This window comes from Gigantopelta aegis, chromosome 10 (assembly GCF_016097555.1).
Source record: "Gigantopelta aegis isolate Gae_Host chromosome 10, Gae_host_genome, whole genome shotgun sequence".
In the NCBI taxonomy this organism is placed as follows: Eukaryota; Metazoa; Mollusca; class Gastropoda; order Neomphalida; family Peltospiridae; genus Gigantopelta; species Gigantopelta aegis.
In genome coordinates, this window is record NC_054708.1 from 50,978,878 (window position 1) to 51,050,966 (window position 72,089).

Below are 72,089 nucleotides of genomic sequence, written 5' to 3' on the forward strand. Positions count from 1 at the left end.
ATTGTCCCGTGCCGTTGCTGGGACTCGAACCTGTGGCACCGAATCGCCTGCAGATTGGTGGACTAACCACGATGCGCTCTGAGCTATCGAATCATCCATAAAAAGGATGTTCTTTAACTCAACCACATGCATGTATGTATGTGTGTGTGTGTGTGTGTGTGTGTGTGTGTGTGTGTGTGTGTGTGTGTATGAATGTATGTATGTATGCAGGGCTCACCAAGTGGCTACAACATTTAGTCTAGCTAAAGAATAATTCTTAAAATAACCACATTTTAATAATTTTCAAAGAAATATTCTACATATCTAAAAATAGGCCAACCAAAAGTCGTTCCAGTGCAATCCCATTGTATGTGTGCGCGCGTATGCGCATGTAAATATGCATGCATATATGTACTTTTATTTCAATATTTTAATTAATTAATAAAAATAATAAAATAACAAGAAAAACATATTTAATAATTTTACTGTATTTTACATAATCACCTACGTTCATTTTTATATGGTTGTATGCAAATTCGAACTTTTGTGACCTCAGAATGGCCTTCAATAATTCAAGTAACATTTTCCAGATTCCTTCCGATTGGGAAATAACTAATTGATAAATAAGTATAACAGTATTCCTTAATAGTAATACTTCAAAACGAGATATTATATCATATGGCGTGGTAATTTGTAAGGGACAGCGTTTGTGACGCACAGACCCCTTCAAACAATATGCACGTGCAACTCTTCCACGGAAGTCATTAAATTCACGTTTCCAGACCGGCCAGAGTGTGTCGCCCCCTGGATACTGTTTTCCCAACAGAATACTTGTTTACGATTGGCGGAAATGCGATATATTTATAGAGATACCTAATCGACTAATTACAGACCATCACACGAGATATTGCGAACTTTAACCTCGGTCGAGATTAGTGCGATTGCGCAGAAATTGCAAATTCGTTTGACATATGGCCGCCGAGATGTTCTTTCCAAGCTTTCGGGGAAATATAAGATATTATCTTGGTCGATCGATCTGATCCGAGAGAATAACATGTAATTAAAATGGCATACGCACGTTTAACACTTGGTTCTTTGTGTGATAATCCTCTTAATTATGTTTTAAAACATCAAGGTGTATAAGTTTTTTTATTTGGGTATCGAGTTGAAATAGACTTAATCAATATTTAAAAAAAAACCCAAAAACAAACAAAACCGAAACTGTTGGGTTTTTTTTTTTTTTTGTTTTTTTTTAACTAAAGAGGAAGAAAAACACTTCATGTTCATATTTTAATTCGTGGTTGGATGTCTATAAATTAAGAATTTTGTTATGTGTGTGCATTTCGTATTCAGTTGGTCGTGAAAATAAAACAGTTAAAATATAATTTGTCAAAACTGGCTGGTCGCCGATGAAAAAGACCCAACACTGACAAAACTATTTTGCATTCTGGGTCGATTTTGTCGCTCAAGCGTGTCAGCGACGATTCCATGGGTTGACGCACAATTGAGTACGGGGTTAAATTATGTTAAATTAATGTACTCATTTGGGGTACTTATTTTTACTGCGCATTGCGATATGCAACACGGAATTGAGTACACATTTGAACAGCCTATTTACACTTCTTGTGTGCGGGCTAAAATATTCACATGGAGCAAATCCAGTGATTTCTATTTTACTTTCTAATTTAGGGAATGATATTGCGGCATTTAAATAAACTTTCACTAAACTGTGCAGTTGTGGAAGTGAAACCAAACCAATCAAATTGTATTAGACAAATAATTTTTAAATATATAAAATATAAATCCGTAATATTTTTTTAAAAGTAATTAATACTTGTTGCAAACTAGCTTTTGATTGTGTTAAGCACAATGTGAACCGCAATTGATCAAATCAATGGTTTCCCAATGACAACAGTTATACTGTCCATCCGTTTGTACAACAAGTATTTAGTTATTTCCCGGAGTGCGATGAACCGTCTACAAATAATGATGATTTCTCGCTCACTGCCTTCATGGTCGGGTTTACGATAGATATAATTGGCTGGGCGTAGATCGAGTGGACAAACAAATATTTAAGTTCCGCATTTAAACGAGCGATTTGCTGGTAATTTGTCGCACGGCTTTAAATTACACACAAGAAAAGGGGGGCTTGAATCAATAGTCGCACTCCCCGCCGCTTCCCCTTGGCTCTCGTGACATCCGACCCGTGCACTTCAAATCCGCAGCCCCAGGCGCGCGCGTGCGTTCGCCCAGACGCAGACGTCACCCGCCACCATGTTCGTTTGAAAAGCTGACTTGCATGTTGAATCACGGGGTTTGTCTTTCCATTTAGTCGACTTTAGGAGTTAATTTCCCATGGTGGAAAATCTTTTAAGAATGGGTGAAAGAAAGAAGACTTTATCGTTTCGCCTCACTAAACATGGTATACGTAGAACTGCCGTTGGGATAAAAGGAAGATGCAGCCTATACATAGAGCTGTATGTATGTGTTCATCTGGATAAATTGCATGGACTGACTTAATTTAAACATACAAGAACCATGTACATACAATATATTTTATAAGCATAATAGTTATGTGTATACTGAATGTAGTTTAAAACACCCGGTTAGATATATTTTAGAAAGAAGTGCATAATTTCAGTGTATGAATGTGTGTGCGTGTATGTGTCCATAAATACATTGCATGTATATATATATATGTGTGTGTGCGTGCGTGCGTACGTGTATGCGTGCGTGTTTGTGTGTTTGTATGTATGTATGTATCTATCTATCTATATAGTTATAGTTATATATATAGTTATAGTTATATAGTTATTTGAAAGTAAAAAATTAACTACTAAGCAGTTACTGTTAGTTTGTTAGTTTGTATACACCACCACCGGCCTCGGTGGCGTCGTGGCAGGCCATCGGTCTACAGGCTGGTAGGTACTGGGTTCGGATCCCAGTCGAGGCATGGGGTTTTTAATCCAGATACCGACTCCAAACCCTGAGTGAGTGCTCCGCAAGGCTCAATGGGTAGGTGTAAACCACTTGCACCGACCAGTGATCCATAACTGGTTCAACAAAGGCCATGGTTTGTGCTATCCTGCCTGTGGGAAGCGCAAATAAAAGATCCCTTGCTGCCTGTCGTAAAAGAGTAGCCTATGTGGCAACAGCTGGTTTCCTCTCAAAATCTGTGTGGTCCTTAACCATATGTCTGACGCCATATAACCGTAAATAAAATGTGTTGAGTGCGTCGTTAAATAAAACATTTCTTTCTTTCTTTGTATACACCAGCAAACGTTTTGAAACAACAATTTGGATACATACACCAATCGTAAACCAAACTGTTCTAATGCAGGCAAGATGTTACTAAAAGTTTCGAATAGGTGAAAACATTTTCGTGGATGTGTTGGATAGTGGTGTAACGAGAACGATTTACCGTTCTAATGCAGGCAAGATGTTACTAAAAGTTTCGAAAAGGTGAAAAAAATTTAGTGGATGTATTGGATAGTGGTGTAACGAGAACGATTTCTCAGCCATTCGCGAACGCAGTCTCGAATATACGCTTTGACTCCATCAATATACGTAGAAGACCACGGGTATTTGTGAATCTTCAGCTGAGATTTATGCATGCCAACCCCTGGCCAAAGATAGAAATTACAAACAGGGTAATAATTATCAAGAGGACTCATTTTAAATATTTTTAGTTAAATTTTTGTGTTACTTTCATCATAATGTGTCCATGGATGCATTTTTGACAACATTCACACCCATACAAACCACACCCATGTGCGAGTTGACGGATAACACACATACGTTTATGGAACCTTTGCTGATCAAACCTTACAAAGACCCTCATTTGAATAAAGGTTTAGCTATTCAATTTTTCACAAAATTAGCTGGTTTGAAAATTACCCAAAAGGATCGCGCCCCACTTTTGTAACAAAGGAAAAACCGGTGTATGAATACCAAGCATCATTACAGCTAAACCGTTTCCAATGTTGGTGAAAAAACAATTGTAATTATTCAAAGAACATATTGGCTATCACTAAGCTTAGGAATTCACTCCTTATTCCAAATTATTAGCCTACAAACATGGATCTATGTAAAACCAAAGAACGAACTCTATGACCGAGGTACACAAGGGAGCAAACTGTATTCTGCTGCCATATATAGAGATTATTATACGAGCTTGTGTGTCGTACTGAGTTTACTAAACGAGTGTCAGGATTATTGTATTTCCCGAGCGAAAGCGAGGGTAATACATTAATCCTGACACGAGTTTCGTAAAATCAGTACAATTCATACGCGAGAGTAATACTTTTTATCATCCACATTATTCAAAATATTATTTTCAAGAATAACAAGCTAGGACCATGTCAAAACGTTTTAAACATAACTAAAAAGAGACTACGAAACGACGTCATTTTGATAAGCGTTTACACTGGGGAAGCCGCATTAAGTTATGACTTCACATCACAATATTACGTCATTCGTTGTGCACGTTAAATCATTATGACACACGTATGTCATACTGGTTATATTTCCCTGAATATCTTGAACTATGTGGATAATAAATACGTTTATCTGTTGTAAAATACCCATACTATACTCAGTATAGTTGATGTGTCTTCAAGACTGTGATTTGATAATGGTAACAACAAAATACAATAAACACCTCGAATGTTTTATATGAATTCATCTACATGTTATGAAGAATTTCCAAGCTAGCCTTCTCAGTTTTATACCTTACTGGCTTAAATGCCCATCAGTTTGTTTATTTCTTCTCATAACCATGATTGTTGGGGGTTTTACTGATAATACGTCGATTTTTTTTTTTAACTTTAAACAATTTTAGAAGTTTTATTCTACATGTCATAATCACAAAATATATCAAAATTATGTAGCACTATGGTCATGATATTAGATTTCAGAAATAGATCAACCAAGACTGAAATTTTATGAAGAAGTCATATTGCACAATTACTGTTGTTGTCACATTCCAACAAAAAAGATAAGTTCGGCGAGGATATCATAATCTTTAAAACGGATTATGTAGTGAATGATTTGAATTGTTGCTGCCAATACTAACATTTCATTTCTTAGGACAGTAGGACGCAAGCCTGACTTGGTGAATCAGGTACAGCTGTTATAGAGTAGAAGCAGGTGGAGGAGGGGCAAATACTGCATCTTGTCATGTTCCCAACCATGAACAATCATGATTAAATAAAATGCCTTGATTAGGGCCGTAGCTAGCGGGGACGATTTGTTTTTACTAGTTATTGATATTGATGGTTTAAGTATGTAACCTCCCTGAAATGACTGCAAAATGGTATTTCAGAGCTTCTAGATTTCAAAATTTCCTAGGGGCCATGCACACGGACAACCTAGTATATTATGTCTTTCATTTCAAGAATTCATCTGCCCACCCACTCAAAAACAAATCCTAGCTACGGTCCTGTTCATTGCTATTTCTTGACAATTTTTTTGCCAACCCACATGCCCACCCTTCCAGAAAAAAATGTCAGGGCCGTGATTATCCATTGTTGGAATGCACTCGCATGTGTCTGTTTAAATTGCCTGACTGTGAGAACCTCAGAAGACACAGTTTGCACTGGTATGGTTTTTCTCCACTGTGAATTCGCAGGTGCTTCGTCAACGTGGAGCTGTCGGAGAAAGCCTTTTTGCACAGGCGACAGCGGTACGGTCTCTCCCCGGAGTGTGTGCGCATGTGCGTCGTGACGGAGGAACTCTGGGAAAAGCGGCGATCACATACGGGGCACCGAAACGGCTTTTCCCCGCTGTGTGTTCTGATGTGCGCCGTCAGATTTGCTGCCTAAAATATAATATATAATTTGTTATGAAATAATCACTTTGACTATAAAAAGATAAGTAATCATTGTGCTCCAGTGGTGTCGTTAAACAAATAAGCGTTACTTTATAAAGATAAATAATAATAAATGACTGCAAAATATAAGCAAAATGTTTTTGTTTCCAAGGGGTCGTTCACAGGATTTAAATTGTACACAAATATACAGGGCTCAATTTCACAAAACACCGGAAGCCTAGTTTTGCACGTAAACATAAATCTACGACTAAACCACAATTTTATTTACTATTATAGTACAACAAATATACTAACATTTAAAAAGTACACGTATTTCATTTTCTTTTGTACTTAAAATGCTCCATCTTCTGTAATGATGTAAATTTCTTCGTGAAATAGATGCCAAACACTTGTAAGTGTGACTGGTATAACTGCTGCGTAAAGTTACGGTGTTTTGTGAAATAGGCCCCAGGACCCATATTCACAAAACATCGTAAGCCTAGTTTTACACGTAAACGTAAATCTACGACTGAAGAGCTATTCACGAAACAACGAAAACGTAAGTTACGTGTAAAGTTGAACGTAAATATAAGAGTGCCTCACGTTGCAACTAACGCTGCACGTAAGTTGTGTACATATTATAAATCAAGCACGATCGCCGTTATTTACTATTGTTTTTGTTGGTGATCGAACGAATGTTTTCGACTCGGCCAATTTCTCCTGAGTTATCTTTTCCTTTTTAAGAAATATCCTCAAGTTCGTACCAAAACGCGGATCCCCACCAATACCAAAATGCCATGGTTCACTGTTCGCGATTTTATTGTTAGCAGACGACAAAAAAAATTGCGTTTTGCGATTTATTATTTACTCGGTAGCCATCGTTTCTAATGTGTTTTTATTAATTACTCCAGTGAGAGTGTTAAATCGTAGATTTACGTCCAACTAAGTTACGTTTACATTTACGGCCGTCTTTGAGAATAAGGTGCTTCTTGCACGTAAACGTAAATCTACGGCAGACGTAAGTGCTAGTCGTAGACGTAAATTTACACTTTTTTTGTGAATATGGATCCAACAACACGATCGAAATCGATTACACTGACGTATAGTTGACCTGACAAGCATTTGTCTGTGACACGTACGTTAGCCACAAATGCAAGGTCTGTAAATAACTTTTAGTCAAAAAAGATGTTAGAATTTGCTTAAAACCTGGTCTTTGAGGGTATGTAAGAAATAGAATACCGTGTCCGTTAGATACCATTTATCTCACAACTTTGTTTAAAAACGTATCAAACTAGCTTTCGCTATTTAGATACATTTTAAAACAACTCGTTGTGAGATAAATGGTATCTAACGACCACCCATGTATAACTCTCTATTTACCGGATGGAGAGATCGACGCTGAAATGCGCTTGACGATCTATTTTTCGTTTGAAAGAGAAACGTGTGTGTGGGGTTTTCTCCCAGGAATAGATCTAAAGGGGTAATATGGGATCTGGACCCTGTAGGATTTGTAGTACTGATATATATGGGTCACAGTTTGGTCGATATGTTTTTAAACACAAACGTTAACATGGTCGCCTATGGGATTTTATTTGGTATAGTCATACCTGAAATGACACTTTCTTCCTAGTTCATTTGCACTGAACCACTAACAGTTTCGAGTTTGCGTTTAACCTGGATTTTTCGAATCTAGCGCAAATAACGGGATGCCCTACATTACCATATAATATTGCCCAGAATATATTTGATACTAAAATAATTATGAAATGTGGGATTTACCTACCGAAAATCGATTGAAAAGTACAAAGTAATATTTTAAAAAGATATCTAGAAATTTCAAAGAGAGTATCATCAAATGCTGTGCTAGTGGAAATAGGTAAGAATAATTCATATGTGAAATATTTCAGCCGTTGTATAGAATATTGATGTCAACTGTTACATATATATTCATATAGATATTCCAACGTTTGTTAAGACAGATTAAACGGTATGACAAAATGGGAAATAATAATTGAGTATCATGTGTAAGAACACTATTGTTTTTTCAAACAGAATTTGCTCAAGAATGTAACAGTATCAAATTATTTATTATGTCTACATGTACAAAATGAATCTATGTACATGTACAAAGTGTAATCTCAATCAAGTTGAAGATGAATATCAGTTTCTTTTAACATGTCCATATTATAGCTTAAGCAGGGAATATGTTTTATCATAATAATTTATAATAAATCCTTCAAGAGACACGTTTAATTAATTACTTTCAAACCAAAGTGTCAAATGTATCACATGAATCTTAATATTGTTGTTTTTAAAGAGAAATCTGTCAGTTTATATATATGTATTGTATACATTGCGCACTACTTATTTGTTTTGTTTTTTAAATAGTTATCATGGTCCTGTGGCCTTCATAACTGACTAAATATCTTGCTGTGTAAATCAAAAGACGAAAACCGGAACTTTTGGTAAACCTTCAGATGTCAGTATTCAACGAATTATAACCGGCCACAGATCACAGTTATCTTCCCATTTGGTTGTCCAAAATCCGGAAATGTTTCCTCGCATGTAGTCTGCTGTTTGACTGTGATTATTTCATGGCAGACAGCTTTGAAGTGGCAACTATTTGACTGAAGTTGACCGGGGAGAGCATGTAGTTTGTAAACATGTGTAATTTGTTGACATTGAAGACTTGTTTGTGATAATTCTGGCTCATGCGAAAGTAGTGTTTTTTGTGTAAAATGGGTATACTATGGCCAGGTTTAATGGGTGTGTTTATTTAAACCAATATCCTTGGAGAAAGAGCTGGACAACAGGGGTTGTCCTTTTCAGGGTATGTTTCCCACAGGCAGACAAAGGTACATATAAAAATCCACGGACCTGCTGATATTAATTTAAAAAATGTTATAGCCACTAACGCTATATAGAAACATATAGCGTAATTAATTGTGGTCTGTGGCCAACCTTGATTACTACTTATAGATTGCAAGTGTATGCCCTAGGAGAGGTCGCCTTTGTCGCGATCGGTCATTAGCTAATACCTGTATATAGAATTTGCATTACACTGACATAATTACAAAAGCTTGTAAGTCATTATTAGGCAATAAACTGTATACCAAACTAACACGAAAATAAACTGTATATTAAAAGAATTAATATAAAAATATAGTCAGAATAATCATTATTACATGACAACATTTTCTAAAAGGTTATAGAAAACAACAACAAGCAATTACTAGTACTTATATTATTCAAAGTCATATTGTCGGTCACAAACAAAATTGTTACCAATACAGAACGACGGGATCCAATAGACATTACCCATGGATGTTTAGTTATCCTGTGTAAGTGTAGGGCTTGGTGGTTTGGGATTTATCACAAATAAATCATTCATAATTGTAAAATAATAATGAGTGTTTTAAAATAAAAACATAAACTAAATGCCTAAAAATCCAAATGAATATTGTCTTTACAATACCAGTTATAAGTTCAAAATTCGGCAAAGTAGAGATGATCTCATAAGTTGCTTTATGTTATACAATGTGCAAGGCTACACCAAAATTGATCTAATTCCCTTATATGGTGAAATAAATAAGCGATATATATATATATATATATATATATATATATATATATATATATACTTTCAGTCGTTTGAAACAAAACGGAACTTTTCTTATATTGCCATATTATGGACGTTTTAAGTTTTGTAAAAACATTCTTCAATTGTGAAATATTCCTACAACGAACAAAAAAACCAGGTTTCAAAACACAATGCATTTAATTTGATATTCAACTGCTACCGTTTTCAGGACTAATTTGAAACTAATTGGTTCTGTAGTATGTATTAAATTCCAAAATAATATGTTTGCTACGCACGAAGAAATACAATTTGCATTCAAAATTGAGATGCCCGTTTAACACGTTAAACTAATCCTTAAAAGCTCATGATGGAAGCATATTTGACTGCATATACATGTCGTATATACGTGTATATATACAAAAGGACTGGGTACAAATTATCCAACTCATATTAGATATTCGTCGAATCTAGAATTCAATAAAGAGTGGGTTCGTCAAGACCATAATTACATTGTATATACATTTATATATAATTACAACGACTTCATCATTGTTGACTTACTATAGTTTGACACCCAATAGCCGGTGTGCATTTGTTGTAGTGGGGTGTCGTTAAACATTCATTCATTCATTATTGTTGGCTGTTGTGTTTTGTTTTGTTTAGTTGTGTTTTATTTCATATTCGATTTCCACACACATATCATACTAAAACAATTGAGTTTTACTACATTTTTTAAAAAGGTAATACCTTTTCAGTTTTATCATTAAACTGTTTCAATGAAAGATTTCTGAATGAACAAAGATAATTTTTACTAAAAAAAACCTTTCTTGGCACATTATGGAAATTTTGTTTTCTTTGAAATTTATAAACCATTAAATATTATTTGAACATCATACGCAAATTTAGTTTTGTATTCAAAAGTGATAACATGTATTGATTCTACTATGGTAAATCATGAACGCATAGCATAGCAACGGCTGTCACAGCTTTTCCAACAAATCTCCTAGCTACTAGAGACGACATTAAAGCGACCAGAAATGCATTGTATATAATAGTGTTGTTATAAGTTTGATAAGCACGTGGGCTGTTTACGACAGAAAATTACACAACTGACATCATGTAGACGATCGGTGTTCACAAAATAACAAAGAAAATATATCCTCTGACTACTAACATTAGGACGATCAGAAATCCACTGTATATAGTTTAATACATTTCATAAGCACATAGCTTATTTACGACAGAAAATGACATCTTGTAGATAATCGTAGTTCACAAAATAACAAAGATAATCCATCTATCTATTGGCTACTAATAGACATTAAAACGACCAGAAATTCATTGTATATAGTTTAATAACTTTGTAAGCACATAGAGTGCTTACGACAGAAAATGACACCATGTAGATAATCGTAGTTCACACAATGACATAGATAATCTATCTATTGGCTACTATAGACATTAGAATGACTAGAAATGCATTGAATATAAGTTTAATTAATTTCATAAGCACATAGCCTAAATACGACAGAAAGTGGCACATCTGACATCATGTAGATAATCGTAGTTCACAAAATAACAAAGATAATCTATCTCTTGGCTACTACCAGAAATCCATTGAATATAGGTAAGTTTGATAAGCACGTGGCCTGTTTAGGACAGAAAATTACACCTCTGACACCATGTAGATAATTGAAGTTCACAAAATAAGGAAGATAATCTATCCCCTGGGTACTACAGACATTAGAACGACCAGAAATTCACTGACTATAGTTTTGTAAATTTGATAAGCATGTGGTCTGTTTAGGACAGAAAATTACACCTCTGACACCATGTAGATCATTCATTTCATTTCAACTTATTTTCATGCTTATATACAATTAAGGTTCAAGCACGCTGTCCTGGGCGCACACCTCAGCTATCTGGGCTGTCTGTAGGTAGTACTAAACCAAATAACTTCCAGCTGGGTCAAAGTTCGAGGTGCACCGAACTTTTGATAGAGAAGTGAACACCACAAGTCCTGTGATTGGTTATAAATGTGAGTGTGTTGGTTGTAAAAAATAATAGTTTCATCTGGGTAAAAAAAATGTGCCATTTTATTTCATCTAGTACCAATGTGTCAAGTAGCCTTGTGCTTGAAACATGTATGGGGTACCTGTAAAAAAAAGTACTCGAATTTTGTGCGAAACTAGGGTAGTCATAGACGCTACCCGTTATCTCAGAAACGAGCAGCTTGACCCCCATTTTTTTCTGATTCACTTTAAGTGTAAGGGGTGGTAGTATTTATATCCGTGGCGTTTATGTCGGTTGATACGTTGCAGGTAGGAGTTTTAGCCACATATGTTACTATTGTCGTCTATGGGATTTGATTTGGTAGTATTACACCCTATAGCACATATTCAGTGCATAATAAAAAATATTATGATTTTGTCATTTTATTTAATTAAACTATACTGGTTGATTAATTAGCCATCACTCGATCATGCAAGTTCACAATGACCTTGACCTTGACAATAATCTCTGTACATGGCTCAGAATGGAGTTTGAATCAAAGTTATCACTGAAGAAAAGTTTGTTTTGGCCTATAATTCGTACTGTAAAGATTTCAATAATTTCTTTTTACATGGTATTTGACTTGCCATATACAACTGCTCTTAAATATGGTATTATATATAGGCAACCTGAACTAAGATTTTAATAGCAATTTATTTTTATATTAAAAATAGCATGTGCCAATAGTGGGTTAATGTCTTTAGTTTCCATTAACATTGTTAATGTTTTATGTATGAAATTCTGAAAACTCAAATTTGTAAAGAAGTTGATTTTTATTGTCATTTTGACATATTTATAGGGTGCTAAGTTATATTTTAGACAAATTTGTAGTTTTATGCAAAATTTAAAGTAAATTTGAAGAAAAGCTTGACCAAAAACATAATTAAATTTGTTGTCACTATTGTGCCTTCTGTTCTTATTTGTACATAACAATAAGGTTGTTAAACATATACTTAGATCTCCAGATCATTTTTTTTCTTAATAATCACTTAGTTAGCTCTCATGAAAAGCATTTTGAGTTTATACTAGATTCAGAACCAATTTTTTTCAGATTTGATTATCTGCCTTGGATTAAGTTGATAATTTATTTTATTGTTAAAGCTGTATTACCTAATGTTACTAGCTAAATAAAATGCTGGATTACAGATTGTAGGAATACATCTAATGTACATATTGTATTCATCCGGATAAGAAAATAATGCAAGAAAATAGATGTTCGGGTAATTTTGTCATTTAAAAATAGTTTTTTTCAGTAATTAATCAAAAATAAATGTGTTAAAGCTGCATGATTATTCCAGATATCACAACTATTAAAACCTCCAACTACAGTAGGCTATAAATAAAATATAGTCAGGAATATTGGTGGCTGCCAATAGTTTTGATGGTTCATTATGAAAATCAGCATGGCCGATGGATTTGAAATTCCCACACCTGGTAACTTGAAGACACCCACACCCAGCATACAGGATTTCCGCCCAACACTAATGTACAGGACATTAAGTCATTACTTCATACAGGTACAGTCATGTTTGTGTTTCCTTCTTCAGACAGTGTAGTTTTTTAATACTGATATTTCTTTGATGTGCCTGTTAAGGTCTTCAAAATGTAGGGGCCAATCAAGTGCATGTGTTTTAATGGAATGCTTTAAAGGGGTAGAGGTACTCTGACTATCTTTGTTGTCTCTACATATATACCTGAGTACACACACCCAACTGAAAGTAAATATCTTCAGGAGTTTTATTTTAAAACATTTTGTTGTTTAATATGACATATTGCATTTGTACAAAACTGTGTGCAATATATAAGCCTTATGAGGTGTACATTATATTAGGTTGCACTGTAGAAACAACAGTTTCAGTGAGGTTGTCAGTTTATGTCAGAATACACCAGACCCTGGTTGTCATAAAGACACATAGCTGGACACTTTTTGAAAAATGTATGTTATCAGTATAGGTAGTACTAAACCAAATAACTTCCGGCTGGGTCAAAGTTCGAGGTGCACCGAACTTTTGATAGAGAAGTGAACACCACAAGTCCTGTGATTGGTTATAAATGTGAGTGTGTTGGTTGTAAAAAATAATAGTTTCATCTGGTTAAAAAAAATGTGCAATTTTATTTCATCTAGTACCAATGTGTCAAGTAGCCTTGTGCTTGAAACATGTATGGGGTACCTGTAAAAAAAAAGTACTCGAATTTTGTGCGAAACTAAGGTAGTCAAAGACGCTACCTGTTATCTCAGAAACGAGCAGCTTGACCCCCATTTTTTCTGATTCACTTTAAGTGTAAGGGGTGGTAGTATTTATATCCGTGGCGTTTATGTCGGTTGATACGTTGCAGGTAGGAGTTTTAGCCACATATGTTACTATTGTCATCTATGGGATTTGATTTGGTAGTATACACCCTGTACAGGACAGTGGGTTAGTTGTTAGTGAGAGAAAAGAAGGGTGTAGTGGTCTTACACGTACCCACTGAGTCGTTAAAACTCCTTCTGAGTGGGAGATAGCCGGTACCAGGCTGCGAACCCAGTACCTGCCAGTCTTATGTCCGATGGCTTAACCATGACACCACCGAGGCCGGTGTGTAATGTAGATCATTGAAGTTCACAAAATAAAGAAAGAGAATTTACCACTAACCTGAGAGAAGCTCTTGGAGCACGTGCAACATTTGTAGGGTTTCTCCCCGGAGTGGGTCCTCAGATGGGTCTTCAGCGTGCTCGGCCGAGCGTACGTCTTTCCGCAGATCCGACACAGGTTCGTCTTCAGGGTGGAGGGGTCGATCTCGGGTGGGCCGGGAGGGCTTCTGTCTGGCAGGAACTTCCGTTTGATGTGTCCCATAGAACAGAACCTGGCGTCGTCCTTGAAGTTATCCAAATGTTTACAATAGAAGCCTCCCCGCCCGTCACACAGGGTGCGGTACTCGCCGGGAAACCCGTACGACGGGCCGTAGTTGCTGGTCGGTGTGTACCCGCCGTACTGGTTCGGCATCGGAGGTGCCTGGTTCTGACTGGAGGAGTGATACTGCCCCAGCGGCGGAGTTGGGGGCTGGGCGGGCCACTGTTGAGAGGGCAGGTTGTTGTACTGCCCGCCCCCGAGACTCGGCGGCATGCCGACGTTCATGCTCATAGACACGTTGACGCTCATGGCAGGGAAGTGGACGCTGGCCTGCGGAAGCGGCTGTCCCGCCGGACTCTGACCCTGCTCCGCGTACTGGTTGTACTGCGGCGCCGGCGTGCCGTACGCGTTGTGAAACATCGGGCTGTTGTGGCTGACGGTGTAGCTGAAGCCCGTGGGCGTCTGTGGGTTCATGACGCCGCCGTTCATTCCTTGACCGCAGCCAAGATGCGGCATAGATGGCGGCGGAGGCGGCGGCGGGGGCGACAACGGCGACAGAGATCCGTTGAACTGGGGATGCACTACCGCGTGTTTCAGCGACAGTAGAGCATCAGCAATATCGTGAGAACCCTTCTCCTTAAACACGTTGAAATCTCTGAAAAAAAAGAGAAGAAAACACCAGTGACAGTTTTCGTTGTTTTTTTGTTTTTGAAGTAAAATTAAAACATTAATTTCTTTAAGCAAATGAGTAACTGACCGTAAACGTTAAATTTTGTACAACCCGGGCTGTGGTAGCCTGTCGTGAAAAAAAAATTAAAACAAATTATGTTCCTTTAATTGACCATAAACGAACGTGTTTAGTTTTGGGTTTTAGCAGACGTATTAATTTTGTTTTTGCACGGGGTTAAGTTTTCATTCTGCTTTGGCCAAATCTTGTCCTTTCACGCAGCGTTTCAACTGGCGATGACTGTCACTCTTGTGAAGTCGACTTTATTGGTTATTAGTAAGTGGAAACGATGAAGTGTATGTATCAGATATCCTCGGTGTGACTTTCCTATTAACGTAAATCACCTGTAATCCCCAACGCAAACAGCGTGTTAACACTGGTCAGAAGCCTGTTTTATGAGGGAGCTCTTCACGCAGGAGGTGTAAACAGAAAACACTCTCGCGATCTTCCGCGTGACCTCATCCCTCATTAGCCGGACCGCGCGGCCGAATCGGGTCTTGTAGAACCGTTGTCGTCTTTATTAACACCGTACATCCAAATCCTGTTACATCGCTTGACACGCAACCGGAAACCCTTTCCAAAATATATTACCTATAATATTTACCTGTTTAAGAATACAGTAAAGATGATATTAAATGTTCAATGTTAAATAATTAATCCCCATTTAAATATAATTCCAATTATAATTTTAAATAGCCAAAAATATATTTGAAACATAATTTTAATATAATTTGGATAATAGTTTACATTCATTTTTTAATGTTAAATCTTTGATAACTCGTAATAATATTTTTTTTAAATAGGGCCGAATTTACGAATCCAGTTTTTCTTAAACGCTGGTGTTTAAGCATTGTAAATATATGTAGTTACACGCGTGTAAGACATAAACAGGTGTTTAAGCATTGTAACTGTATGTAGTTACACGCGTGTAAGACATAAACAGGTGTTTAAGCATTGTAACTGTATGTAGATACACGCGTGTAAAACATAAACAGGTTTTTGTAAATGCGGCCCATAACGTTAATGAGGATATTTAATTTAAAAGCGGCAAACTCTTGTTTTTAAACACTGCGTAGTTTTCACTATTAGAGCCGCTTTTTATGACTAAAATAAGACAATACTTAGATTTTATTGTTTACATTATCCATTACCGGACATCCGAAATGTATGTTGTGATCCTGGTCTTTCTAACACCATGAAATATTTTTTTCATATTTTTCAAACCGCATGTATTTCGGAGAAGTAGCGGTTATGACGACGAGCTCTAATCTACTTTGGAAGGGTGTTTCAACGTCTTGTTTCACTCTACTGTAACTACATTCAAATGTGTTACAGGTTTGTACGGGTCTTTGACTTTAACTTTTAAAAATAATACTAATATAATATTAATTTTGAAGTAGATTGAAATGATTTGCTCTAACGCTATATTCAAATAATACTAATATAATATTAATTTTGAAGTAGATTGAAATGATTTGATCTAACGCTATATTCAAATATGCCATGAAGTAAAGATGATTAGAATGAACATCATACTTAATACATTAGGTTAATACATTTATTTAAAGAAAGTATATATCAAAGAAATAATTATTTTAAATTTCAAGGCAGCTTTCAAAATTGATGAAACATTTAATTTTCATGTATTAAATAAATCGTTTTATTACGGTATTTGAGTCTTTATCGATTAACATTAATATATTTTTTAATTAATTAATAGATGGATGAATAATTGAATATCGACTGAACGAATGAATAAGTTGATACACAAATTTGTGTTCCTACTGATATACTATACTAATGAGATAAATGAAACACTGTCAGTATTAATAACATGCCTAACCCTCACATCAGTCCCTTTACTTCTGGCTTAAAAACAAACAAACAAATAAATAAAAACAACGGACAGACAAACAAAAACCAAACAAACAAAACACATTACATACTTCTTAGTCTTTTTTTTTTTTTTTTTTTTTTTTTTTAATTAATTATAAATAATAAATACACAACCATCACCCCCCAAAAAAACCTACAAAAAACCCCACAAAAAAACCGAACAGAAACAAAACAAATAACAAAACCTAAACAGAAATCATGCAGATAAATAATTCGAAGAGTTCGAAGAACAATACAATTATCAGTCTAAACCTATGTAAATATATACATATTATTACAGCATTCCCTTACTATTTGAAGATTGAAAAAAACAAAAAACTTTTTTAATTGTATTCAATTTATTTAACCTAGACGGATTCTCTGTCTCCAAGCTGCAATCTCGTACACATATTCTATAACATCGATCATTTACTAACGCAATAAGCACAGAGCTTAAAGGGACATTCCTGAGTTTGCTGCGTTGTAAGATGTTTGCGACTTATAAAATATTTCTACGATTAAACTTTCTACGATTAAATATATTTTCTTGTTTAGAATATCAGTGTCTTTCTGGTCGTCTTAATATTTGTAAGAAGCCCAAACTAGATTTCGTCTTCAAATAATATATATTTTAGGAAATAAAATGAAATTTAAAACAGTACAAATATTAGAACGTTCAGAAACATTTTTTAATATACAGCCGCTAATATTTTATGCAGAAAAATATATTTGATATTTAATTACAATCGATACAAAAGTCTCTGTTTGTCGATAACATCTAAAACATTGCAGCAAACTCAGGAATGTCCCTTTAACAGTTTAAACTAACTTGCGTGTATCAGCTATCAACCGATATTGTCCACTGCCTCGACATAACAAAGAACAATTTTAGTCCACCATGGCGAATAATAAAAAATGGTGTAATGTGAAAAGAAAACAAGTAATGTGGATAATCTATTCTCAGTGGTTAAATACATAAAATACAGAGATTGTGATAATGTTTAAGAAACTAAAACAACCATAAGCTTGTTACAATATATATACAATTCCGATTGAATGTTTTTCGTCCCGTGCCGAACACCATTTACGAATGAAAAAACAAAATGTGTGTTTCCGGAACCTTTTTCAATGTATTTGTTTATTATTATTTGTATTGTATTAATATGTAAGCGAAGAGAGTACATACGTAACATTTTTATTTCTGAACCCATAGGGGTTAACAATAATAATAGTTTTTAAAAATAACAAAATAACATAATTATTTTTTCAAAAAGCCGACTTACCCTCCCTAATGTTTTTCGTCATACAATGTTTTTCGGCTCACAGATTTTGGAGGGCTTTATCTATTCACAACTAACTGATCATAAAAATATTGTAAAATAAAATCATAACATAAAGAGTAATATGTACCAAATATTATATTAGAAACTAAGGGAAGACGCTCCACAATAAAAGATCTACGTCTTGCCTTTGTTTTTAAATCCGTTGCTCCAAAAAATGTGCTTAATGATATATCACATTTCAAGTAGTAATTATCTATCTAATTGCGACTCTTAGCTTCGAAAATTAGAGACGAAACCTACAACGGGAATTATAGGCTTTTGTCGCCGATCTGTTTTATAGATTTGATATTTACTAAGTATATACCTAAGATCTTGATATAACAATTGTGGAGCGGTGATTGGAACAGGAAAACCACAGTAGGCTTATCGAATCTCCCATCCATTGAGTCACTCCAATCCACTAGACATTTCGTTTACTGATAAATTATAAATACTTTAATGTAACTTATATGTTCAAAGAATTCATTAGGAGTACACATATACTTTAAAAGCTGTGTGGTGTTTTCCTTCTTTTATATATAATGAAACAGGAAATTCACGAACAATAGTTATTGTTTAAAATGCATATGCATATCAAATGTCTATTAACATGCATACATCCAAAATAAATAAATAAATAAATTGATTCATTTATTCATGCATTCATTAAAAATATATGTAAGCACATCACCAAACCTTTCTGAAAGATTGATAACAAAGTGATTGGATACGGAGATGCATATAATGTAATTTCTTCCACTTCCGACTTTTAAAGAAATTTTTACGAATTACGCCTCGGATTACGCACACATTTAAACTAATTTGGAACGCGGATAAATACTGTGATATATATATATATATATATATATATTATATATATATATATATTTTTTTTAAAAACCTTTGGTAAATATATCGCAAATAGTAATATTACTGATCACGACATCCCAAGTTTTCCCATTTGTGTGAAGTTCTAGTGTTATTACTATTTGTGTAACTAAGTGCTATGTTCGGAATATCATGTTTTGTTCGGAACTGGGTTTAATTTAGTACTTGATATTTAACATTTTATTATAGCAATTATAAATGAGTTTCTAACTATTTTATAAGCCGATATACACACAGACAAAAAGGCGATGTGTGCAATACTATTTTTCTACTACATTCCATATAAAATAATATAAACTGAATGAGTTAATATTTGTTTATTATACTCAAATACAATGGAATAATAAATAAATATGGTTTATTGGTTTCAAGAAAAATTACAATTTTATCTTCATGAAATTAATATTTTTGGTATCATCAATTAAAATCAATAATTATTTCTTGGACACGGTATAATTTTCATCTTTGACATATTTCAAGCCGAGTACTATATCATCAATACCTTAAATTTTAAATTATTATAACCTGTAACATTTAAATAAATAATTTTCAAAGCCAATATTGTTTGAGAGAGACAATGTGAAACGCGCAATAGTCGAATGAATGAATGAATGTTTAACGACACCCCAGCACGAAAAATACATCGGCTATTGGGTATCAAATTAAGGTAATGCAAACAAATAAGGTGATGATCAACATCAATATAAAAATTCAAGATTTAAATAGAAACAGTGTAAAGAACTGTGCAAAAATACAAATATCACAGATAGATACTGACTTTTACTCAAAATTGGCCATTCTCAAAGAGAATGTTAACCCCTGCACCACGATGAGGTTACAGCACGCGCAGGGGTTCTCAAAGAGAATGTTAACCCCTGCACCACGATGAGGTTACAGCACGCGCAGGGGTTCTCAAAGAGAATGTTAACCCCTGCACCACGGTGAGGTTACAGCACGCGCAGGGGCGCAATAGTCGATACATTTTTGCCCACACATATCTCTGAAATTCAATATTATTTTGGGGAACATAAAGTCCAATACACAACAATGTTCCTCTTCCCCCAGAAAACATGTTAGAAATAACAGTTGACCGTATAAAAATTGTCCTATTCAAATAATTTCTTTTTAATTCTGTGTGGGTTGTTGTTTTTCATTTTTGTTTTTATTTTTTGGTGTGTGTATGTTGTGGGGTTTTAAAAAAAAAAAATATATATATATTAGAGATCTGATAAACATAACTGTTATATTATTAGATAATAATAAGCAGTAATATTAAACATTTTATTAAACCTTTGTCATCAGTAATATATTGGACTTTTATTTCCTAAATAATTACATAAAATTATGAATAAAACAAATTCTAAACTAAACGATAATGTACATATATTTACAATTAGCAATCCCGATATTTTTTTATTACATTTACTATCAGTTTCAGTTTTATATCGAATGAGCTTCATTAAATGCAAGAATAGTTTAACACGCCAACATATTTAAAACATTCATTTTGTTTTGTTAAATGATTCGTTCTTTGATGTTAGTTATAATTTAGGCATAATCATCATCGTCGTCATCATCATTAAAAATTACTATTGTGATTACACTCAAAATGAATTGAGAGTTCTCCTAATACCTTTTATTATGAATTATTCGAAATGTCACTGCGGAATTAACAGTAAATTAGAGTAATGTAGACTTGTTGGTGAAGCGGAAGACGATAACGCTAAGAAAACGAATGACCAACATCATAAACGTTCTGTTGACAATTCCAAAATGTGATGAACCTGATATTTTTGTCAAAGACTTCGCACAAGGCCTTCTTTGAAGCAATATCATTAAATATTGAAAACAAATGATTTAATTTATGTGCATGTCTACAAATGTCCAACTGTACTTACTTGTAACCTGGGCAAGGTGAGAAAGGAAAGTAATTGGGGAACTGTTCCAGCTCGAAAGGCGTCAACGGGTATCCATTCATGTTCAACTCCGACGCAACTCGGGCCGAGTCGGAAAGTGGCGAGTTTCTGTTCGGCGACGTTCGCCAAACATCTGGATAGTTCGCGTTAGAGCTGATGTACGAAGAATCCATTGACATTCTGGAAACAAATGGTTTATTCAAAATATATTGAATTGTAATTATTCTTGTATAATTAGTCCATTTAATAGGCGGTAGAATAAAAGTGACAAATAAATTTACGAAAATAGCTATTAGGTAAATAATTATGTTTGGATTTTGTTGACTTTTTGTTGGTGTAAAATATGAAGATCATGGTTTATGAAAATGAAAATAAAATAATACCAGCAGGATTTGTATTTCAAAAACATAACTGTATGAGCTCAGGCTATTATTAGAATTACGTTTGTAGAATCTATTTGTGAAATATTATGTGTTAAATTTTAATTTAAAATGATTTAAACAGATCATCGAATTGAAAAATTAAATACAGATTGCATATTTTACATATACATACACATACACATACACATACATATACACATACACATATACACATATACATATACATATACATATACATAATTTTATTTGTGTTAAATTTTAATTTAAAATGATTGAAATAGATCATCGAATTTAAAAAATTAAATACAGATTGCATATTTTACATATACATATGTGTATACATATCCTTATTTTACAGATACATATACATTTATGATTTTAGCCTTGCTACTTTTTTCAGTCAATATTCTATGGAATGGCATTGCATAACTCATACATACCTCAGGGTGCCGACTAAAACGGTTAGCAGTGCTTCCTGGAAACAACTTCATTCTGTTTTAGTCACCTGTCTTTAAATAACAAATTTGGGTATCAAGTTGCTTGCGAAACGCACGAGATTTGGTGGCCTGGGTTTAAAAGACAGCACTTCAGCCCGAGGAGTTCAACGATTGGCGTATTGCTACGGCTTCATTGTCATTAGATTTTTCAGATTCAATCTTTCTACCTGCTATGGTTGTTGGTCATCAAAGACCTTTCATCAGGCTCTTATTGGGTAACGAGATTGGTGAAGCCAGCAAAACGAGCTTTCATTGGTTCTCCGGGAGAAGCCGACCAAAAATAAGGATATCAAAATGAAACCGAGATCGAAGTCATTCCAGCGTTCTGTCATTGGCGAAACCTTACGCGAGTCTTAATACACAATTTAGTGCCATTCCTGTAAAGACGATGACTTTCAAATACAGAATACTGTCAAAATTGTCGACTTTTTTTCTAGATCATAACTTTCTTTTAATGTCGCAGACAAATTATAGGCTTCGACCAAGCAAGTGTGGATTGGTGCACGTGCTTCCACGTGCGCCGCGCGTGTTGGCGTGTAAATAGCTCGCGACTCCATCAGTGTCTTGGCGAATGAAACACATTTGTTTGAGGTGTGAAGTCAGCCATCCTTTATCTGATGAACTGAATCCGATGGGTTTGAAATAAACTACTTGTAAAAGTGTTTAATTTAAGGAATGAGAGGAAAGTGTGTGCCGCTGAGATGGAAAATAATATCCAATATTTCTTTATAACATCAATATTTTTGCTTTATCTGTTTTATCACGTTCTCATCAAAAGTTATTATATCCCCGCTAGTGACATGTCAGGATAAATCAACATTTTAATCCCAAAACGGATAAAAAAAGTTGTGAAATTTGAATAAGTTGAAAGTAGATAAGAAAATCGAAATTGTGAAAGAATTCCATCTAAAAATTTAAAGTAAAGTTGTACCAGTTAAATGTTCGCAATGTCATCATATATAAATAGAATGTGAAAGAAAACATATTTTACATACTAACTTAAGCCATGCATGCAATATTCTAAATGCGAATATCACTTTGTAAAGAGGCTTTCATTAATATGTTTTAAATGTAATTTGTGTAAAACAACAAAAATAACTTCTTTATATTATCTAGAGAATAATTTTAAAACTAATCAAATTGAAATTAGTACTGAATGATAGAACCACGTTAAATGCATTAGTAATAAATTAATTAAAGAGATATAATTTTTAATAAAATAAATTTATAAACAGTAATAAAACTCTCTTTTTTCAATACAATGTATACCCGAAATTGCTTAATCATTGGTCATAAGTGAAAGGTTGTCTGGGCTAAACTATACTGAAGAACAAAAGAAAGTCAATCATTTAGTTTGAATCCTGTTCGTTTTTTTAGTCTTAAAATTATCAATATTTTGTCTATTCACCGAATTAATTTTATCATGAATAAAAAAAATATATAAAAATATTCGCGTTTCTTTTATTGTTCAGTATAAAAATTACTTAGATATTATTTACTTTTCTTTCCTTCTGTAGGCCTGCAAATACAAGAGCCTGTAATAATATATTAATTCGACTCCTAACGCGGGAGTATATTATTTTAGAATCCCCAATCCCGCTTCTCAGCCTACGCTTCCGTTTCCTTGCCTGTAACTGTTTCATTCATATTATTGGTTTAAAGCTGTTCTCTGGAGGTGGTGTTGTATTGATTGTTATTTCCCCCTGTGTTTTATAGGTTTAAAATAATATTGAAAGCAAGAGTAGACCACAATATTATATTAGAGTAAACTCTATCTCAAACTCCGTTTTCTCAAACGTCACGCAATCTCTTGGAGGGAGACGTTTTTAGGGAATTCATTGTGGATATTGATTATGAATTACCAGTCACAAAAAATAAAAATATCATGAATATTTATTTATAAATATTATAAGTTGAAAGTCGCTAAAATACATTTATTTTCAATATCAAATTAATAATTTAAGTTCTTCAAAAACATTATTTACTCTTATATTTATTTATTTGTTTATTTATTTAGTTATTTAGTTATTTAGTTACTTAGTTACTTATTTACTTATTCATTTATTCATTTATTCATTTATTCATTCTTACTTTATTTATATATTTATTTATTTCAACGAGAACCAAGTCAAATATAATCTGCCCAATGTCAGACATTGATTGTTTTATTAACTTAGTTTTTTGTTGTCTCAGTTTGATAACCTGTACTTATTTATTGAAGATGACCGTTCCATCTGCGTGGCGAATTGGACATTTTGAGGTGATAAGTTATGGGTGCCTAGGTTTCTGGTGAGACGACAATGACCAGAAGCTTAAGGTCACTCGACATAAACTGCGCAAAAAACTTAGTTTCAAAATCGTGGAGTCGGCACTTAATTAGTAAAATGATTTAATGATTTTTTTAAACTATTATTATGACGATTTAAATGCCGTTAAAACTTAAAAGTGGAGATCGTGCTGTTTTATTCTCTCTTTAACTCAGATTATTATTAGCCTGTTGATAAGAAACACGGGGAAATCAAAAACAATTAGAAAGATTTGTCATGTTTATATAATTCATCATGTCCCTCAATTTTGTTTTTAAATTTTATAGGAACTATCATACTTTGGCAGCAATTGTAACATATTTACGACTAACATATCCTTTTTTATTATACTTTCCTGTTTAGAAGGACAGTATTTGTATAAACAAGATGTTTGTTGTCTTTTATGTTTGCAGTAGCCCAAACCAGATTCTACCTTCAATAACTTCGTACGTAGGAAAAACATATATATGAGGAAGAAACTGAACAACACCTGCAGCCAGCATCAGCTCAGGACCGCAAACACATTAGATCTACAGACACTGGTATTTAAAACAACAACATATATTTAAATGGACTTTTAGTCGTCAGAAACGCTCTTTTAGTCGGAAACATCTTACAATAGAAAAAAAAAAAAAAAAGTTTTATTTAACGACGCACTCAACACATTTTATTTACGGTTATATGGCGTTAGACATATGGTTAATAACCACACATATATTGAGAGAGGAAACCCACTGTCGCCACTTCATGGGCTACTCTTTTCGATATGCACCATCTCACAGATAGGGTAGTTCATACCACGGAGATTGATATGCCAGTAGTAGTGCACTGGCTGGAACGAGAAATAGCCCAATGGGCCCACCGACGGGGATCGATCCGAGACCGACCGCGCATCGAGCGAGCACTTTACCACTGGGATACGTCTCGCTCCTCATACAATAGTTGCAAACTACGAAAAATCCCCTTAATGCTCTGTTTATGATAATTATTATCTTTCAGTTCTAACTGCTATTTCATATGACGGTTGTGGAAATAGCACCATCATCATCATCATCATCATCATCATCATCATCATTTCATTTCATTTTAAAGCATAACTAATCAAACTGGTATCCTAATTAAAATACTGTTTCTCTGCGTTTTGAACACAGCGTATATAATATGTTACTAGTAATCACATTTTAATAAATGAATTGCTATTGTTATATAAATGCCATTATAATAATTATTTATTTCTAACATTAATAAATAACGCAATAATTAATAAATTGTAAACTATTATTATTAATAATTATAAATATAAAGTATATATATGACCATACTAAAATGTAATTATGTATAACAACAGTTCATTATTTATAACATATTATTCATAATAATAGTGTGCCTGAACCATGTGTGGATAAAGACAAGTAAATAAAATTACTTCAATAATAATAGTAGTAGTAGTGGCAAAACCAACATTAAAATTTAACAATTGTCATGTAAGACATTGAAGTCGTTACAGAAAAAATGCTATTTAAATATTATGCTTCGATGTTTAATTTAATACAGAAAGACATCATCGAATAAATATATATAAAAAAAAAAAAAAAACAATAACAAAAACAAAAACACCCTTCCAAAAAAAAAAAAAAAAAAAAAAAAAAAAAAACAACAATTTTTTTTATATAAAAAAAAACACCTAAAAGATTTTTTTTTAATTAATAAAAAAAAACAAAAAAAACGTAAATAGCCTATGTAAGCAGTCCAATAGCAGTTATAATATTTGTATAGTTCGTCAAACTCCAAAACAGAATTGTTATTACAAGTAATCATCACAACTAGTCACATCAAGAGTAATTAGTACCGGAAACTAATGATTTAACCAAAACAGATTGCATTGAATAATGTGCGAAAATTTAATATTTTACTCTTTTTTTTTAAAGTGAAATCTAAATGTTATATATTTTAAATAGAGTATCATTATTTGTGTACTATTTTACACCAAAAAAAAAGAAAAAGAAAAGAAAAGAGAAATAAAAAAAGAGAAAAAAACTGGATACTGGCATGTTACATTATATATAAAATAATGTAATATTTCAAGAATAAATGATGAAGTTTGACCACTATTGTGCACCAATAAATGTTCAAATGATATGCATTTATAATACTGTTATTTCGAGTAAAAGAAGACTGAAACGTTTTAAACACTGCCACCATTTATATACAGGAATACTGTCAGTTATTTCATATATTTAAAATATTACATCATATTAAGTGCATGAATGTTACTATATATGCACTAAATAACACACAAACGATGTACGCTCTTAATAATTAGATGAAAGTTATTATTGTTAGATACATGTGGAATACTTTTAACATAAACACGACAAGCTAATCAAATTTAATACGTCTTCATGTATTGTTTGCACCAGATTAATTGAAATAGGAAGACCCCCAAAATATCGAGCTTTGGAATCGTTGATTTTTATCCCAACTTGAAATCTCAAGGTGGACTCCGGCACGTGGCTATGAGCGGGCGCCAGGGGGCGCTGTGACAGTCGAACTTGTGTGGCCTCTCGTCAAAGTCTCGATTGCCCAGGGCAGTCTCTGTTACTCATTGACCGCAGCGGTTACTCTTTACTTACAGGGTGCCATATTTCTTTTTCAACCTTGTGTTTGTGTTTGAAATATTACAGAAGCTCTTGGGCATGGATGGTACAAATAACATCATGTAGTCTTTACTCGATAAATCGGTGATTTGAGTAGGCTTCCTTTTTTTAATTAACAAAAAAAAAGAAGAGGCAAGGAAATTGCAGGCATCTTAAGATGGATTTCTGTTCCTGCAGATTTTTAAAATATATTATATCAATACATGTTAATAATTAATGTGAATGTGTGACAATCTTCAAAAAAAAGAGAGTAATATTGTGTTGTTATTGGAGGTTTTGGTTTTTTAAAATATGTATTTTTTTATCTATCTATTTATTTATTTATTTATTTATTTATTTTTATTTATTTGTTAATATTTTAATTTTTAAATATTTCTATTTATTTTGTTTTGTTTGGGCTTTTATTTTTTATGATCTTTTATGATTTTTTTTAATTTTAATTTTAATTTTTTTTATTATTATTATTATTTTAATTTTTTTGCTTTGTTGTTTTTCGTGGGGTTTGTTTTTGTTTGTAACTTTGTTTTGCATCTCAATTCATGTCACTCGTTGTCATCAGTTAAAGTAATTGAGCCTTGTTTCCGATATTTCACATAAAATGCAAACACCCAGGGCCCAGTTGTTCAAAGCACAGTTCAATTAACCCAGGGTTAGTCTAATAAATTTTTAAAAATTATTTTTGCACATATACATAGATTTGATATGTATGTCTACCTTTGATTGTTCTAAATCAAGTCTCAACACTATGTCTTTAATTATTAGTTGTATAGATTCAGTCCTTGGTTTTGAAATTTTCTGTTAACCACTGGTTAAGCTAACTAATGTTTGAACAACCGGCCACAGAATGGCCAGAGAAGTTTTATCATATTAAAGGGACATTCCTGAGTTTGCTACATTGTAAGATGTTTCCGACTAATAAAATATTTCTACGATTAAACTTACATTTTAAATATATTTTGTTGTTTAGAATATCAGTGTCTGTATATTCAATGTGTTTCTGGTCGTCTTAATGTTTGTAAGAAGCCCAAACTGGATTTTGTCTTCAAATAATTTCGTACGTACGAAAAAAGAATATTTTAAGAAATAAAATGAAATTTAACCTAGTACGTTTAATATACAGCCATTAATATTTTATGCAGCAAAATATATTTTATATGTAATTACAATCGTTAAAAAGTATCTGTTAGTCGATAACATCTTAAATATTGCAGCAAATTCAGGAATGTCCCTTTAGCAAGACGGTATAAGTCACATGGAATTTAATCATGAAAACGAACTATTAACCGGACATATTTAACACTGCCCAATAACCTTGTGTTATTGCATTTAATACTTTGATTGAATTTAATATGAAAATGCGCAATAATAAAAAAAAGTAATATGTACACAGTTATCTACAATAATTGTGGGAAGAAAAGGTTATTTGGGTATTTTCTATATAATTAAATGTCCATACTGTTCAGAAATATTAGTGTTGCAAAAGACAACAACAAACATAATGTTACAAACACAACCCACACATCCCAGACACCTCTAAACAAAACATTTGTCAAATAGAGCTAAAAAAAACCCCACAAATTTGCGCATACCATACTCATTTTAATGTGAACGATAACATATAATTTAACTGTTCTGTTTATTTTTGTTTAATTTTTATTTTCATTCATACAAGTTCAGATCATTATTGAGGTTTAACGCGTCGAACAGAATAAAGCGAAAATAATCATCTAAAATATATTTCTAAATTATATTAAAGGAACATTCCTGAGTTTACTGCAATTTTAAAGATGTTATCGACAAACAGAGACTTTGTAACGATTGTAATTACATATCAAATATATTTATTTGCTTAAAATATTAATGGCGGTATATTAAACGTGTTTCTGATCGTTCTAGTATTTGTACTAGGTTAAATTTCATCTTATTTCCTATAATATTGTTTTTTTCGTACGTACGAAATTATTTGAAGACAAAATCCAGTTTAGGCTTCTTACAAATATTAAGACGACCAAAAACACATTGAGTATACAGACACTGATATTCTAAACAAGAAAATATATTTAATATGCACGTTTAATCGTAGACATATTTTATTAGTCGGAAACATCTTACAATGGAGCAAACTCAGGAATGTCCCTTTAACGCGTCCAGCAGAATAATGCGAAACGAATAATCTAAAATATATTTCTAAATTATATTAAATGATGCTATAATTCAAATGATGTGGTGAAAAGCAGGTTTAGATTATGTCAAAGTAAACATGCATGTATCTGTAATTCGAGAAACAAATATTGATGTAAAACGCAGCCAGGAATATTTACAAAGGCCATTGACAACGCTTATCGTTATAATAAATATCTTTGGCATTCCAAACTTGCTTTGGGTGAAAATGATATTGATTTTGAGTGGGAGTATTTGTGAATATTTCCTAAAATATTAAACTGGGATTCTGATTTCAAGATTAATAAAAACAAATGCGGCGTAATAATAACAACTGACTCTCGATTTATTGTCATAAAAATACGAAACATAAAGACATAAGAAATGTTTGTAACAACTTGATAAAAAACGTATTTATAATTTAATATTATATCAGATTTTCAGACCGTTTTATTTCCTACATACATTCAAACATTTTAGTTAATTCTTTTGAACAGTAGTATCAAAAGTGTATAGATGTATAAAAGGTATAGATGTACATTATAAGTGTATGTGTTTTTAAAAGTGCTATCTTGAATGTAAAATATCTTTGTGCTTAAACACTCAGATTAAGTATAAAGATTAATGTTCTTCTAATGATTTGCCACTCTTCGATGTAAATGTATCTTCGAGTGCTTCGCTTTCAAATTGTCTACCTATATACGGTCGAGATTGCAGCTTTAAAACTAAAGACAATTACAATTTTAGTTAAGTAAAACGTGTTCCACTTTATGTACTACTTCTAGAATAATGTTTGTACGATAAGGATTTAAGGCTCCTCAACTTTAACATTACCATATGACTCTCTGAGCCAATAAAGATTAAACAAAAAGGGGAAAAAAAAAGGAAAACGTGTTTTCACAGTTAAAACAGTTTGTAACAGATATAGCAAATCAAATGTTGAGGTATAAATTTTAAATTAAATTAAATTTTAATAGTGCTCATGTTGCGATTTTTTTATTGATAAATATAATAATGAATTGTTATATGCATATACTAATTAATATTCATGTTGAAAGGGAAGAATTGGGCAGTGACGAGATGGTTAATAATAATAATACAGTTATAATAATAATATATTTTATGTATATTCTTATTCTTTAGTTTTTATACTTAAAAAATAAATACAAAATCATATCTGAAGGAAAACAAACCGAAGAAAGTGAAATACTATTAAAGTAATTACTCAAGAATCCATAGTATAATATTTGATTGTAACGAATGGTGACGAGATGTGATGTCATGGGGTCCGATGGTATAATTTTTTTTTTTTTTTTTATGAACCATTTAACAGGCTGCTTCGATAGGGATGTGATATTATGGAGATAGTAAAAGTGAAATAGACATTTTATTTAACAGGACTTTTTCCCCGACAGGAATGTGACGTCAGGAATTAGATTATCTACTTATCAGGCTGTTTGATATGACTGTGACGTCATGGGAAATGGTAAACATGAATTAGTTGATTTATCTAAAAGGCTGTTTCAATAGGGATTCTTTGTCAAATGTTACTTGATCCCCACTGACTGATCACACATGCCGATTGGTCGTTATTCCCCATTGGGGATGCGACCTAACTAGTGAATGGTGCAGCTACTATCATCTACACAGCTTGCGTTGTATATGGTTTCTGAACACCTTCAACATCGTGCCGGAGGTGTTACGGAAGTCTCAATACTGGGACAAGCCTATGTTGACTGCATGGATTCGACATCAGTAGCTTATATACTAGTATTTGTATCGAAAGTTCATTATACGATTTAAATACATATGTGTGTCGATACATGTGTGTGTGTGTGTGTGTGTGTGTGTGTGTGTGTATATATATATATATATATATATATATATATATATATATATATATATATTACCCTACTCATAACGGGGAAATAAAACTCAAATTATCATGTATTGGTTTAACGTACCCTACTATTAGACGATTTGACCCAACAAACCAATCACCTTGTCGGTACTAAATATGACATGTCATTACGATTTGGCAAAGCACACACAATGACGTCACATAGTTTAAAGCGTTTGCGTTTACGTCTTTTTGGTTTCAGTGTTAAACTTGCAACAAAATGGTAGTTTAATGCAATTCATTATAGATTTTGGTTTACAGAATATATAGAACTTTGGGTTTTGAAAACTAAGTGTGTGTGTGTGTGTGTGTGTGTGTGTGTGTGCGTGCGTGTGTGCGTATACAATCTGCAATAAAAGGAATGGTCAACTGCCATATCTGTTATTTATTTTCCATTCTGAAGACACTTTTTGACATGGAGAATAATATAGCATTTAACCATCTCATTCATACATTTTCCTTGAATATGCTACATAAGTGCATCTTCACAAGAGGTAATTTAACCCGGGTTAAAAGCAACTTAGATTAAATATGTATAGTCTAGCAGAAGGCATATTGATATAGATCAGTTTATTAATAATCATGATACTTGCTTCCATCTCCTTTCTCCAGCTGTATATTATTAACAATTAGTTTTGTACGTATTACTTAAATTTTAATTGCAATAACAATTCCAATACAGCACAATACTGAACAAGAAAATATCTGCAATATCTACTGTGACTAGATATAGCCTCTATTAGAAACTCGCAAGAAAAAATAGGCAGAGTTACGTCCCCTAACCACTAACCACTTCCGGCGCGTTCCGGTTACAGCTTGAATGGCTGATGACCACCAATATATATATATATTAACCATTATTTAGTCAGGTAAGTGTTTGTGCTTTATTGCTAAATATACCATGTTAAACCCTATTATTAAAACATTTGAATGTTTGTTTGACGAGGTAACACTATCTTTTAGTAGGTTGTAGACCTCGACATGAAAATAACTGAGGGGAGTGATTAACCGCTCCCTAACTTAGATTATGGGGGCAATTTAAAATATTACCATATTGATACTACATGTATATATTATAAATTCACATGCCAAAGGGAGCTATATATTATTCTCCTTGAAATAATCTCAGGGGAGTGCTGGGTAGCTAAAGAGGGATATTGCTCCCCTTAGAGGCTTGAGGTTGGCTATATTTTATTATTGCTATTTTCGTTTCGCCTGCATTCAACCGGTAAGGAAGGGCAACATCATGAGGTTATTTTGCAATCTGTAAAAACAAAATAATTTCATTATTTCAAGAAACTGTATTTTGTTTAAAGAATAAAAGAATGTATTCAGTAGAATATTTTAACTGTTGCCATTACATCTCTATAGTAAGAATGACAATAACAATACTGTAATTTAAAGTTGTAAAGTAACAACTTTGCAATTGTTTAATATTATTACATACTATTTGGAAATAAAATATTTATGTTAAATCATAAAAATAATTAGCTTAATCATGCATACAACGTTTATTATTATAAATTCAAATTATATAGTTTGTAGCCCACGTCATAATTATTATAATATTAATAATTATCTTATCATTTCAAAATTGTTCAAATTTATAATTAACATTACCCGAAAATTGTATCAACAAAAATTATATTCTGCCCAACCTGCCTTTAGTGAGGTCCCCTCGACATACAAACTATACGGAAACACATCGGTACTAAATGTACTAATTCAGATTCTCGTTATTCGTTTCTCTTATATGACAACCCAAGCTGCTATAATATTCATACGGCATGCTGCAACTATGTGTTAGCTACAGAAAATATATGACAATATGCAAGGCATGAAACAGGTTAATATGATAACTTTATTCTATATAAAACAGTAACCACTAAGGCTTTGCTTCACCCCCAAAGACCCGGATGATCGGTAACTAGGCCGTCGGTTCCGAGAATTAGACAAAACTAAAATGTGGTTTGATGGGACCATCCCATGCAGATAGCATGGATTCGCCATACCATAAATAGCTGATATATATATATATATATATATATATATATATATAGTAAATTCTTGAATAAGGAACGAAAGAAGGAAATGTTTTATTTAACGACGCACTCAACACATGTTATTTACGGTTATATAGCATCAGACATATGTTTAAGGACCACACAGATATTGAGAGAGGAAACCATCTGTCGCCACTTCATGGGCTACTCTTTTCGATTAGCAGCAAGGGATATTTTATACGCACCATCCCACAGACAGGGTAGTACATACCTCGGCCTTTGATATACCAGTCATGGTGCACTGGCTGGAACGAGAAATAACCCAATGTGACCATCGATGGGGATCGATCTCAGACCGACTGCGCATCAAGTGAACGCTTTACCACTGGGCTACGTCCCGCCCGCCTCGATTAGAGGCCGAGTTTCGGAGAGTCTCGAAAAACAATTAGAGGCCTGCCTTGAATAGATGTCTGGCAGCTTTCAGTACAGACCAACGTCTGCTACTGCAGCCCTTGCCTGTTATGGACTGAACTCTCTGGCGAAGTCAGAGGTTGTGCCCACGACAGGCGTGCTTGACCAGTTCTCTGATGGAAGCATGCCAAAAATTACCTACACCCACTATAGCTTTGCCCGGTTAATGACCATATTATAATCGACATTTCCGTTGCAGTGAGGAACAGGAGAAAAAAGGTTTTTCATTTTGCAGTGAGATAAGAGGTTTCCACATGTACAGAAACAAAACCCGTTTAAATGACTTTAGACATTTTTGCATACAAAAACAAAACAAAAACAATAGAAGTGTACCTTGAATCAGGTCAGGTCAAAGTTTTTATTTAACGTGCACATTCAGAACAAGCTGTAGTAGCACACACCTGCCATGGGCTACTGTCTGACAGAAGATTGCCACTGTCTGCCGGATGGCTATAACTATCTAAGGAGGATTGCCACTATGGCAGACGACTGTCATTATCTGAAGAAGATTGCTACTGTCTGGAAGACGATTGCCACTGGAAGACGATTGCCACTGTCTGGAAGACTGTCATTTCCTAAACTGGTTTAGTGAGTTGAAACGATAAGATGCACAAAACAGAGTTTGAGGGATATTATTGATATTAGATTAACCCCAAAAAACACACACTTTAAAAAAAAATCCGGCGGGTATAGCTCTTCCCACCCCCCGCCCTTGAAATTTCGCTCGCTAGTCTAGACCTTGCAGCATCTTATTTCCTGCACGCGCGCCTGTATCAGCATCATTAAATTAGTTTCTTTTAAAAAGAATGGATGTATGGAATTCGTGAAAACATAATTTGTGTCATATAATATGAAAATATAAAATTTATATCGCCTGTATGTATACTAGTAATATTTAACAGTACCCTATCACCACACTGTAGTCTCCCACCTCTGTTATACGTCCACATCAGTAAATGAATGGAAACGTGTTCCTTGTTTTGAGCGGTATAGAAAGAAAGTGGTAGGGGAAAGTGCCTAAAACGCACCCCCTTAACTTTGACGCTTTATACATCCCAAACGTTTAGGTTTATTACCACATAAATTATGATATCTGATTTAATTGATAATTATTTGTGAATGCTGGGAATAATTCGTGTAAATTTTTTTATTTTTTTAAAATAATGACACAAAAATAGATTTAGGGGCAAAGTGGGCCTTTTGTGAACACTGTTCTCAAGAGGCACCCCTCTGTTCACAAAAAGCACCCCATCATATTTTGTATTACCTCAATGGTCACAAAAGGCCCACTCTAGGCTCTGATGTCTAAAACAAGACTGGACTCTTCCAAATTGAATGTTTTAATTGTAAATTCATGTGAGAATACAAAACATTAACATTTAACTCTTCCTGGTCAGTCGTTTACAGATGTTTGCCTCAGATTTAGCTACACAAGTCACAAACAGTAAACACATTGCCACATGCCTCATGGAACCATTCTGCACATGACTGGCACTGAAGCCAATCTTCTGTCGGTGGATGACTGTATTTCTCGTGACTTTCTTATCGCGGTGCCTTCGAAGGGTTCTGCGAGATATACCAAACGTTTTGGATACCATTCTTAGTGTATCGCCTCTCTTTAGAGCTGCAAGGGCTCCACCCAAAGCTTGTTGGCCATAGTCACACCTTGTTGACTATCTTTTATACGCAGGTTTTACCATCTGAAATTACACAATTTTATAACATCTCAACTCACAAAATACACTAGAAAATTATAAAATGATAATGATACATATTATGTTTACTAGTGTTCGCCATTTAGACGATATACCAGTAGCCTACTCTGAACACTTAAAATACATTTTATATGCAGGTGACAAAATATCTTCCGTAATTACCCATGACCTGATCCTGTATTAATTCGTGTTGGCTCATGTAGGCATATAGTTAACTAATTTCAGTTAAATATTCAGCATTTTATATTAATTGAAGTTAATGTAAATATAATATATATCACATCTTTTGAATATGTTCCTAAAACGCACACCCACTGTGCGTTTTAGGAACAATAGAGATGTGCGTTTTGGGCACAAGGACGTGTTTAGTTTACAAGTTTATTGCTCAAATATGCAATCTTAGTTTTTTTGATTTACAGCTAAAATAAGCGCAAAATAGATTACTTATGATGTGTACCCAAACTGTTACATGCTATCCATAAAAATTAGTCAAATATCACAGTTTGAAATTGTCTAAAAATAGTAAGAAAACGTGTCAAATTACCTTTCTGTCTCTCCTTTTTTGCTACGGCTTCTTAGGCTATCAGTGTGGATTGTACAAGTCCTCGGAACACGTGGACGTGTAATTTATGACGCAATAACAACGTATACTTTTAGGAAAGTGCGCGAAAATGACGGTGGGCTTCTTGGGCACAGTGGGCGTTTTAGGCACTTTCCCCTGTGTATTTACAAATTATTGTTGTGGCTTTGCCTTAGTCACCTAGCAACATTCATTGGAAGTTAATAATTTAATAATTGAAATATTACCAACTACACTTCATATTTACGTATTCATCGGCAAATTGAAATAACAAATATCGGCCGTGACAGAGCGTTGATGAAAAGAAGAAAAAAAGGAGAGAAAAGACTCAAAAGTGTAATTTTAAAAAGTGCGTTACGTTTTGCTATTCCGTACACCCACCCTGTAACGCTACATAACATTTGGACCTACATCCACCCTATCGAGCGTTACGTAATATTTGAATGGCTCCTATTAGATGAGACCAAACGGCCTCAGTGGCGTCGTGGTTAAGCCATGGTAGGTACATGGTTCGCAGCCCGGTACTGGCTCCCACCCAGAGCGAGATTTAACGACTCCATGGTTAGGAGTAAGACCACTACACCTTCTCCACTCTCAGTAACCGCTAACCACTAACCCTGTCAGACAGCCCAGATAGCTGAGGTGTGTGCCCAGGACAACGTGTTTGAACCTTAATTGGATATAAGCACGAAACAAAACAAAAAGAGAAAAAGAGATGAGATCACAGAATGGTATGGTTTGCATGTTCGTAAAAATTTTGACATGTGGACGGCCCCTTACAAATTGCTCAGAACAAAACAGTCATTCTGGCCGTTCAGTAACAATATTTGAGAATAATACCCCCAAAAAGTTTATAATACATATGTGACAGGATGGTTTACAGGAGGGTTGTATGAATAAAAAAATATATGTCAAAGTATATCATATAGTGCACAATATATATGGTTTAGGCTGGGTAACAACACCTACTAGCAATCTGGTGATAAATTTTGGCAGAAACGAAATAGCCAACTGCATGTTTTGAGTTGCCAAACTACCTTTCGTATAACGGGCAATACAACTTGAAAAACAAACAATCAAACAAACGTGGTATGTGATGTGCTGTTTGTAGATAAGTGCACACAAAAGAAAAATGTAGCGGGTTTCCTCTGAAGACTACATGCCACAATTACCAAATGTTCGACATCTAATAGTTGATGATGGTAGATTGATGAATCAATATGTTCTAGTGGTATCGTTAAACAAATTAAAAATGTAACTGTATTTTGAAAAAAAAATATATATTACTTACACATTTAAATATTTTTTAAATTGTTAAAGACAAAGCATACGAGGACATGACAAATCGATACAAACACCTGCAAGATACACCAGACCCAATTAGCACTAGACACGATAAATGGTCATTTCGGTACAATAATGGCGGCGTTGCCTTCCGGGTGGTGCATGCACATTGGAGTTCCGAAACACAGCGCCCCCTATCATTGATAGGTACTTCACACAAAAAATACCATGAGTTTTTGAACATCCAACACAGATATAGGAGGGATTCATTTAGAATGCGCCGTTTTCGTCGCTCAGCCGATGTAAAGATAATTGCCGCGCTTTCTTCGTCAAGTCCACTTTACTCTTTTAAAAGAGGCCATTTATTTCGCCCGCATCAGTTGTTGTGTAAAATAACTGTATCATTGATCACGCTATAGACAGCGTTTGTAGCGTCGGCAGACTTCATTCAACTGGAAGATGTTTCCTGGCTCGTGTAGTATCTTCGAAATATCACACACACACACGATGATTAATTAAGATGAAATGTAGACCAGAAACAATGTGTAGGCCTATTATAATATTAATTATTGTTTTAATAAGTGCTACTTCCGAAATAATCTGGTGGAATTGGTGTGTGTGTGTGTGTGTGTGTGTGTGTGTGTATGTGTGTGTGTGTGGGGGGGGGGGGTAAACACAATTTTTTAAAACCTTCTCGATTTATTTATTTATTTATTTGTTTTAATTTTTAAAGCTGAACTCTCAAAATTTTAATATATATTATTTAGAATGGATTTAGAATGGATCGTCCATATTATAGTTTTCTTGTCATTATACGCTGTTTTTCAATACTCTTTAGAAGTTGGTGTTAATCTAAGTCTCGGATCAGTGTATTAATCCACAGTTAACGGACAACACGCTTTAACACCTACGTTATTTGATTTGACAATGCGTTAAACTAATGGAGACAGATGTGTTGGTCGTATATCAAGAGAGGATCCGCAACGTGTGTGGTTTTTTTAATACGGAAAATATCAACAGAGTCTATAGTAATCGGTATTTGTTGAGGCAATGCCAGACAAATACCGATTAACTAGACGAGGTTGATCTTTTACATATTTAAAAAAACAACAACACGAGTAGCGAATTTTGTTTATCCAATAACACTTCTAAAATAACGTTTTAATTTGATATTTAGTAAATCAATCCACTGTCCTGGACAGGCAGTCCAGATAGCTGAGGTGTGTACCCAGGACAGCTTGCTTGAACCTTAATTGGATATAAGCAAGACAATAAGTTGAAATCGTAAATCAAAGTTCTGAAGTCGCCTGACCAGTAATATGACTTCACGCACTTTAACTAAATCTCATTAAAACGTTACGCTCAGGTATACAATTCTTGTTGGCTGTAAACAAATGACCCATTGTCAGCAAAACTTTATTAACTGAGCTAATAGGTTTATGACATAGATATTATGGGTAAGTTATAGGATAAAGGCAGTTATAGTACTGCATAATGTTATTACGTTTTCTCTTATGGTGTTGGTATTAAATAACATCCTCACCTATCACACCTACTTCTATCCTCACCCCAGCAACTAGAAATGCCCTCAAAAGGAACGATGGTGGAAGGGGGGGGGGGGGGGGGGGGGGGGGGATAAAGGATGTGCCAAGAAACCTTTGGCAAACAAGTATGCGTGTTCTTTAACATCTTCAACTGATTTAAAGGAACATTCCTGAGTTTGCATTGTAAGATGTTTCGGACTAATAAAATAGTTCTACGATTAAACTTGCATATTAAATATATTTTCTTGTTTAGAATATCAGTGTCTGTATATTTAATGTGTTTCTGGTCGTCTTAATATTTGTAAGAAGCCGAAACTGGATTTTATCTTCAAATAATTCCGTACGTATGAAAAAACTATATTTTAGGAAATAAGATGAAATTTAACCTAGTACAAATATTAGAATAATCAGAAACACGTTTAATATACAGCCACTAATATTTTATGCAGAAAAATATATTTGACATATGTAATTAGTATCGTTAAAAAGTCTCTGTTAGTCAGTAACATCTTAAAAAGTGCAGCAAACTCAGGAATGTCCCTTTAAGAAAATGACATGCAAAGACCAAACAAATATCGAGATGTGTGATTTTTCGCAGGTTGAAAGGTGTTAAGTTACAGATATAACTGTGAAAATCTGAACTTCGAAATGTCCACTAACGTATGTACTGTGTATCATATATGGTATTTAGTCCAGTCACTGAGAGGGATATATTTTCTCTCTTCTTCTTTGTTTCTTCTTATATCATTGTACTAGTACACTGAATTCAGCGACGAAGCGAATAAGCTATCAGCATTAGAGTGTGAGAGAGAGAGAGAGAGAGAGAGAGAGAGAGAGAGAGAGAGAGAGAGAGAGAGAGAGAGAGAGAGAGAGAGAGAGAGAGAGAGAGAGAGAGAGAGAGAGGGAGAGGGGTAGGTAGAGAGAGGGAGGTAGTCTCGTATTCACATGTATTTGTGATACAAATTAATCGATCCAAAATACCGGTATTAACTATGTATAAATAATTCTGGGATATCGAAATTGAAATGTTTGTAAAAAGAGTCGCGTTCAGAATCATTAGATTATGTCGTATTATCACGTCGTGAAAAAATCTTATGAGATCGGCGAATCGACAAAGCTAGCGAGTTAAATAAAGCAATAAAAAAAAAGTTAAAATTGACATTCGGCAGCTAGATAGGGCCATCAGATACAGACGAGTTACACAATGGTATCAAATATATATCGGTAGTCCGGAGGGACGTAGTAAGCGTGGTTCTTACTACGTCCGGATCTTGTTGCATACCCTATATATAGCCTGTATTCAAAACTTATGGCACCATGTTTCATCCGTTTCTCAACCGAAATAATCCAACAAATGGACACACAAACCAAAAATGTATAACCTACCTTACTCACAAAATCCCGATTGAAGTACTTGCAAAATACATTTTTAACGACAACCTTAAAAAATATTCCAGCCATTTTAAATTAGCTAAGTAGAGGGAAGCAACTCGCCGTGCACGTTAAGAAAAGTGTTGACTTAACGTGCCCGTTAACTAACATATCGGCAATACAACATCCGTATGGCATAACGTTACGGAATCTTTGCTTTAACTGTCGTTCGTCCTGTAAAGATTCTCCTTGTTGTTGTTGTTTTTTTCTACTAGTAAATTAAATTATTTGGTTGGATTTTTTTTACGGGTGTTTTAAGAGCGAAGATGATAGCTGTCTTGGCATTTGTAGTAACATCAAATGTGTTTTATGCGAAAGGAAAAAGGTACAAACGTACATACATCAGAAACTGGGATCACTAGATTTTGACCGGTATCAAGAAGAATCCAGTTTTGCTAGGTTCCACAGTGGAATATAAACCTAATATAGCAGAATCCTGTGACAATATAACCATCCCAGATCGGTCACTAACCACAGATATAAATAAAAATGTGTTATGTAACTAACATCCGACGCCATATAACCGTAAATACATGTGTTGAGTGCGTCGTTAAATAAAACATTTCCTTCAGTTCTGTAACTATAAGTTCTGACAAATGTAATGTTCTTAATACAATGATACCTCGATATTCCGGACTATGTTTTTTTCTAAAAGTGTCCGGTTTATCGAATTTCCGTAGTACTGAATCATACCTGAAGACTTATTTCCCTTGAATGGCAAACCAATAAAAGAAATAAGCAACAAATACAGATTTGTATAAACTTCTTTTTTTATTTTTATCAAAACGTTATCTATTGGTGAAAAATAATTCTGAATGAATATTTTAAGAAAACAATTCAATTTTAAAAGTCATTTCTTCACTACATTTTGAATTTTAAAATTTATTTGTACCGACATTTTTCTTTCAATTTAAAGGCTGTGTTTTTGTGACATTTTCATTTCTTGAGATTAGTATAAAACTAAGATACAGTTACGTTTTACCAATGATAATTGGTGTTGATTTTATTAATTACATTTTATAAAGACAATGAACATGGTAACAAAACGGCATACTAAATCAGTGAACCATGTCATTCCCGCGTTGTAGGAAAACTATCGAACAAAGAACCAACAATTAAACATACGGCCTCAGATTACAATTATCTTCCCATCCGGAAATTTGACCGCGCAAGTAGTCTGCTGTTTGACTGTGATTATTTCATGGGAGACAGCTATGAAGTGGCAACTATTTGACTGAAGTGACAGGGGAGAACATGTAGTTTGTAAACATGTGTAACTTGTTGACACTAAAGACTTGTTTGTGGTAATTCCGGCCCATGCAAAAGTAGTGCTTTTTGTGTGAAATGGGTGTACTCCGGCCTGGTTTAGAGGGTGTGTTTGTTTAAACCAATATGCTGGGAGAAAGAGCTGGACAACAGGGGTTGTCCCTTTCAGGGTATGTGTCCCCCAGGCAGGCAAAGGAACATAAAAAAAATCCACGGGCCTGCTGATATTAATAAAAATGTTATAGTCACCAAGGCTATAGTATATAGAAACATATAGCAAAATTAATTGTAGTCTGAGGCCTGGTACTCAGAGTTGTGAGACCTAATCGTTGGCACACGTTCATTGTCTAGTTGTGTTTACTGGTCATGGTGGTGGATACTGCTGCTTACTTGCCATGGTTGAATGAACTCGCAACAAGTTTTTTTCTAGTTGCATGATCAGTGGGAAGAAATTACGTCCAAAATTGTTTTGGATAATGTTTGTCCAGTGCATATTACATTGTGAATTTATTACATATATGTATTGTACTGTATACATATATATATATATGTATCACCTGTAAAACCCATCTTGTCACTGTCAAATATTGTTATTTCATATTCCCCATATGCCGTTGTGTAACGGCCTGGGAGAAATAAAGTTCTGTTCTGTTCTGTCCGGAAGCTGAATATCCGGACTAACTATACAGTGGAGAGTTTGTTTTGTAAGGTGGGGTTTTCGGACTACTGGAGGCCAGATTATCTAGGTCGCACTGCATACTCTTTACTTAATAATTACCTCCTGGGATTGTTGTTCGGAGGTGGCCTACCTGTGTACGTCATACAGAGGAATCATGGGGAGAGAATTCTGGACATCTCTACTTGCTTAGAAACGGAGACATGAATGTTTTGTTATATTTATAATTAGGTTGAAAAACACATTTAAAATGACAATTGGTCATTTGTTACATGACATGTGTAACCTTATGCTTTACCAAACAACAACCCCGTGGGTAATGTATATATAAATATAAGGTGACCGACAGGTTAAGGAGCGACGTCATAGAAAGAAAGAAATGTTTTATTTAACGACGCACTCAACACATTTTATTTACGGTTATATGGCGTTAGATATATGGTTAAGGACCACACAGATATTGAGAGAGGAAACCCGCTGTCGCCACTTCATGGGCTACTCTTTTCGATTAGCAGCAAGGAATCTTTTATATGTACCATCCCACACACAGGGCGGTACATACCACGGCCTTTGATATACCAGTCGTGGTGCACTGGCTGGAATGAGAAATAGCCCAATGGGCCTAACGACGGGGAAGCGACGTCATAGATTCATTTTGAATCGTATTTTTTCACTGACAACAAACTGTCTGGTATTGTTTGTAATCTATAGGCAATACGTTAATATTCCTATATTAATGGTGTCAAGATTTTATTTGAGATCGATTAATTTATAGTTATCTATCATAAATACATGTAACCCCCTCCCCCAACCCCCCCCCCCCCCCCAAAAAAAAAACCCCCAAAACAAACAACTTCAAAAGAACAAAACAAAAAACAAACAAAAAACCAAACAAAAACACACAACGACAACAACAACCTAATAACAAAACAAAATATCCCATGAAAACATCGTGTGTGATATTTTATTTATTAAAAACATTGAACAAAGTTATATTTGTAAAAAAGGTTATATGTAAACAGTCGTTTGGATATGTAAATGCGTTTTAGTTTACAATACCGCTTGTGGAATCGGATGGACTAATATTACAAGCCTGTGAACTACAGTTCATAACCAAGTGCCGCCGCGTTATAAAATAGTTCGTTATACTTCCATCAATTATACAATAGTATGTTAGGATTAGACTACCAAATGCTAACATAAAGTTGGTCAACTCGATGGTTGAGTTGTAATTTCACCAATACCCGACTGAAGACGGATGCGTTCAGAGTAACAACTAATAGGTTATACGACGAGAATCAAGTTGTAAGAGCGCTCGGACTAGCAACTGGACAGTCGTAGAAATCGTGGCAGGGCTTTCGGACTACTGGAGTCCAGATTATCTAGGTCGCACTGCATACTCTTGAATCAATAATTACCTCCTGGGATTGTTGTTCGGAGGTGGCCTACCTGTGTACGTAATACAGAGGAAAATATAAATAAATATAAGATTTTGAACCACGAACAAAAAAATTAAAAGTCCGACTAAGCCCCCAAAACGAGGTTACATGTCGTGGTGATGACTTGCTCGGCTCTGTACTTCGGTTGGAAGTTTCGCAAGTCGAGATAGCACGTTGCGACGACTGCACTTTAGTCTTGCTGAATGGCCAGCTTGAGAATCCGATATAGAGTTGAATTCTCCATCACTGGCTTCAGTGCAGCCTGCCGATACAGTCAGGTTCAGGACACGAAGAGGTTGTTGCTGATGTTGCTGCCCATAATCTGGTATCTCCATGTGCCAGATGGTAATGGTCTCCAAGAATCTTCTTAATGAGTATCCTCAGCTGTGCCGATCTGTGCAGTCCTAACATGATACAGACAAGTTGAATGAGTGTCTCATAATTTATCTATAAACAGTTTCAGTTCAGGAGAGTATCTCTTCCCCACCCCCACCCCACATACACACACCGATCAAACAAACACTAGGTGGCCATGCAGTGGTCTTTGATACTGTTTAAGCATTATTGATCGTTAGGTTAGGCACCACTCCTTCTAAGTCAAAATTTTCCTATGGACCCAGAGTAACTATTTATTCTTGCAAATAAAAATTAAAATGTATACAATATATACTCTTTTTTTCTTTCAGATCAAGCATTTTATTAACCTAATACATGTATACATATTTCATGGAGGTATGATAAACGCACATATTAGAAAAAACCCTAAGCTAAACTACAACAATAACATAAAAAAAAAAAAAAAAAAAAAAAAAAAAAAAAGCAACTAGTAAACTCAACACCAACACCAACACCAACAAAATCACAACAAAACAGTAAATTTGTACATAGTAAACGAAGTCAAGTGAACGAAATAGTAACGAAGAATAGAAAACAAACAAGAAATAATGGGAATCAATTTCTGACGCGCGCGCGCGCACACACACACACACACACACACACCACGGCCATTGGTGCTGTAGTGGTTAAAGGGACATTCCTGAGTTTGCTGCATTGTAAGATGTTTCCGACTAATAAAACTATTTCTATGATTAAACCTACATATTAAATATATTTTCTGGTGTAGAATATCAGTGTCTGTATATTCAATGTGTTTCTGGTCGTCTTAATATTTGTAAGAAGTCCAAACTGGATTTTGTCTTCAAATAATTTCGTACGTACGGATTTTTTTTTTTTAGGAAATAGAAATAGAAATTTAACCTAGTACAAATATTAGAACGATCAGAAACACGTTTAAAATACAGCCACTAATAGTTTATGCAAAAACTATATTTCATGTGTAATTACATTCGTTAAAAAGTCTTTGTTAGTCGATAACATCTTAAAAATTGCAGCAAACTCAGGAATGTCCCTTTAACACACACATAATAATAAATAATGCTGAGCGAGTTTAACGACTTAGCAAGGCCACTACCACCCTCTCTCCGTCCCTCCCCCTCTCTCTCTCTCTCTCTCTCTCTCTCTCTCTCTCTCTCTCTCTCTCTCTCTCTCTCTCTCTCTCTCTCTCTCTCTCTCTCTCACACGCACACGCACACATACACGCGCGCGCGCGCACACAGAGATACATATACATATACATATACAATCCAATCCACTAGCAACTAACCACTAATCCACTGTCCTAGACAGTTCAGATAACTGAGGTGTGTGCCCAAGATACCGTGCTTGATCCTTAATTGGATATAAGCACGAAAATTACTATAAATGAAATGTGTTCAAAGAGTAATCAAACGCAATAATTTAATGCTGTGCTCAGACTACCAACTGCCAGCAGAGAGTTGGCCAACTTTCTGCTGTCACAACGTCTACGACTGTCAAGTTGCTAGTCTGAGCGCTCTTACAACTCGATTCTCGTCGTATAACCCATTAGAAGTTAAGTTGAGCGCACCCGTCTTAAGTCAGGTGTTGGCCAACGTCGTAGTAACAGTTGGCAGTATAACCTAGCGTAATGCATATCTTGTACGTTCCAGAAAAAACCCCAAAAACCCACCACTAGAGCACATTGATTTATTAATCATCGGAAAGAAAGAAATGTTTTATTTAACGACGCAATAACATTTTATATACGGTTATATGCCGTCAAACATGGTTAAGGACCACTCTTTTTTTTATTAGCAGTAAGGGTTCTTTCATATGCACCATCCAACAGAAAGTGTAGTGCATACCATGGCCTTTGTTATACTAGTCGTGGTGCACTGGCTGGAACGAGAAATAGCCCAACTGACGGGGATCGATGGCGCATCAGGCGAGCGCTTTACCACTGGGCTACGTCCAGTCCCCTCCCCCATTAATACATCGGCTATTCATCATAGACAATGGGGGGTTGGGGGGGGGGGCGTGTGAAGGGCGCTTTTTTCAATATGCCCCGAGACCCTTCTAAGCAACTCGGATGCTTCGCGCCCTCGGGTGGAGGCACTTCGTGCTTCACCATAAGCCTAACCCCCCCCCCCCCCCCCCAAACACACACCCCTCTCTAAATCCTGGCTACCGGTCTGAAACTGCAAATATGGCGGTAATAAATATTGTTTAAACCGAAGTAATACACTAAACTGAAAACATCAATATATAACGAAACACAAAAGATGAAATAATTTATTAACCACTTTACCACTGGGCTACGTCCCCTCCCCCCATTAATCATCGGCTATTGGATGTCAAACATATGGTCATTTTAACAGTCATAGAGAGGAAACTCGCGACATTTTTCCATTAGTAGCAAGGGATATTTTATATATACCACATGCGACGAGAAATAACCCAATGAGCCCCCCGACGAGGATCGATCTCAGACCGACAGCGCACCAAGTGAGCGTTTTACCATTGGGCTACGTCCCGCCCCAAAACGAAGAAGGAAATGTTTTATTTAACGACGCACTCAACACATTTTATTTACGGTTATATGGCGTCAGACATATGGTTAAGGACCACACAGAGATATAGAGAGAGCAAACCCGCTGTCGCCACTTCATGGGCTACTCTTTTCAATAAGCAACAAGGGATCTTTTATATGCACCATCCCATAGACAGGGTAGTACATACCACGGCCTTTGATATACCAGTCGTGGTGCACTGGCTGGAACGAGAAATAGCCCAATTGGCCCACCGACGGGTATCGATCCCAAACCTACCGCCAAACGAGCGAGCTATATTAATAATGTCAAGATTTTATGTGAGATCGATTAATTTATAGTTATGTATCATAAATGCATGTACCCCCCCCCCAAAAAAAAAAAAAATAATAATAATAATAATAATAATAAAATAATAATAATAATTAAATAAATAAATAAATAAAAAACCAAAAAAACCCAAACAACAACCAAAAACATATAACGACAACAACAACAACAACAACCTAATAACAAAACAAAATACCGCATGCGAACGTCGTGTGTGATATTTTAATTATTAAAAAACTTGAAAAAAGTTATGTTTGTAAACATGTTATCTGTAAATAGTGGTTTGGATATGTAAATGCGTTTTAGTTTACCGCTTGTGAAATCAGATGGACTAATATTACAAGCCTGTGCACAACAGTTTATAACCAAGTGCCACCGCGTTATAAAATAGTTCGTTATACTTCCATCAATTATACAATAGTATGTTAGGATTAGACTACCAAATGCTAACATAAAGTTGGTCAACTCGATGGTTGAGTTGTAATTTCACCAATACCCGACTGAAGACGGATGCGTTCAGAGTAACAACTAATAGGTTATACGACGAGAATCAAGTTGTAAGAGCGCTCAGACTAGCAACTGGACAGTCGTAGAAATCGTGGCAGGGCTTTCGGACTACTGGAGTCCAGATTATCTAGGTCGCACTGCATACTCTTGAATCAATAATTACCTCCTGGGATTGTTGTTCGGAGGTGGCCTACCTGTGTACGTAATACAGAGGAAAATATAAATAAATATAAGATTTTGAACCACGAACAAAAAAATTAAAAGTCCGACTAAGCCCCCAAAACGAGGTTACATGTCGTGGTGATGACTTGCTCGGCTCTGTACTTCGGTTGGAAGTTTCGCAAGTCGAGATAGCACGTTGCGACGACTGCACTATAGTCTTGCTGAATGGCCAGCTTGAGAATCCGATATAGAGTTGAATTCTCCATCACTGGCTTCAGTGCAGCCTGCCGATACAGTCAGGTTCAGGACACGAAGAGGTTGTTGCTGATGTTGCTGCCCATAATCTGGTATCTCCATGTGCCAGATGGTAATGGTCTCCAAGAATCTTCTTAATGAGTATCCTCAGCTGTGCCGATCTGTGCAGTCCTAACATGATACAGACAAGTTGAATGAGTGTCTCATAATTTATCTATAAACAGTTTCAGTTCAGGAGAGTATCTCTTCCCCACCCCCACCCCACACACACACACCGATCAAACAAACACTAGGTGGCCATGCAGTGGTCTTTGATACTGTTTAAGCATTATTGATCGTTAGGTTAGGCACCACTCCTTCTAAGTCAAAATTTTCCTATGGACCCAGAGTAACTATTTATTCTTGCAAATAAAAATTAAAATGTATTCATTATATACTCTCTTTTTTCAGATCAAGCTTTTTATTAACCTAATACATGTATAAATATTTCATGGAGGTATGATAAACGCACATATTAGAGAGAAAAAACTAAGCTAAACTACAACAATAACATAAAAAAAATAAAAATAATAATAAAACAACTCAACACCAACACCAACACCAACAAAATCACAACAAAACAGTAAATTTGTACATAGTAAATGAAGTCAAGTGAACGAAATAGTAACGAAGAATAGAAAACAAACAAGAAATAATAGGAATCAATTTCTGGTCCTACAGTAATTGTTATTTCACAAAAAGAGATACACACGCACGCACGCACACACACACACACGCACACACACACACACACACACAAACACGCACGCGCGTGCGCACACACACACACAAACACACACACACACACACACACCGCGGCCATTGGTGTTGTAGTGGTTGCATTGTAAGATATTTCCGACTAATGAAACTATTTCTATGATTAAACTTACATATTAAATATATTTTCTGGTGTAGAATATCAGTGTCTGTATATTCAATGTTTCTGGTCGTCTTAATATTTGTAAGAAGCCCAAACCGGATTTTGTCTTCAAATAATTTCGTACGTACGAAAAAAAGAAATGTTTAACATACAGCTACTAATAGTTTATGCAAAAACTATATTTGATGTGTAATTACAATCGTTAAAAAGTCTTTGTTAGTCGACAACATCTTAAAAATAGCAGGAAACTCAGGAACGTCCCTTTAACACACATAATAATAAATAATGCTGAGCGAGTTTAACGACTTAGCAAGGCCACTACCACCCCTCCCTCCGTCCTTCCCCTCGTCCCTCCCTTCTCTCTCTCTCTCTCTCTCCCCCTCTCTCTCTCTCTCTCTCTCTCTCTCACACACACACACACACACACACACATACATACATACATACATATACAATCCAATCCACTAGCAACTAACCACTAATCCACTGTCCTAGACAGGTTTGTTTTGTTTGACAATACCACTAGAGCACATTGATTTATTAATCATCGGAAAGAAAGAAATGTTTTATTTAACGACGCACTTACATTTTATATACGGTTATATGACGTCATAGATAGGACCACATAGATATTGAGAAAGGAAAACCGCTGTCGCCACTTCATGGGCTACTCTTCTTTCTTTTTCTTTTTGATTAGCAGTAAGGGTTCTTTCATATGCACCATCCAACAGAAAGTGTAGTACATACCATGGCCTTTGTTATACCAGGCTGGAACGAGAAATAGCCCAATGGGCCCACTGACGGGGATCGATGGTTCATCGGGCGAGCGCTTTACCACTGGGCAACGTCCCGTCCCCCATTAATCATCGGCTATTGGATGTCAAACATATGGTCATTTTGACAGTCGTAGAGAGGAAACCCGCTACATTTTTCCATTAGTAGCAAGGGATCTTTTATAGGCACCATCCCAGACAGGATAGCACATACCACATGTGACGAGAAATAGCCCAATGCGTTACCATGACGTTAAAGTCTGGACTTTATTAAAGTCTGGACTTTATTAAAGTCTGGACTTTAAGGTTTATAAGCATGGGGCCAGATTTCAAGTATGTTATATTCTATATACAATTATTTGGTGCACAGGAACCTTTTTCCGCGAGTATATAATAAACGTCTCATTTTTACCGTTTTATTAATTAAATATACCAATATACATGTTGCTATTAAGCAATGATATAGGTTAAATATCGTTGGATATGCATACCAATCCAAAAGCCTTGCATGATCATCCCTTTAATTCATGTCTTCATGTACACTAACTGTCAGGCCCGTAGCCAATGGGGGGGGGGGGGGGGGGGGGGGGGGTCGACCGGTGGCTTTTTTTTATACAATATGACCCCGGACTCTCCCTAAGCAACTTCGTGCCTCACCATAAGCCTACACCCCCCCCCCCCCCCCCCCTCAAAATCCTGGCTATGGGCCTGAAACTGCAAATATGGCGGTAATAAATATTGTTTAAACCGAAATAATACACTAAACTGAAAACATCAATATATTACGAAACACAAAAGATGAAATAATTTATTGCCCATAGCCATCATAAGCATATTAATTTTGGAAATATGAACTCTCGTGGTTGGAGCCTAATTGCTGGTTAACTGGCGTAGTCATCAAATAATTTATGACGACAATTCACACACGTTTTTAACACAAATCAAAAAGAAGTAAAAAATCGTCAACACCCACATATCTAATGATGAAATGTATTATATTTTTGAAACAGGGAATAAATCATTGTGGATGTCTGTGGAAGATTTGGCGTCTTTTTAAGGAAACCATGCAACATTCGGTTTCGCGCCACGAGCGTTTGTCGTGCGTTTTATCTGGTGGCAGAGACACCAGCACGCGCACGCCGTAAATTGCGGCAAAAATTGCTGCTTCATTTGTAATCGGTTCCGGTGACGAGGACTAATTTTCCTGATTTCATAGCAGATTTGTATAGGACGATGAAGACATTCGCAATTAACTGGAGACTTTGTTTTTCCTGATTAGCATTGTTTTCAAGTACACACTTGCCTGTGTGGTCTAACAGGACGAAGTATTAATTAAAATCGTCCCGCAGGACAAAAACAGTCGCTGGCCTGTTAAATGACATTGGCGAAGAGAAAGGACTCATTAATGGCGTTATTATAATTATCGCCAGCACGTTCGATGTCGCCCAAATATTTGTTTCAAGGTGCTATGGCAATAATATTTTGTTACTGATGATGATTTTCTAGCGTAATAAAAGGTATCAGTTTTTGTTTTCCAAAAACAGGGGCGTAGCGTGAGCTGGACTTGGGGGGGGGGAGGGGGGGTAGGGGGTTCGAATATGAACCAAGTGGACCTTTTCTATTTTGTTTTTGCACCACCAGAAACTCCATATGTATAAACCTGTATGTTTTAGTTCTGAAAGCGGACCATTTGCTTCAGCGGGGGGGGGGGGGGGGGGGGGGGGGGGGGGGGTCCCAGTCCCCCGGAACCCCCCCCCCCCCAGCCTACGCCCCTGAAAAACATTAAGTAATTATATGGCTTTAGAACAATTAAACGTTTTAAAACAGTACTTAGGAAATTATTATTTTCTGAAACAATTTGGATGCGTAGAAAAACTGCCATTCCACGCCGGTGCATACATTTCTCCCACCACTACAACCACCACTGTATTGCGGAAGAGACTGAACGAAAGATGGAAATGTAATAAAATAGTTCAGTTGATGCTATTTATACCGGTGAGTACTGGAGGGCATGAATCCTGCTGCCGATTGTGATACAGGGCTGTTTTTGTCGTAGACGTCGAAAGCATAGAGCATGGGTCACTACCCCTCCCCCAACCACCAATTCTGCGTCAGCCCTCCCAGCAGAATGACACATTACTGGCCTTCTGATGCGATTCCTGTCTGTGGATCCGTTTCGTAGCCAAAGGTGTATATAAAACGCATTACTGGACAGAATTTGCATTGATAATGGGGAAGGTGCATGCCGATTTCTGCATTAAAATAAACAACTGTTAGAAAAACAAAAACAAACATGTGCTTTGTAACTGGCACTTGGGACAACCAGAAGCAATAACAAAAACGTGGAACACAACACCTAGAAGAATCTGCACTTGGAAAGTAAGTTTTTGCTTTCAAAGTGCTCAATGGAAAGACGGTCGGGGTGGGTTGTCTACTGTCTCGCTGAACTCCCAATGGTAATAGCAGATAACTGTGTCAAGTCAAGAAAAACAAAACGTAATAGTTTTATTTATAGAATAATCCTTAAGAGGTAAATAATCCTTAAAGGGACACACCCTAGTTACGGCTATTTGTTAACCATTACGGCGTTGTTTTTCGCTATTAAACCCCATTTTTCACAAATAAGCACTTTACTTACATTTTATTATTTAGAATACACATTTCCATTCACCTGAAGTGCTTTTTGGTAATCCTGATGTTTGTAAAACCACGAAATGCATTTTTTGCAGAAGACGTTCTGTCGAGAAAAAACCGTTAAGCAAGCGAGGTCCAATCTATTTTTAGAGGGGATATTTCCATTTCAATGTCACAGACGTTGGTATATCACGTGACCGTTATCATTTTGGTTCGGTTTGTTTTCTCGTGCACGGTTCGCGCAATCAACATCCGATTGTTGTTGTTCATTTGTGAGATTTTTCTTCACAGTTCGTGAACATTTTCAGTAACAATAAAGTTCAGACAAGTAAGTGTCTCAATACAAAACGTTACAAACCCTTAAAACCAATAATTTTGCTAAGTCTTACGATATCTGGAGAGGGGATACAACCAGGACAGAACAGTTGGAACATGTCCAGGAGAGGTGAAACGAACGCACCCCAAGTCTGTGAAATTTGTCGTGACGTAGGCATTGTTGTGCTTCGAACGACATCTACCGGTGACATCAGAATACTAACTTTCAAAATTATTTCAAGCAATTGGGACATGGGGATTCCCATGGTATTTATCGATATAAAACCTGCCTTTTCACTCCATTTGATAAAAACGTGATCTAAGTGTGTTACAGGTTTGTAGATTAACCAAATTATAATTTATTTTCGCTGGATGGAACTAGGGTGTGCGGCTTTAAGAGGGAAAATACTTGGTGTTATAGAATTATGAAAACAAATATATGTATATATTGCTCAGTATATCACACTAAGAGATGTGATTTTGCTATGATATTTATGAAATGCATATGGAAATCTATAACAGTAAATTGAGATCCTTTATTTTCACAGTCTTGTATAACACACTGTGTGACACAGGAATTCAGATCATTGTAGGAATTGTCAAAAGGTCTTTTGGCAATAAAGACTGGATTCTATTGATAATAAAGATGTACTTTAAAACATGGTAATAATTATAAAATGGAACTTTTTCCTTCTACAATTTCAGGTTAGCAACATTTACCTATTATTTAAAAAAACAAAAACAAAAAACCCCAAAAAACAACAACAAACAAATTGAACATATAGCACAATCTAGATCTTTGAAAAAGGAAAAAGAAATATAAGATTAAGCTTTAATTTGCAGCCTAGAAAGAAGAGACTAGAAATTCTTCTAACCACATGTTCATTTACAAGCACAGATTTCCCTGACTGAAAAAGTAAATAATGATAACCTAACTTAAGTAGTCAACTACTGTTTAACAGAAAGCTTGTCACAAGTGTAACCAATTGGCAATTGCTAACATCAATATTAAAGTGACTGTCTTGAATTTGCTGTTATTATTAAAGATGTAGTCCTAAAACTGCAGAGTGACTATATTATTTATAATGTTTTCTCATGAAATGTGCCGAAGGAAGGAAATGGTTTATTTAACGACGCACTCAACATATTTTATTTACGGTTATATGGCGTCAAACATATGGATAAGGACCACACAGATATTTAGGGAGGAAACCCGCTGTCGCCACTTCATGGGGTACTCTTTTCGATTAGCAGCAAGGGATCTTTTATATGCACCATCCCATTGACAGCATAGCACAAACCACAGCCTTTGATGTACCAATCGTGGAGCGAGAAATAGCCCAATGGGCCTAACTGACAGGGATCGATCCCAAACACATCAAGTGAGCACTTTACCACTGGGCTACATCTCACCCTGTGAAATGTGCTGATGCCATATAACTGTAAATAAAATGTGTGGAGTGAAAGAAAGAAAGAAATGTTTTATTTAAAGACACACTCAACACATTTTATTTACGGTTATATGGCGTCAAACATATGTCAAGGACCACACAGATTTTGAGAGGAAACCCGCTGTCGCCACATAGGCTACTCTTTTACGACAGGCAGCAAGGGATCTTTTATTTGCACTTCCCACAGGCAGGATAGCACAAACCATGGCCTTTGTTGAACCAGTTATGGATCACTGGTCAGTGCAAGTGGTTTACACCTACCCATTGAGCCTTGCGGAGCACTCACTCAGGGTTTGGAGTCGGTATCTGGATTTAAAAAACCCATGCCTCGACTGGGATCCGAACCCAGTACCTACCAGCCTGTAAACCGATGGCTAACCACGACTCCACCGAGGCCGGTTGTGTGGAGTGTGTCGTTAAATAAAACATTTCCTTCCTTCGTCAAATGTAAAAAATACACCTAGAGTTACTTGACCCACCCCCCACCCCCAAATGTTTTTTTAAAAATTTACATTCAAATAATTTAAATTACAAACATGTATTACTATTTTATAAATTGATATTACTGCAAAATATTGAAAAAGAACAGAATACTAGTTTAAAATGAATATATGTGGAATTATTGGCTACTGTATTGCATGTATTATTTATTACAAATATATGGAAAAACAGTGAAACATGGCACTTGCAACTTTGAGAATGGACCTTTAAGATGTTCTTTACTAACAGACTCCTTTGAACAAGTAAAATTGTACATTAAATACATTTTTTTTGTTTAGAATATCAGTGCCTGTACATTCTGTTTTTAATCATAGTAATGTTTGTAATAGCTCAAATGTCATTTTATTTTCCAACATATAATTTGTTTACATACAAGAAATCCAGTTTGGGCTAGTACAAAAACCAGGAAGACCAGAAACACATTTATAATTAACCCCCCCCCCCCCCCCCCCCCCCCCCCCCCAAAAAAAACACAAAAAAAAACACCAAACAAACCCCACAACAAGAATACAACAACAAAAACAATCTAAACCAGAAAAGTATTTTTAATATGCTATTTTAATGATTATAAAGGTTGTTTTAGTATGGGTTTGAAAGAGGTTAGTTGCAATGACAGCACATTGCGGAAAGTCTCTTCACAGGATGGAAATGTTTCATTTAATGAGGCACTCAACACATTTTATTGACGGTTATATCTCTTCACAGATATACTTGAAGAGTTCATTTCCAAAACAATGTAATTTATCCATTTATGTCATTTTGAGAGAAAAAAACATGATTTTACTGCACCATGAAAACTTGCCTATCACATGAAGCAAAGTCTTAAGTTCCTGTTCAATCAGGGCTTCTAGATTATGGTAGCCCCACTCCCATGGCTAGTGATATTCAATGTTGGGCTAGTAAATAACTACTATTGCCATGCCAGACAGAGCTTCTAGATTATGGTAGCCCCACTCCCAAGGCTAGTGTTATTCAATGTTGGGGCTAGTAAATAACTACTATTGCCATGCCCGACGGCTAGTGATAGTTTTTTGTCATATGTTGCAGTTAAGTCTATTTTGTAAATATCAATATCCTGAGCCCACTCCAACCCCCAGTGTTAGTGTTTTTAGGCTCTACATGTATCTCCCTCTACAGGTGACATATCTGACTATTACTATTATTTAGTAAGATTGTATTAACTTAAAGTAAAGAAAGGCTTGTAAATGTTTTAAATCACTGATCACATTGCTAGTGGATTTAAAACAAATTCTAGAAGTCCCGTGTTCAATGGGCATAAATCACATTTGATGGGACACTTTATTGTTGAGCTGTACTAACATCAGCCCCAAGTTCAGCCAGCAAACGTTTCGCTAACGTTCGCGAACTGTTTGATTGGTTCTCAATATGGCCATTTGGTTCACCGTAAAGCGCATAAACCAGTCCAGCGAACGTTTTTCTGCTCGGTCTGGCTGAACGCAGATCAGTATACCTTCACTACACTACTAGTTCCAACATTTTGAAACTGGTGTATATCGGGTTTCAGAAATGAACTCTTCACTTGTAAAAGTATGTAGATGTTTAACTGAACAAGTTTTGTAGTTAACAACCTGATTTTAGAAAACAGAAACACCAGACCAATAATAAGCAACATAATAATGTTTAAATAAACAGTATGCAAGCTATTGTAAATATTTAAATGTTATGCTGGCTTGGACAAGTGCATAATAAGACTAAAACTAAGAGTTTGTTCAAGAAAATATACAAACCATAACACATACAAACTGCTTTATAACTTGTTGATTGTACTCACAAAGTGTCGTTCCTTATATAGCATGTATATAAATATTCATAATTTAATTGTATAAGCCCTGTGTAAATGTTTCCAAAAAACTGTAATGTTAAGTGACCAATTTACTTCAGTAAAGTTGAACTAAACTGTTCAATATATATAAATATTCAATATATATATATATATATATATATAATATATATATATATATAAATATTCAGAACTGAAGTGCAGTGATATTGCCTTAAATGAGACAGTTACATACAATTACTTTTTGGCTATAAATCTGATGCTAAAATCTGGTTATCCAATATCCTAGAGGACACTGTTTTATTGTGTCTATATAAATCTTTGGCTGATGGTATTAATATGACTAGGTGTGCCAACAAAGACGGCATTACCTGTAAAAGAAAAACATAGATCTCTCCATTGCTTTAAGGCAAATAATGGAACTGACATGTATCAAACTATTTTCTCATCCCCAGAAGACAACCGTTTCTTCTATTATACAGTGAAACCCCTCTAAACTGGACACCCTCAGGACCAAGTAAAATGTCTGGTTTTAAGAGGTATCTGGTTTAGTGGGGTTATTCTCTTGACTGATGCTCGGTTTTGAGGGAATTTCAGTTTACAGAGGGTCCGGTTTTGAGAGGTTTCGATGTAGTATGTTTAATACTGACAAATCTGTGCAAGCATGCATGTTTCCCTCACTCCTTGAGAATACAGGAACAAAGTATCATAATTATAATTTTGTTGGCAATGATCTTAGGAAGGCAAAAATCTGTATAGCTTGTATCATACATGAAATTCAAAATAAAACTATAACTTAGGTTGTTCACAGTGAGGATATGTAGACTGTCGTAAAGCATTATCAACTGTAAACATTGTTTGATTTTAGCAGCAACTGCACAGCATACAATCATTACATATCAAAACCATTTGTAAACTTCATTATAGGAGGATACCAAAAAACCCCCACTAAAAGTGTTAGAACTAAACACGCACTTATAATGAATATAAACTAAAAAGATAAAAGACAATATATGCACCAAATACCTATTTTAGAAGTGTACAGAAAAATAATATTATTATATACTTGTAAGCATGAGTATATGAACAAACACAACTAGTTGTGATAACAGAGATTCTACTAAAACTGGCAAAAACAGTCCTGACTTCCCAAAAATCTTGCATGCCCAAACCCATCATTACTGTATTCCATTTTTGTCCAGATTATACATTTTAATATCTTTTGTTAAAAATTACTTAATTATTGTCAATGTTAATTAATCTTCCAAAAGAATAAAAAGATTGAAAAATAGCCCTAGAAAATTTGTTTTGATCAAATATAGTGGTCCATTTTTATTCCAATAATAAAAACAAAAACAAAAAAACAGCTATGAATTTTTTACTGACAAAAATATTGTTTACAAATTTCAAGGATTATTATTGCCAGCAGGAATTGTTAAAAAAACTTCAGTATTCAGAATCAAATATAAAAATATTCCTAGAAGGCAAAATTTAATAACATTTTAAAATATCCACGCTCTTGGGCAAGTGTACAGAATTAAATTATTAGAAATTTACATTTACCTAACTGGAAAACATTCAGCATAGCTGTGCAAAATGAGATTTAAAAAAAAAAAAAAAAAAAAAGAAGCAAAAAAAAAGGGTAAGATTTTCTATAGTACTCAGTCACATTTACCATCATCAGATACAGGCAAAATAAAAATATCCTCTGGTAATGATTATAATGATTTTATAATCCACAGCAATCAAATAAACAAACAAAAAATAGTTTATTTAAAACAAAACCCCAAAAAACCCCAACAACAACAACTAATGAATCCAGGTGTGAAAAACCCCCACCCCAAAAAACCCAACTAAAACTTTGGTATTACTGGTATAAATATCACGAGCCAATTTCACAAAACATCACAAAACATCGTAAATTTACGTCTGCGACTAGCAGTTATACCGACCATACATTTACACGTGTTTAGCATCTATTTCACACAGAACGTTACATCATTACGGAAGATGGAGCATTTTAAGGACAAAAGAAAATGAAATATGTGTGTTTTAAACTATATCTGATTTATTGTTAGTAGTAACAAGAACTGTGGTTTAGATGTAGATTTACGTTTACGTGCAAAAAAAGGCGTACGATGTTTTGTGAAATTAGTCCCGGACTACGGACGTAAGAGTAAAATTCTGTACCTCATATCAGTTAACAAGAAAAGACAATTACATCAAATGATGAAAGATACATGTAGGAATGACCAATGGACGGATCATTCAATAAATGTTTAGAAGAGTATTGCTAGAACCTAATATCAGCAACATAGCATGACTAGGTTGTTCACCAATTGAGATTCATTTAATTCACAACTTGGTGAAATGAGATTCATTTCTATTTATATCTAGTTACGGTTCAAGTATGCTGTCCTGAAAACACAGCTTCGCTAAGTTGATGAAATGAGATTCATTTCTATTTATATCTACTTAAGGTTCAAGTATGCTGTCCTGAAAATACAGCTTCGCCAAGTTGATGAAAGGAGATTCATTTCTATTTAGATCTACTTAAGGTTCAAGAAAGTATGCTGTCCTAAAAACACAGCTTCGCTAAGCTGATAAGACAAGATTCATTTTTATTTATATCTGCTTAAGGTTCAAACACGCTATCCTGGGCACACATTTCAGCCATGTGAGCTGTCTGCCCAGGACAGCGGTTAATGGTTAGGTCAGGTCTTCTTAGTACCAACCTTAAGGTTGATGGCTTAACCATTACGTCACTAAGAAGTGTCTTAATACGATAATGAGACCCAGCATTCAAATACTATTATTATAGTAACAATACTGAAAAATAGTTCTACATTCACTATGCCAATATAATAACAAACAATGACCTATTCATAACTACACCAACAAAGGGAACAGTTTGCATAAATTTATCCAATCAATTAAGATCATCTATCTGTAGCTACTTCCATTACTAAACAATCCAATCAAATGAGAGCATCTATATGTAGCTACTTTTAATGATACAAAAGAATAGCCTACCTAAATTCAAAAAGTAAGTGCCTGGTTGTCACAATTTTTAACAAACATGATTTAATGTCATTCAAGTTATAGCCACACAATTAAGGCTTATATAAATCTGGACTAGCCTAAAGTATGACTGAAATAAATGTTAAACTTGACGCTGGCAATTGTCTTGTATCAGTTCAACTTTACAACTGATTTTTATCAATTATATTTTACAACTGATTTTTATCAATTATATTTTACAATATATACATATATATGGGTTTTTTATGTGTTATTTAAACAGATTAAACTTCTTCCCTTAAAAGATTAGAGAAATACCATACACAGTTTGGCCTTAAATAAGACATGCAGCAAACATTTAATCATATAACAGAACTGTGCATATAACATTTTGCATATTTTTACAAGTACTACAGCAAAGGAATGATATGCTAATGAGATGAGATCAGCTTATTAATAACTGACTTAGGTCTTCAGTCTAAGATAGACAAGCTTTAACATTTGCTGGATTTAAGTATGCCAATCAATTACTAAATTGGAGGTTTAAACTAACTGCAGATAAAACAGTCAACTGACAGCATGGTCAACTCAGAGCTTCAAGCTCTACTGACAAAGCAGCAAGGCCAACTGGCATATTGCTTTAAGGTGTACAGCAGGTTTCAAGGTCAACTGTTAGCAGTTTCAAGGTCAACTGACATGTTTCAAGGTCAACTGACAGCATGTTTCAAGGTAACTGCCAGTAGTTTCAAGGTCAATTTACAACAGTTCTCAAGGTTAACTGAGCAGTTTCAAGGTCAACTGACAGCAGGTATTAAGGTCAACTGACAGCAGGTATTAAGGTCAACTGACAGCAAGTTCAAGGGCATTTGACAGTAAGTATTGAGGTCTATTAGTTAAAGCCAAAGGATGTTTCTTTTGTTTTGATAATTTCCACACATTTATGCATCAGGTCTTCATTGATGACGAGAGATTTTCCTATTACTTGAAGTTTAGAATGCTTTTCTTGATGATTTCTACACATTCCTGCATCTGTTCTTCGGTGATGATGAGAGGTGGTGAAAACCGGATAATATCACCGTGAGTTGGCTTGGCAAGCAGGCCGTTATCCCGCAGTTTGAGACAAACATCCCAAGCATTCCAATCTGAAACAGAAATAAAATACTTCTTTTATGAAAGTACTAATACACTTACTCTCTTTCTTCTCTCTCTCTCTCTCTCGCTCTCTCTCTCGGACACACTCATGTTTACAGTTCAAGACCACTACATCCCTCTGCCCCCCTCACCCCATCTCCGACACACTCATATTATGTTTACAATTCAAGATCACTACACCACCTCCCTCTCTCTCTCTGTCTCTCTCCCTGCCTCTCTGTCTCTCTCCCTTCCTCTCTCTGTCTCTCTCCCTGTCTCTCTCCCTGCCTCTCTCTCTCTCTCTCTCTCTCTCTCTCTCTCTCTCTCTCTCTCTCTGTCTCTCTGTCTCTGTCTCACACACACTCATATTAAGTGTACAGTTCAAGTACACTACACTGATTTCTCTCCGATATATGGATATAAATAAAATATAAACAAGTTCTTGATCAAAACCAGAGCAGGAAGACATTATAGTTGATATTAGTATTGAAATGTAAAGTAGCATAGTTATATGTTACTTTACATTTCAATACTAATATCAACATTATTTTTTTTGGTCTCAGCCTGAACTTACTAGGGTTGATGACAATTGCGTTTAATAATCCTTTTCCACGCACAATGCTCACAACTTCTTTAGGCAATGTTGACAGCTCTTGTCGCATTAATGCACCCATTTTCTCAGAATTCTCGGCCAAATTTTCTTCTTCAAGAACCTACGTTTAAAAAAACAAATCATCTTCACACTAGTAATTCATCTGTTAATTAAATTATTAAAAAAATACAGTAATACAAAGTAACCAATTTGACAAAATACTGTAAGCCTAGTTTTGCATGTAAATGCAAATCCACGACTATAAATCACAATTCATACATGTATGTATGTATGTAGTAAAAATAACAGTTTGAAATATAAATATTTCATTTTCTTTCGTCCTTACACTAATTCATCATCCACATGTAAACATTCAATGGGTGTAACTCCTAGTCTAAAGTAAACTTACGATGTTTTGTGAAATTGGCTTCTGCAAGGTACATGTAAGGTAATCTAATTAAAATTAGCTCCACTATTATATGTGGATCTAACAGCAGCCCATTGGAGCTCATGTCCAGTTGACCTTTCATTCGACCAATCAAAACCTTACATGCAAAACCATGCCAGTGATTTGAAAAGAATTTGAAAACATTCGGGATTATGCCAAGGGTATACGAAATGATTCAGGTGAATTACAAAGTATGCCGGAAACTAATTTCAATATAAAATTTTATATAAAATATAAAGATGGAAACTCTTTACACAGTTATGATCTCACTTTGAAATATTTGGTTTCTATATAGTAAATATTAGTACAGATATTCAGTATCAGAGTATCACCACATTAAACAATCAGAGGATAATGTAAATAGGTAACCAGTTTACAGACAGTTCATAAATTTATACAAGACTATTTATTGCTGATGTCCAGCTTTAGACAGACATATACTAACAGCACACACAAAGATAAAGAAACAGAGATACAGACATGTGGATTATCTATGTTACCTCTAGAGCGGCCACGGCTACTTTAGCTGCGAGAGGATTGCCACCAAAGGTGGATCCATGCTCCCCGGGTTTCATGGTCAACATCACTGGATCATCAGCAAGTACGACAGAAATCTGGACAGAGACAAAACAGCACATCTTAAAACAGTCAAACTCAATCACAAATAGGATCTAATACATGTATATATAAAAATAGGTAAGCACAGTAGCTGAAAATAAAACTTCAATATATTTTAGATTTTGAGAAATATTAAAGTTTCTTTGTTTTGTTTAACAACTCCACTAGAACACATTGATTTATTAATCATCGGCTATTGGATGTCAAACACATGGTCATTTTGACAGTCATAGAGAGGAAACCCGCAACATTTTTCCATTAGTTGCAAGGGATCTTTTATATGCATCATCCCACACAGGATAGCACATACCATGGCCTTTGATATACCAGTCACGGTGCACTGGCTGGAACAAGAAATAGCCCAATGGGCCCAATGATGGGGATCGATCTGAGACACCAGGGTTTCTGCCAGAGGGTAAAATGGGTATGGCGCCATACCCAAATATTTTTGCAGATTCTATATTTTTTGTTAACCGTTTGACAAAATTAATTAATCTTATCATTACTGTATGATTTTCTTAACCCTAACCCTAAACTTAACCCATTTTCTTTCGGGGGGAGATCCCCCATACCCACTGTTGACTGTGGTTGAAATCAATTCCACAGTGCCATACCCAAAAATTTCTTTCTGGCAGAAACACTGGACACATATACGGTAGTATTGATTGTGTTATTTTAGATAAAAACATATATATATTTCTGGAAAACAGAATGGTACTTCTAAAACCATTTATTGAAGAACATGAAACGTAATACCCTGAAGGAAAACCAATTTTCTGGCCCCAGGCCAAGCAGTAAGCTGAGAACGGTGGTTCAGGTCACCACGTGTCAAGACAGTCGACAAAACAGTATTTCGTTATCCACAAAATGTTTTGAAAAAAAATAGCACCGCGTAAATTTTGATTAATTGGGCGTTACTTAAATATAAATTACACAAACACATATCATTGCAACAAGAATAGTGATAATAACAGATAACTCGGCATGATTTAAGAAATAATTGTAAACTTCATAAATGTGTCACAACCTATGAATTATCAGGCCTATAATTCATTGTACAAGTACATGTAACCTGTGCATGGGTTAAGAGGCACTATGCTATATTTCTTATGACTCAAGACCGTTACAGTAATAAGTCTTGCCCATAGGCCTACAGATGACTTATGACACGGATTAGTAAACTGCAGACTAGCAGGAGAGAACATCTGTTTCATGTGAAGCCTCTCTATACTGGACACCCATGGAACTAATTAAAATGTCTGGTTTTAAGAGGTAACTGGTTTAGAGAGGTTGTTATGTACTGATGTTTTAAACAGGGAATACGAAAAACATTTGATTTTGAGGGAATTCCGGTTTACTGAGGGTCCAGTTTTGTGGGCATTCACTGTAAGCCAGTTTCTATGGCCTATAACCACTAGGTAAGTTGATTTGGATCAAAAGAAACATTAAAAAATCCATAATTACCGGCAGGATTCCACCTGACAGTGCCTTGCCGAGAATGACAATGTCGGCCCGCACATTTTCATGGTCAACAGCAAGTCTCCTGAAACAACAAATGTGTTGCTGTAAGTAATCTACCAGATGAGCTATTTCACCAGGACTCATTCTGAAAAGGATTTCTGCTTTGGCCAAGTGTCAAGTCTTTGGAGAATTGTTAAGAGAAAACAGGTAATTTATTAGTCAATGTTTATAAAAATTAGTGATACCTAGAATTTGATCTATAATACTGAAGGATACATAGAACAATTAACCTAGTACCAAAAGTACATCAGTATAAACTGTCTTCGAAATGACACCAAAATTGCCTTTTTTCTACTTAAAACATAAATAAATTTATATTTGGCATAAAAAAAACAACAACCCAACAACATAGATTGTTGACACCCAAACTTTGGTTACATACCCTAATTTTACTGATACATATCCATTTTCAAACAATTTTCAAATGACAGCATACATGTACATTGTACCACATACTATTACTCAATTCTTAGAAGTCAGTCACAATAACAAATAACTTCAAAAGACTGAGTTATTTAAATACTACACCAGTGAAACAAATTCAGCATTTTATGTAAATTTTATAATTAAAAAACCCCTTACTGTTAAACTGGGGTAAATAATATGAAGCAGTTATACATAGTAAGAATACAGCTGTTACAAATAGCAGGGACAGAAGAAATGATTTTATGCTACCTAAAACCCAATCACATGAATACACATAATATTAAATATAAAATATTAAAAAGAAGAAACAACTGATGCCTTATGTAACTATACATAGAAATATATGAAGAGTTCAGGCGCAAAACGCGATACATCCATTTTTCATTTTCAGTAAAAATGGGTTTTTTAATTGGCGTATATCACGTTTTGATAAAAAAAAACGGGATTTACCCAATACAATTTCATAAGGATCAATCACGTTTTGCAGCAAATCAGCGGGCCTACAATTAGCCCTTACTGACATACAATAAGGGCTTTAACTAAAAACTAGGAAGAAAATGGTTTATATCGCGTTTTGCGCCTGAACTCTTCATATGTATTATATAACTGTGCGATTTTGGTTTAAAAAATTTAAGTGTTATAAGGACTCCCTGTTTGCAAATCTTCAGAACCCGCCACCAACCCAGCGAGCCCTGCCATGCGTCTCCAGTAGAACAGAAGATACGCTAAATGTTTTGCATGAAACCATGGAAAAGATCCCTATTCAAGACTGTGGTTTCCCAGGATTTTGAGACATTTTAAAGAATCAATGTAATTTGTACAAATAATGTTTATGAGCCATGAAGGCTCGTATGCTAGCCAAGCTAGAGAGTCCTATGTGATTTTTGCGAGCCTCAGGATCCCGGACTCTCCTCAAAATCGCACAATGATATAATATGCAGCATGAAGCAGTGACAACAAATGTTTCAACATGCTACAGCAAGTGACATGACTTACTTTCCCGTCCTAGCCAGTCCAGTCTGTACCTCATCAACAATCCAAAGCACATTATACTTGGAACAGAGTTCTCTGACCTTCTTCAGATAGCCATCAGAGGGCACCACCACTCCTGCCTCTCCTTGGATTGGTTCAACCATGAATGCACAAGTGTTTGGGTCGCTGAGCACTTTCTGATGGTCAAACAATATTATTATAACATTTATCCTTCAATCAGTATATTGTCAGGATAATATGACTAGATAAATTTCTTTATTATCCCAGCGGTCACTCTAAATGTGGAAAAATATTTTTCATATTTTCTCAGTGGGAAATATTCTGCATTGGTTCAACGAACAATACTATTGGACGATTTGACACTTACAAAACCAATGATCTTGTCGGTACTAAATATGACGTTATCACGATTTGGCAAACACACACAATGACATCACTTAGTGTAAAGACTTTGTGTTTACGGCTCTCTGTTTTCTGTGTTAAATTTGTAATAAAACGTCATTTCAATGTAATTTGTTACATATATATATATATATATATAAACAGAATAAACAGAACTTTGGTTTTTGTAAATTATATAAGAACATGATTAAAATACAAAGTTAAAGCAATACTCAGAACAGTGTGTTTACATTGTCTCTATATAGGCTACATGTACATTTACGTATATCAAAAATAAAATGTTTTTAGAGAAAAATATAGCTAGGTAATAAATAGAATAACAAACTTGGTACCACTTACATTATTAAATTTATGTTCCTCGTGAAATAATATTCATTTTTTACTTGCTAAAGCTTGAGACAAGTGAAAATTGTGTCACTCTGGACATAAATTTGATAATAACTGGTAACTTGTTTATTATCCTCTATTTATTTTTGGTTTCTGACCATGATCTTATGCTTCCAACCCAAAATCAGAAAGTTGTGGAATCACTGCAATATAATGGAACCTTCAGATAACTGCACACATTTACTGAGAAAAATTAATTATTATGTTTCAGTAAATTAATTTGATCATTAGAAAGGAATACTCAAATTATTTTACCAATAGTAACGCGACAATTTATCTTAATTAACAGACATGTATTTTAAATGTATTATTTCATCTTTTCAATGGCACAAGAATTATTGCACCAATAGTAAGTTTCTATCATCACACTGTCCCAAGTTGACAGACTAAGCCCACAGCTAAAAGCTAACGAGAATCAAATCACAAGTGTGTGGCACGGATAGCCACAACAGACCAGCACCTGTTGCGGTTGGAGAGACAAGGACTGGGATGTTGAGGTGGACAGCGAAAGAAGTTGAAAGATAGGAGGAGTTGCCAGATCGGGAAGAAATGAGATGAAATTCAAAGGAGTAAAAGGAAAGGGGAGAGTGGGGGGGGGGGGGGGGGAAAATAAGAACAAAAAGAGAGCTGTGTAACTTTACGATGTTTTGAGGTGCAGCCAAAGCCTACTGTATACAGGATTAACTGACATAAACTGTATGCTTGTGACTAAATTAATGCAGCATTTATATTAGAGGTTTCAACATCTATTGTTTAGAATTAACATTTGGGTGAGAAGAACTGTGTTTTGTGTAACAACACCACTAGAGCACATTGATTAATTAACCATCGGCTATTGGAGGTCAAACATTTAGTCATTCTGACTCATAGTCAGAGGAAATCCGCTACATTTTTCCTAATGCAGCAAGGGATCTTTTTATACGCACTTTCCCACAGACAGGAAAACACATACCACGGCCTTTGTCCAGCTGCGGTGCACTGGTTGGAACAAGAAAAGAAAAAACAATCAGCTGAATGGATCCACCGAGGTGGTTCGATCCTGCAATACAATCACCTCAAGCAAGCACTCAACTGACTCAGCTAAAAATCTCACCCACTTTTTGGTGAGATACAATAAAAAATATCTCAAATAATGTTAACCGAGTATCAATTAAACTGATTGTTCTTTGTTGATCTATTAATTAATATGACAGAAAATATCACATAATCAAAATAGCACTATATAAATTCATGCAAATTCCTCTTACTAATTGTAGTGAATAAAAGAAATGCTACAAACTTTACAGAATGCAGGCACTTATACACGCTTGAGTAGCGTCCAAAGCACAAATCATGTTCAAATATCATTTATAGACTGTACTCTAGCAAAGAGACCCCATGAATTCAACTATGAAACATTAACACTTCTGTGGAAATAAATTATTAAATGGGCATTTACAAATCCATTTGTCAGACTATGGGAGACAACTCCTCAATATAGTTAAAACAGCAAAATCTGTTACCGGTTTAACAGTAATATAAGCACAACACAAATTAATCACTATAATTATAATGGGCAAAATTTCTCCAAATTATGAGAAATTACCATAGATATAATATAGAGTAAATTTATGCATAATATCATGGGAGAAGACACATTTGTGACAGTGTTGCAGGCATGAATAGGACTAAAAAAACAAAAGTCTTGCAAAGTACTAGGCTACTAGATATGAGCTTCTTATTTTTTGTGTAAGCATTTGTTATTAAAGGACAAGAACAGAAACAATTTAGGTAGTGCTAAATTCCAGAATAATTCTGGAAAAAGATCTTGTTTTTATATAAACCTGAATAAGCACAATAATATACATACAAATTATACAATTTCACAATATTATTTAATAGATTGGAGTTTTCTGGTTCTAAAATTCTAACAATCAAGGTTTCTGCCAGTAAGGCTATGGAAGGTAAAATTATTCACCCTAAAATCTTGGAAATTAATGGATATATGTTTACAATTTTTAGACAGATGATAGTAAGAGAACTGCTGTTTAAAATTTGTCAAAGTACATGCTACGTCACTGTGCATGTTTCAGCGCTAAACCTATCATTAGTGACGTCAACCCACTGTCGTTCTGCTAGTTAACGAGTCTACCGCTGCCAAATATCGCAATTGTCGCAAATGAAAAGAATAAGATTGCATAATAAAAAGAATACCCAACTTGTGTCTTGTGATATCATAATTTATCAGCACTCGTTGATAAAAGGATAAAAATCCTCAGCAAGCCTCAGATTTCATACTTTTATCAACTCGTGCTGATAAATTATGATATCACAAGACACTTGAGGAGTGTCCTCTAGGCCTCACCTCCAACTGTTCAACATTGTCATAATCAACAATCGTAAATCCTGGCATGAAGGGTCCATATCCAGTGTAACTTGAGGGTTCAGTGGAGCTGGAGATGGCTGCCAACGTACGCCCCCAGAAGTTACCAGCAGCAAACACAATTTTGGCCTTATTTTCGGGAATCTTTTTCACCTGGTATCCCCATTTCCTGGCTAGTTTGCAAGCAGTTTCACCACCTTCCACTCCTGCATAGAAAATTAAAAATCTGTTTTAATTAATGACAGAAACATAAGACAAAAAAACAAAAACATTTTGATTTTAAATATTTTCTAAAACTCTTCATGATAAATTACTCTATGAACATTATTAATACAGTTTATCCATTTTATTCATTGAATTTTTTTTTAGAGTTGTTCATGAATTCAAAATTTTAAAATACAGTTTTTAAAACATACAGTGAAACCTTTCTAAACCGGACCCTGTCAAAACTGGCCATGTTTCATGGTCCCAAATTTTCTAAATTATTAAACATTGTCTCACTAAACACCGGATCCATCTAAATCGGATAAATATTATGTCTCCGGCGTGATCCAATTTAGACAGGTTTTACTGTATTTTTTAAATATCACAAACCATCCAATTTTGCAGCTGTACATGAAATTTGGTACCAGAAATATTGATTTATATACCTGTGTTCATTGGCAAGACTTTGTCATATCCGAACATCTTTGTAATGTATTCTTCAAATTCCCCAAGAACATTGTTGTAAAAAGCTCGTGAGGTCAAGGTCAGGATGTCCGCCTGATCCTTCAGCGCTGCAACAATCTTTGGGTGACAGTGTCCTTGGTTCACGGCGCTGTATGCACTGAGGAAATCATAGTACCTGTTGCCTTCCACATCCCACACAAACACACCTACAATCACAAACACAAATTACTTTACAACTACAGCAACAAAGATGGGTTTAAATCTTTTTTTCTCCCTCTTAATCCCCACCAACAACACCCCCTAAAAATAAACTATAAAATTTAATAAATACCCGGCACAAATGTTTTGGTATGGGTCAAGTGGATTTGCCCATGGGACAAGTAAACTGTTGTTACACCAGAGGCCTAGCTTGGGATTTTCAGGTGGTACGCAGACCTTTCCGGTGATGGAATAAAATGCATACACATACACGCATTTACATCATATATTTTAATTTAAAACAAATATTTGTAATCTCAGGTGGTGTGCAGCTCCGTACCTGCATATATGGAAGCTAGGCCCCTGTACGCCATGTCCATCTGGACAAATCAATTAAAAAATAACAAAATACTGATTCTCCCCCTGCATCCCCCCTCACCCCAAATTATTAACAAATATGACGTTATATGTTTGACAGTTCTAATTCAGTTAAGCAGATTTGTGGCTCCCTAACAAGAAACCGAAAGTCAAAGTTTGTTATGTTTAACAACACTACTAGAGCACATTGATTAATTAATCATCAGCTACTGGATGTCAAACATTTGGTAATTTTGATGTATAGTCTTAGAAGGAAACCCGCTATATTTATCCATTACCAACAAGAGATCTTTTACATGCACAATCCCACAGACAAGATAGCACATACCACAGCCTTTAATATACTAGTCGTAGTACACTGGCTGGAATGAGAAATAGCCCAATGGGCCCACTGAAGGGGGTCGATCCTAGACTGATCACACATCAAGTGAGTGCTTGACAACTGGGCTACGTCTCACTCCTAACAAGAGGCCACTTCAATACTGAAACATTTGAATGGAACAACTTTCAGATAGAATAAGTAAAAATAGAGACAGGAGAAGGTGATGTTGAGAGTTAATATCATCTATAGTTCCCTGTGCAATTTGTACCAGTTGGGTAACAAAGCCAGCATCTACATACATGCACAAGCCTTAAACCTATTCGCCTAGTCAATGTGCTTTCAGGGCTTTAGATTGCATCAAAATACATAGGCCTAAAATAATCATTCCCAAATTAAATACAAACCAGCTGACCTCAAAACCACTGAAATGTTCTGTTTAATTAGAATAAGATAACTTGAAATGCTGCTGTTAATGACAGTACTGAACTAAAACAACCTTTTCTGCACTCAAAAAGGACATAAGTCCCCGTTGTGCTCAAATTAGAGAAATCAAAAGCCCTGGTTTTTCAAGTGGATGTATAACCATGCACACACCAGCAGTGCTTGCCAACAGGAGATCTGGTGCAAATCAGAACTCATGCCTAGGATGGATGTGCCTGAACCATCAGTGGATATTGGCACGTTAATAAGAGTTTTCCTTCTTTCCTTCCTTCCTTCCTTCCTTCCTTCCTTACCAACAGAATCAAATCATGTTAGCACCTACATGTGCCGTCTTAACTGTACTGGTAACACTTGCCAAAATATGCCATTTATTTTCTAAGCTAACTGAAAACACAGTGATAACTTTCTCCAGCTTGTGAAATATATGGGGTGGATATAACTTGCTGGTGTAATTTTTACAGTTTGAATATTTGAAGAACAAGCATTCATTAATATGCACTTTCCAACAGACAGGACAGCACATACCACATCCTTTGATATACCAGTTGTGAAGCACTAGTTGGGACAGGTAAAACAAAACAAAATCTGATAATGGGTCCACAGAGGTGATTCGATCTCACGATGCAAGCACATCAGGTGAGCGCTCTATCAACCGAGATAGATCCTGCCCGGTATAGTTTGTTTTGTTTAACTACACCAGCAGAGCACATTAATTTATTAATCATCAGCTGTTAGATTTAGATTTAGAATTTTGACAGTCCTAGAGAGGAAACCCGCTACATTTTTCCATTAGTAGCAAGGGATCTTTTATATGCATCATCCCACACAGGATAGCACATACCACAGCCTTTGATACACCAGTCGTGGTGCACTGACTGGAACGAGAAATAGCCCAACTGTCCCACCGACGCGGATCGATCCTAGACTGACCGCGTGTGCTTTACCACTGGACTACGTCCCACACACCTTGCCCCATATATGTACATAAGCAGACTGATAATTACCTTTTCCTTTATTGATTGCAACCGGCAGCGGTCCGTAATTGTGAGCTCCGTACTTGCCCTCCCTCGTAAACACTGCCTGGGACTTGGGCCCTATCACGTTGCCCTGCTTCACTGCCCCCGTTTGAAAAGGCCGACACAAACAGGTCGTCGCAAGTTTAGTCACACGTCGGCTTATTCCACTCATTTTCACTTTTTGTCAATATCCTGTAATGAAATTATATTTAATTAATAAAAAATATTAACTTCTGTAATAATTTAAAAAGTCAAAACAAACGCATGTAACATCCTTTCTTTGTATATGCCTAAATTGGTGATGCTGTAAATGTACATATGCATACACATAGATGTGTCTGTCGAACCTTTTACAAATATTTATATAAATATATATACACATGTATACACATGTATACACATAATGCATATGTCTTAAAATAAAGTCAGTGTGTAAATGTAATCATGGATTCATTTTTCCATATTACAACTCCTGCAATTAAGAGAATGTCCAAGAAAGACCTTGGGGGAAAAAAAAGACAAATACACATAGTCCATAGAATTAAAAAATTGTAGGGGTTGCATACCACAGCCTTCTGGGGAACAGAAAGAAAAACAAGAGAGAGACAAAAATACCAACCAGAGACTGGGTCAACTGAGGGGGTCAATCTTATAACCCAAATCCTGCTCTATTCTAACTACATGCAAGCTACATCATTACATGTAGATCTGTCCACTCAATTTTAATGGAGACATACTTGTGCAGTACACTGCCAACATGAATTGTATTATGTCTCGGCATTTGTTCTGAATAGCAACGGCTGGTATATGTGAATACATGTAGTATGAACTGATGTATAAAAAGGGGGGGGGGGGGGGGGGGCAAGGGTGGAATATGTATGTAAACATGTCATGTAAACTGAATATGAACCCTACTGGTATATGGGTCATTCCACAGAAAAGGGAAAAAAATCAGATTTTGTTTTTCTTAAAAACGAAACTTGAATCTATTTTTTATTTTCAGTACTGTATTCAGTATATATTTCTGCCCATGAAATGATGGTTTGGCAAGCTAATAGCCATTTCAGTTTGTATGTGTGTTTTTTAAAACTGTCACAGGTAAGAAATAGTGTCCACTAAGTTATGGACAACAGCAATATCAAACATTGCACTAAAACATACACAGGGGACATTTTATATGGTACTACAATTTAGGCAAGCTGTTCCTTTCTATGAATTAACGTCACTTTGTTACAAGATAAGGTTATATTTTATGTAATCACCTAAATGTTTACTCTTATCATATATTTTCTTAAAAACTATCATTTATAATTTGAAAA

General features: G+C 35.2%; 2 protein-coding genes across 2 annotated transcripts in view; both read right to left on the reverse strand.

Annotated features, from left to right (window-relative positions):
* Positions 1–4,961: 4,961 nt before the first annotated feature.
* On the reverse strand, positions 4,962–43,626 carry LOC121383680 (protein glass-like). Its single transcript, XM_041513773.1, has 4 exons — positions 43,400–43,626; positions 20,962–21,159; positions 14,054–14,906; positions 4,962–5,797 (listed from the first exon to the last, which is right to left on the reverse strand). Exons 1-4 carry the CDS (start codon positions 43,624–43,626, stop codon positions 5,498–5,500), a joined length of 1,578 nt encoding a protein of 525 aa, XP_041369707.1. The 3' UTR covers positions 4,962–5,497.
* A 10,945-nt stretch (positions 43,627–54,571) lies between these two features.
* The window catches only part of LOC121382725 (ornithine aminotransferase, mitochondrial-like), a 31,818-nt gene continuing 14,300 nt past the window's right edge, over positions 54,572–72,089 (reverse strand). Inside the window, exons 2-9 of the mRNA XM_041512279.1 lie at positions 70,759–70,962; positions 68,397–68,621; positions 67,729–67,952; positions 64,599–64,771; positions 63,120–63,198; positions 61,538–61,651; positions 60,572–60,710; positions 54,572–60,008 (exon numbers count right to left, since the gene is read on the reverse strand). Coding sequence (XP_041368213.1) covers positions 59,845–60,008; positions 60,572–60,710; positions 61,538–61,651; positions 63,120–63,198; positions 64,599–64,771; positions 67,729–67,952; positions 68,397–68,621; positions 70,759–70,942 — 1,302 coding nt within the window. The 5' untranslated portion in view covers positions 70,943–70,962 and the 3' untranslated portion in view covers positions 54,572–59,844. The remainder of the gene's footprint in view (positions 60,009–60,571; positions 60,711–61,537; positions 61,652–63,119; positions 63,199–64,598; positions 64,772–67,728; positions 67,953–68,396; positions 68,622–70,758; positions 70,963–72,089) is intronic.

Coding starts and splice junctions, on each gene's coding strand:
- LOC121383680 (XM_041513773.1), bottom strand. CDS start 43,626: ATGGAGATACCAGATTATGGGCAGCAACATCAGCAACAACCTCTTCGT. Junction 21,160..43,399: donor GCAAGTCATCACCACGACAT/GTAACCTCGTTT, acceptor ATTTGTTTCCAG/AATGTCAATGGATTCTTCGT. Junction 14,907..20,961: donor TCACCTTGCCCAGGTTACAA/GTAAGTACAGTT, acceptor CTTTTTTTTCAG/AGATTTCAACGTGTTTAAGG.